At 41.3% G+C, this 60,948-nt stretch overlaps 1 protein-coding gene across 1 annotated transcript; it reads right to left on the reverse strand.

Annotated features, from left to right (window-relative positions):
• Positions 1–11,230: 11,230 nt before the first annotated feature.
• On the reverse strand, positions 11,231–56,504 carry foxo6b (forkhead box O6 b). Its single transcript, XM_030412988.1, has 2 exons — positions 55,069–56,504; positions 11,231–15,433 (listed from the first exon to the last, which is right to left on the reverse strand). The coding sequence occupies exons 1-2, from the start codon at positions 55,564–55,566 to the stop codon at positions 13,709–13,711; spliced, it is 2,223 nt and encodes a 740-aa protein (XP_030268848.1). The 5' UTR covers positions 55,567–56,504; the 3' UTR covers positions 11,231–13,708.
• Between the last annotated feature and the right edge of the window lie 4,444 nt (positions 56,505–60,948).

Raw genomic sequence — 60,948 nt, forward strand, 5'->3', positions numbered from 1 at the left:
TATCCCAGTCAATAATAAGCTGCTCATGAAATTCACTTTTCCTTTTGCTAGAGAAATAAAAAAAAAAATTACACTACAATATCAGATGCCTTAATCTTGGGTTTGTATCAACAAAGTGTCTTGTTGCATGGGCCACTTGGAGTAACAAAGCCACCAAGAATTATGCCATGACTAAATTTCCACTCAGCCCTAAGAGGGCTTTAACGTCTTTTAGCTCCCATGGTCAGTAAAGCACAAATTCACTGCTCCCATCAGCCTAGTTTCTAGCAGCTGTTTTCAGCATAAAGCGCTAATAAACCCACTGTACCCTACCTGTCCAGCACCACACAACAGACGGATATACTTACGTATTGGAGCATTTAGCTGCTAAAGTTTATTTTTCTCAGGAGCTGGTGGAGAGCAAAACAGAGCTTAAAGGAGAGTAAATATTGGACATGAAAGAATGGCAAATGCCTGCTATTATTTATATTTATTTTATATTATCCAAAGTACTTTACAATTTGGCTCTTGTATTCATCTGTTCACAAACACATACAACCCATTGCCAGCCATCCTCACTATCAGGAGCAATTTAATTTGGTGTTGGTTTTGTTCAAAATGTTTACCGACGCACTATTATCCAAAATATGATATTAATTCACAAGTTCAGTAATGTGATGTGGCCATACAAAGTACAATTCTGGCCTCATCGTATTCTCTCAAATTTGACCACTGAACTGTGCCAAAGTGAAACTGTTGGTTAGCTTTAGCTAGCTTGAAATTTAGGTATCGTATGCTTCTGTATTGCACAGATGCCCCATGTCTATGTTGTTGGCATGACAGCAAAATGAGATTGGTGCCAATGTAGGGGCCAGTGTTGGAGACAGTGATTCAATATTAGATAGATAGATAGATAGATAGATAGATAGATAGATAGATAGATAGATAGATAGATACTTTATGTATCCCGAGGGAAATTCAAGAATATTATATATATACATATGTATGTATATATACGTATATATATATATATATATATATATATATATATATATATATATATATATATATATATATATATATATATATGTATTAGGGCCGGGACTTTAACGCGTTAATTACGATTAATTAATTACACAAAAAATAACGCGTTAAAAAAATTAACACATTTTAATCGCACTAATTTTTGCACCGCGGAACGTTTCTCACTGGATGAGTTTCAGGGGTACCGATTATACTGGAGCACCAACTAACGTTCATGCATAGCGTTCATCGTTGGGCAGTAACATCGCTGCAAGTAGCGGCGTTACTAGTTTAACTACATTTCTCAGTAGCGTGGTGGTAGCTTCGCTACTTTCTGAATGAAATAGCTTTTCAGTAGCTTAGCTCTTTTATTGACCAAGTAGCACGGTAGCGTCCACACAAGCTACATTTTTATGAACACCTCTGAAGTTCTGCGCAGCGGAGCTTTCTGTTGCGGTCTGAAATGAAAGGATAAGTCGGTGATGCCACCGCCACACATGGCCGTGTATGTGGAGCCGACAGAAGCACTTCCGTATGACGGTGACACCACGGACTAATCCTTGCATACAACGTCTCTGCTGCATGGGAATACAGACAGGTTAGCTTGAGTGAGTTACGTTACTTGATGGAAAGATGGCAGAGGGTAAGGAGGACGGAGACGAGTTGATCCCGAGGGATGCAAAAGACAAACTTGAATAATAAACAAATACAGTAACAGAGAAACATTACTCTGAATTGTTACTTTTGTAATTTTTAACCAGCACAGGGTACAGCAAAAATGCAATTTCTACAAAACCAAAGTATGGTGATTAGTCAAAATGATTAGCTTAAAATGTATGTAGATATAGCTACTACTACAGAGTGGGCTTGATAAAAATACCACTTTTGAAACTGCCAGTTATATGAGACACTGGTTGATGGATAGAGTACTTTATTAATCTCAAAGGGAAATTAAAGTGTTACAGCCACTTGACATAAATCAAAATCCAAAAACAATGAGGTTGGTAAAAGAAACAAATACAATTAAAGGCTGAATTATATACAATAACTAAATAGACTAACTCAAATATCAAATATAAATTATAAAGCTGAAACTAGAAGACTAGAGAACCTTAACGAAAACTACAACTATAATATACTATTTGCTGTTTAATTATGTTAATATGCTACAGTGTAGGACACTGTCCATTAGTGTAAGTCAGGTGTATATTGCTGTGGTAGCAAGGTGAATGACTGTCCATGGATGTTAGAATTAAGTGTGCATTGATAGTTGAATAATAAAATATACAAAATAGTGAAAGCACGAATTATTGTTTAATAAACAATTGAACGTAACATTTTTGCCTGCTTATCTGTCTGATTGATAATTTTATTGATCACTGAGATAGCTTTGACTTGGAATGAAGTTGTTCCAATATAAAAAAAAAATAGCTTTGATGTAGTTAAGCTACTTTTGCCATTTTGCTGTAGCTTAGCTTGCTACATTTCTCTGGGGAGTAGCTTTGGTGTAGCTTAATTTAATGTAGAGTAACTTGTAGCTTAGCTCACTACTTTTTTCGAGTAGCTTGCCCAACACTGCGTTCATAACTCCAGACAACAACAGTGAACGAAGAAGCAGATGAGACCGCTCTGGTTGGCCCCGTGGGTGGGAAATTTTGTTTTAAAAAGCGGACGGATGGCAGCGTAGAAAAGAGCACGGTTGTGTGCAAATTATGCAAGAAGGAGTTTGCTTATCACCGCAGCATATCAAGCCTCAGATATCACCTAAATGCTAAGCAACTATTTATTATGTTGTTGTTGCAACTGGCACTTTATGTTGAACTGTTTATTGTTTTGGCCAAGGTTATCTACAGAGAGTTGGACTGAAATTGATTTGTTTAGATCAACTGTTGGTAAAGTCTCTTATGGCCTCTGAAGATAGATGTTTTCTAATAGTCAGGGTTTCCAATGTTCTGAATGTACTTGAAAGTATTGTGTTTTACTTAAAAAACAAAGTGTTATAGTTTACAGAAGGTCTACTGACCTATAGGCTACCTGAATCTCTGAAATGTATTCCTAAATAAGCTATTACTACACTTTATGGCAACAATTGCACTGGTCTGTTGGTCTTGAAAAAAAAAAACCCAAACAATGTTTTGTTGCTTAAGCTTCTGTATTCAGTCATTATTCAATGGTATACTAAAATCCATGTGAAAAAAATTGCTTCTCACTGTTCTCAGGTCAAATATTTATATGCGATTAAAATGCGATTAATTTCGATTAATTAATTACAAAGCCTCTGATTGATTCGATTAATTTTCTTAATCAAGTCCCGGCCCTAATATATATATATATATATATATATATATATATATATATATATATATATATATATATATATATATACATATGTTTGTATATGTATATAAGCTTCAAATATGATACAAACGGGTTTATGATACAAACAGGAAAGTCCCTATAATAATCCACCTAACCATCTCCTGATTCAGACTTTCATGTTCTTTATACCACTGCACTTCAGTGGCACTTCAACAAGTGACTCTAGAGGGGTACCTACAGTGCCAAACTTTGAAGTGCAAGGCCATTGACCAGGAAGCTGTATTTGAAATGTTTTGAGTAAGAACAGGCTTCCAGGGCATAAGCACATTAAATGTAATGTTTTATTAAAATGCATGCACTGCAGGCAAACACAAAACACAAAAACATTTTGTTTAAATCTGTAGTAAAATAGTTCTTGTTTATACTCCAAACTTTAGCAAATGCTGTAAGATAATGATACAAATAAAAATATTTAGGGTTAGATTCCATTTGATATTATATAATGCCAATTACATTGTGGCATTTAAATAGAATCCAGAAAAAGAATTCCCATTACAGTAGCAGTAGCAGTTGGTGACCAATCAACGTTCCCCCCCCCCAATCAAGGCAGTCTAGAACCCGGCCTGCTATGATGGCAGTTGCGAGAGGTGATGATGTCACTCTTATTTACCCAGTTTGATCTTCACTCCTCTCTGCTATCATTCCTCTTTTGCAGCATTTCCATCATCTGATCTGGTGTTTCATTGATCTGTTTTCTCTTCTTCTTGTTTTGGCATCTCAACATGGAGTCAACAAGAAAATGTCCCAGAGCAGCAGAGAATAGCTAAAGATAGGATTGCAGAGATCAGTGTGTGTTACAGGCCAAAATAATTTATAGACATGCAATCAACCAACAAAGTTTTACACCAGTGACTTCCAGGTGTCACTGATGAACATCATAAAAACTTGCACAAATTGCTAATTAATACCTACAATTCCTCATATTGTTCAGATTTATTACTGGTGCTGGGCTTGCAAGACTATTTTTTGGTTTTTATCTCACAGGTATCCCATACGTATTGCTTTGTATGCCCTTTATTTTGTATGTCATCTATTTTCAATGAATGTAATTTATTTATTTGTGTTTTAATATTGTTATTATAATATCCTACTCTTTATCTATCCTGGGAAGTTGGTACCCTTTCAGCATAGCTTGGAAATATTTTTGCTGTACAGTAAAGCTAGGCCTGATGTATTGGCAGTTGATGGCAAACAGCTATACCTAGGACTAAAAGTTATGGTAAAGCATATACTATTTCCATATTTAACTGAATTTTGGCTGACCCTTCAGATAATGATCTGAAATCTAAATGATTTCATACACACCATTTTCTTAAACATCACAACATTGAAATGATCATCATGTTTTTATTGACAGTCTGAGCAGAGACAGGAAAATTAAAGTTCAACATTAAAGGTGGTGTTATATATTTTTTGTTAGACACACAGTTTAATTGTTCAATGAAAGGTTTAGGTGAATAGTTTGTGCATGCATTTACCCCGGCAAATCTACAGCACCAGTGACTAAAAATATTGATAAGTAGTCACTATGCAGAAGGTTTGCTAATATATGACATAATTGGATTGTGATTGTCAATGGGTGACACCGTGACTCAGTGATGATATATGCAGGTTAAGCTTATTGGTGATTCTACATTGCCCGTAGGTGTGAATTTGAGTGGGAATAGTTTTGTGTCTCTGTATGTCAGCCATGTTAGGAATAATGATTATTGGTGAATTACAGTGAAAATACCTTTAAAATATTCTTGATCGCACTGGGGAGAATTTGTATAGTGATGCGTATTCACATCAATAACAATAACAATATTTTGTTAGTGGTAACTATAGATGTCAGACGTAGTGAGGCAAAAATATACAACCTTGAAATGTAGTGGAGATAAATTATGATAACAGCAATAAATGAGAATATGCAAGCACTAAAACTCTACATACATACGCTACTCAAGTAAATGTTCTTGAGTAAAAGTTATTTCCCAGTAACAATAATAATTTACACTCATGTTTGCATTCTTAGATAATCAGTATGATCATTTTTATGCCTGTCTTTTTTATTTATTTATTTTTTGTTTAATTTTGGACAGAGTTGCAAAAACTGTTTCGAGTAAGTCTGTTGATATAGCCTTATCTTCATGAAGGCCAATACAAGCTCTAGTCTCCTTTGCAAACCCACAATCAAAGACCCAGTGCTTTACTTTTCATATCAACAGTAGACCACGACTAGTAAGAAAGGATCTTGGCCATTATTACCTGTAACACAACAAAGACTACATGCCAATGAGCAGCTGCATAAAGCAGGCAGACTAGAGAGTAATTCCAATTCCTGGATATGTCACCCTAAAAGCATCCAGCAGCTTGCTTCATCGTGTCCAGGGAAATATAAGAAAATGAAGGGGACACAGCCCTTGCATAGAATTGTATAGAAATCTCCATTGATAACATCGTCAATAATGAAATTATAATTAGCCTTAGTCTGTACTTGAGGAGACTTAAAGTAACAGCTCCTGATCACATCCAACCAGATCTCAAGGCATGACTACGCCAGTGAAATAATGATGCCAAGTAGGAGTCTCTTCACAAATTCCCTTAACTTTTCTTTGTGTGCACATTAAATTTAATTCATTTTTAATAGCTCTTTGAGCCATTGCAATTAGTCTCTACTCATTTAAATGACTGTATTTAACTGTATTATTTGTAATTTTGAGTGTGGGAAGGAATGATGATGAGGAACAGTGCAATAGCAATTATGATAAAAGACAGTTAAAGTGTCTTTACCGACATGTTTCTTATGCTACTTCCCATTGTCTTTGTTTTTGCTTACATTAGACCAATAACATTAATAAAATATGAAATGTATTCCGACTGACTGAAAACAGAAAAGTCTGTGTTTTTTTTTTTTTTTCTAGTCTTCACCCTCCCCCACAAATCTGACAATCAACTTCCTGATCAATTAACATTCAGTATCAAATCTTACACAGTATGTACCAAGCCTGAGCTGCGTATTATTGAGGGGATAATTGTTGCCTTGCAGTGGTTTGATGTTGCTTGCTGACTGACTGACTGACTGACTGACTGACACTGATACATACACATACATGAACAGCAATTACTAACAAGCACATAAAGACACATAAAGAGTGAGTGACACTGATAATTAACACAAATGCAACACATGCTCTCCTCTTTCTTCTGCCTTTCAGAGGGGCCTGTGTACACCCCAGTCAGAATAATCCATCTCCATCATGTCGACACAGCGCTCTGGCTCTGAGATTGTCACACTCACTAATTACTCTTTAAGATAATCAGCCTGTGTGGCTGGAGATGCAGCTCCCCTCCATGGCTCTGTCTTCTCGGGGAATGAGAGGTTTAATCTGTGGCGAGATCAGAGCTACTGGGAGCAGGAGGAGGAGGGATGGGAGGCGGATGGAGGAAGGCGGGTGGAAATGAGAAGGAATTTGGGCATCTTAACAAACTCTTAATTACGTTCTCTATCCTCTGCTGGTGGCAGGCGTAAATGGCAGTCCCCAGGGAGCCTCTGATCCACTTTCTGATCTGCAGAATTCACAGCCGAGCTGCTGATCAAAAAGATGGAGCGGCCTAGATGCTTCAAACACATGGGACCTTTTTCCAGCGTGGGACTCGTAGCTTGTCATTGAGCGGAAGTTTGAATTGTCGAAATTCATGCTCAAAAATGAAAAAAAAAAAGCTCAGCTCGCTTTAAAGACAAGAAAAAAAGAATTTGAAGCGAAACAGGGAGTGTTCAATGACTGCATGAATAGATAATGAGCATTCATGCAACGTGCTGAAGGCGTTTGTCCCATATAGGAAACGGAATTCATTGAAGATGACCTCCACCCACATTCTTGCTGTTTTAATATACCAGGCACAGCTTTGATGTTGGCCATCAGCTGAATCCCTGGGGAGCCTCTGCTGTAATAAACCACAGCAGTGAGCGCGCGGCTACACGCTCACCAGCAGGAAGTCCCATCAGCCTGTCCCAGTGGCTCACTGCATGGGGTCAGGAGGCCACAGAGACCGGATCGCGACACGCAAATGTACAGTATGTCGACTGACCACCAGTGTCACACTCTGCGTCCTCTGCGGATGAGAAAATTAACCAGAAATGTTACTTTATGGGCTGCACTGTTTCTTTATGAAAATAGCTATTTTTTTATTTGCTGACAGGTATTCATTAAGGTCGCAGAGCAGCACACATTAAAGAAAGCCATGGAGCACAGTTTGACCACCATTATACAGTAAATAAATGCACAAGGCACAAAAACATAAAATGGTTTAAGGTTTGAAGGAAGCCTACCTTATTTTTGATAAGATGGTGTTCCTCACCTCCATGAAATATCTCAAAACTGTACTGTAAAACAAGCCTAAAACCTGACTGTGCTGTTCGCTCCTTGAACTTAAAGCAACAGGCAACCAAATGGAATATACAGTTACCTCAAGGAAACTTGTGGGTGTTGCTGGATTTGAACATTGTCAGAAAAAGTACACAACTCACCAAAATATGTAACAAAGGGCAAGTTGTTTTTTTCACATTTTTTAATTTATTGCAAAATGGTACATATTACATCTTTATTTTGGGGCATTAAGTTGCCATGGAGGTGTTTAATGCAAAGTTATTGTGGATTGTGGATATTTTGATAAAAATGTTGTAAAAAATTGCTTGCAATATTTTCATATTGTCCCACCATTATTCCCCCATCACATTGCATGAATTAAAAATGTTGAAGACTGTTTTAAAAATGTCTTTTCATCCGGGCCCATATGTCCCCTCCACCACCTTTCAGTAAAATGTGTATAAACTATTCCTTCTTCTTTTTGTCTCCTTGTCAGTCACTCTTTTATTCTATTTCAGTAAAGATGCAAATAAAACATTATCATTAAATATATTATTTTATTGATTCATTGAATGAGATTTTAGTGCATATTGACACAGATCTTTACATGGAGATTCTATTTCTTTTGTCAGACTACTACAATTAGTAAAGAGCTCATAAATAGTTTTATCAAATTAATATGATTTCATTAATATAACTACATCATGTGATTGCAAGAATAGTCCGCAAAGGAAATGATTAGTAGTCAGAATAGTTTCGTTGGTGAAGAATTTCACCGTGTCTCATTAATGTTTATTGAAAGACACTACACATTATACAGCACCACATAGTTTATGCAGATATCATACACCAGTGAAGAGTTCGCAGCCTACAACCTTTGTCAGATCACAAAATTCCATATCTTGTGAAATATGGAGCATCTCTGAACTAGCTGCAGAAGATCATGGGAGATTAGCGAGGAAAACTGCATTAAGATGCTTGGGTCGTAAATATATATGAGGAGGGAGAGAGTGAGAGTGAGAGTGAGAAGGAGTGTAGGTTTTTAAGTTCCTGTCACCAGGCTGTCACTGTGTCTGTCAGAACAGATCCATCAAGGCTCTGACACGTCAAGCTTCACATTTGCATGGAGTGCAGCAGGAGCCCGTCCTTATTATGCATTCTGTCTCACACTAACCTTCCTCTCTCTACCAGATGAACTAACTAGCATCCGAGAGGCATATTTTATAGAACCGCATGAGATGGGGATGATGGAGAGCTGTTATTGGCGTCTGACAGTGTGTGTGTGTGTGTGTGTGTGTGTGTGTGTGTGTGTGTGTGTGTGTGTGCGTGTGTGCGGGTGTGTGTGTGTGTGTGTGTGTGTGTGTGTGTGTGTGTGTGTGTGTGTGCATGTTTGAGCCTGTGTGTGTGCCGCCATCTTCCCAGGTGTACAAGGATCAGCCATCTTGTCAGGTGAGCTGCTGCTAACTAACTATGTATTACTTTGACTTTCTCTCTGCGGGCTCATGGTCACACACACACAGCAACAGAGGTGAGGAGGCACACAGTCTCGTGTGTGTGTCTATCTGTCTGTCTGCCTGTCTGTGTGTGTGTGTGTGTGTGTGTGTGTGTGTGTGTGTGTGTGTTGCACAGTATGGCAGTGCAGATGCAGTCAGTCCCTCAGTGAGGAAGCCTCCACTGGGACAGACACAGCTGTGGCATGGCATCGGGTTGCTAACGAGCCTTATCACACAGGCGCTAGACTAGACACACACACACAAATGCACACACACATGTAGGGAGTCACGCACATACACACACTCAGATAATCCCAAAACTGAGGTATAGGATGATATACTTGTGTGTTCAACTCCCCATCATACACATGTAAATACATACAGATGCATACACCCCCACACATACAGCTAATGATGTATCTTGTGACATATACCACCATACTGATGTTACTATATGATATATTTTCTCCTATGTCTACTGTGAATGTGAAAACTGTGTAACTCCACTTGAGATGATTTTTATGTTTTTATCTTGTCTCCAAAATACAGTGAAACAGATACAGTTTTGTGACATGACAAGTTATTTCTGACAGTTTAAGGTTGGCTTAATTTCCCAGTAAAGAGGTTCGATAACCTGACTATTCTGATGGTTTGTTTAAAACCTATTTGATCATAATAATGTTTACTATCATCATTACTAATATAATTATGACAAAAGCTATACATATAAGTAATTATGATACATGTATAATTTGTAATGAACTAATTTTAAACATTTTAATGTCAATTATTCATATACAGTATGGTTGCACTTAAAAAGGGACGATGCCAATTTTCAACCAGGTTTGTATCACTACAATATTGGTAGTGTATGAAAATGGTAAACAATGGTAAACCTTTTTTGATGTCCCCACTTTTTTGCGGCAAAAAACACCAAATTATGTAAAATCTGGCATATTGTAGGACTGTTGTATCAACTACAGATTGCTGTTCCGCATATGTCATGCAAGCTACCAGTGATACAAAGAGTATCGTCAGATCTTGAGATCTCTCTCTTCAATCAAAGGATCTAAAAGACACACTCACCAAACTCCAATCAAACTATCTAAACTAGGCAGCTGATAAACTACAAACCACGAATCTGTTGCTTCACTGCCTATTTCTTGCCTAAAATGCTTTCAGAAACATACAGTACAAACTATGAATCTGTTACTTCACTGCCTATTTCTTGCCTAAAATGCTTTCAGAAACATACAGTACAAACTATGAATCTGTTACTTCACTGCCTATTTCTTGCCTAAAATGCTTTCAATGCAATAGAGAGAGGCTGCAGACTGAAAGTCACCATATTGTTTCTGTATTATGAAAACGGAGACTGAAAAACTCATTGTCAAAACAAAAACAAGGCAGTCCTGATCAAATATGAGCCACAATCATGTTCATTCTTTATTTCTCTTTTTTCAGATACATATTTTAGGGGACTGTTTAATTAGTTTTTTACTGTTTAAAAAGGTGTTTTTTCTACCTATTGGGTATGGGAATACCACAACTTTCCTCTGTTTTCTCTGGTCATGTAGTAGCAAAATATTTGTGTGTTTCTACAGTATAGATAGCCCAGTTTTGTACAAGGGCCATCTTATCTTAATTTTAGCCATGTAATATTTCTGTAATAGACCTAATGCTGTTATTTTCATTCTCCATACTGTGGTTTTACTGTTGCTCTCTACACTACTTGAAAGACCCCTACTACATGTCTATCCCTCCTGAAAGTGGGGTCCCTCTTCAGTGGCACTTCCTGAGATTTCTCCCTTTATTTTTGTGTTAAAGGTTTGTATTTATCCAAATTGTGGGCCTAAAGACAGAATATTGAATGCCCAACTTTGTATTTGTGATATCTGGTTACATAAGTCAAACTGACTCGACCTGCTGTGAATCTGAAAAAAAAAAAAAAATGTGATGCACATTTGATTGTGTATGCAAATTACAGAAACACACAAAAAAAACATCTATGTTCTCATTTGTTTTTATTTTACAGTCACCAGATGAGCAGATACATCATTTTAGAAAAGAAATTGATATTTGCAAAAAAATTATAATACAATTTTCTCAATATAGATTATGTACAGAATGAAATGTGGTCAAACTGAAATAGCATTCTGCCTCTTTGTCATCATGAAGACAAAGCAGTGAGGGGTCTGATCAGACTTCCATGGACCGAACTCCCTAACCAATAAATATAAACTGTATATATTATGTATGTTGCACTCATCCAGGCAATACAGGGCAAGTTAGTTCTCAACAATATTCCCTTAATCAGTTCTTATACATCACTGTGCTACACACACACACTCGCACACCCATGAGAAGCTTGACACACAAGTGCACACAGGCCAGAGAACAAATTACAGTTGGGTTACAACAATGGGCCATCTTAACTCATGAAAAGGAAAGAAGGAAGAAAAAGAAATGTGTATGGAAATACCCGTCATTGTCCTTGATCAGGAGGGAGAAGTGGCTTTCTGGTCAAAGCTTGTTGGAGCTGGCTGAGTAGCACTTGACATTTGGCCTGTTTCAAACAGCCAATTCTACAGAAAGCTACCGAGCTGGAAAATCTCTACCATTCTCACAGATCCTGCCTACTCATTTAGCTGCCTCCCTCCCACCGATTCTTTCTCTGTATCTATCTACCTTACTTCTCTCTCTTGTTCCTATTCACTCTGTCTTGAGTGGGACAGATGCCAGGACAGCGGTTGGTGAATGCCCTCTTTCCCCATTTTCCCTCTGTGAATGAAGAAAATCAAATGCAAACGAAAGCTCATATCCAAGCTGTGTTGAAACAGAACAGACAACTGCACAATCACAGAACGAGCACAAGAAAGACTACAGCAAAGTAAAGCTATGGCCAGGATGGGGCGGGGAACGCTTCCAAAGGGAATTCTTGAAGGACTTGAAGGACACTATAAGCACACTGCTTGCCAGCCGCTTTACCTTGTCGCTGGGCATCACCTCTCAAAAATCACCCTCCTTGTTCTTGGCGGGGGGAAGAATTATGACTTTGTGCCGATGAGCGAATACACACACTTGCATAAATCATCCATCTTGTTTGGCGGTTAATTACTCTTGTTTACCCTCCGAGTAACCTCGGGATGCGGTGGCGCGATAGGAGCGAGCCTGGGAAGAAGAGATAGCACCAAATAGTAATCTGCTGACGCTGTTCATCAGTGTGCAATTCGTAGGAGTAAAAGCACATAGTGGGCTTGAACCTAGGTGTTAGTGAATTAGACAAGGTTGCCTGGGGTCTGAGGACGGCAGCTCCATCAACATCCTGGCCTGACCACAGCTGCTCACTAAGCTGTTCTGGGGTCAGCCGGTGAAGGAGCCATGCTGAGGCAGCCCAGCTCGGGCCAATCAGAGAGCTCCTCAGGATGTACAGCAGGCTCTGGTCGTTGCTTATTTCATTACAGGGAAAGCTACATAAATCCACCAAATGGAGAGCAAGAGGCACAGAGGGAATATTTGCATTTCTCCTCTCCTACCATCTCTCCTCAGCCCCCCCCCCCAAAACCCCTTTCAATCCTTCCCCCATTTAGTGCAGAGTGACTTTAATCATCACTTTCGCCAAAACACATTAAGCCAGTGTGTCCGGAGTTGACGAGAGGTGGGGGGGTGAAAAACACAGAGTGGCGCATTAGATTTGCAATAGTGATGCATCACTCTGGCATTACTTTGGAGATTAAAGAAGGGATGTTGCATTTCAATGGAGTGGTGCTGATGGTTGCCTGATGGATGACTGTCCCCCTGCACTGAACCCAACAGGAAACACCACTGCCCATCAGTGAGAGAAGTCACACTGACCCTGGAGGTCCCTTCCATTCTATCCCTCGACCCCTTTAGCTTTTATTGTCTTCTTCTAAAAACCTCTTTTTTTATTCATTCCTAAACCTCAAAGCCTCTGTTTTTAACCCCCAATCTGCAAGCACCTCTATATTGAAAGATATTTATGCAGCTGTTTGATCATGTTCTTGAGTCAAAAACAACACCTCCACTATAGGAGGAGATACTACTCTCAAGTGAATTGCATACATTAAACTTAAGCCAAAACACAGCGGGACTTTGTTTGGTCTTTGTGTTACTGCATTTGTATGGAAAGGGTGGATGTAAAGTGCTTGAGAGCTTAGAACAGGCAGGACGAGATTTGGAGGGGACCATAAACACAAAACAAAAAAAAACTTGAAGGGCATGAAGAAGACTGGGCTCATTGGGGGCAGGTTCAATGTGGAGACAGAAGGCTTTATAAACAGGGTGAGGGGTAGGGGAGGGGGTAGTAGGGAGTCCGCAGGAAACAAAATGACAATACGTATTTTGTTCTACAGTCTCAGAGAAAGAGAATCACAGTCCATCAGTCCAAGGGTACAGCACACCAGCAGCCTGGCACAGTGGGTGAGCTTTCCGGTCATGTGTCTAACCAAACCCTTGGGCCTGGGTTCACCCTGGCACCCAACTTTGGTTGCTGTGTGCTGGTGGAGGGCAGGCAAATGCCCCCAAGCTCATGCCCATCCCCATGCCCAGGCCTTGGGACAGAGAGCCGTCAAAGTTGAAGTCCATATTCTCTGTGTCCATAAAGTCACTGAGCAGGATGGAGTCTACATCACAGTCCAGGCTATTGGGGACATTCTCCATCTCCAGGTTGGCAGCCATTCTAATGAGGGAGTTGTGATGTTGCCCCTGGTAACCACTATTCCCTGGCTGGTGGTTGTTGTGATAGTACCCATGCCAGGAGTCAGTCATACCCTGATGAGCTCCAGGGTAAGGTTGGTGGCGGGGGTGAGGTGCGGATGCCAGGCGGCAGGGGTCCTGCGGAACATCCATGACACCGGCAGGGTTGGGCGGTAGGGACGGCGATGTTGGGAGGTGGGGACGAGGCCCATAGTGGTTGGAGGTCTTGAGGCTGTAGGGCTGCAGGATGTCAGTGCTAACCCGTGGGGAGAGGGCCTGGGAGTGAGGCCCACTGTGCATAGGGTTATGAGAGTTGTGGGGGTTGTGGTTGTGCATGTGACTCTGGTTGGATCGAGGATTGTGATCATGGCTGGCATTTACTTTGTTACTGTGACCATGCTCGTGAGTTGGAACGTAGTCATGGGCTGGATGGGGCTTGTGGCTGTGGCTGTAGTTGAGGCTGGCTTGGTGTTTGTGACCCTGATTGTGGTTCTGATGGTGGGTTGTGTTTTGGTCATGAACTGAACCATGACCATTGTGTAGGCTGGGATTGTGAGCGTGCTCTTGGCTGTGATTGTGGTTATGATTGTGGCTGCGATTCTGATTGTGGCTGTGCGGGCTGTGAACACCATTGGTTCCCTGTGTCATTAGTGTGTGTGTTTCCCGCCCCTGGCCCAGCACTGTGTCTTTGTTGCAGTAGGGAGTTCCTCCAGTAAGCAGACTCTGCAGGGCATTGTTCTCTGAGTAGCCCCTCATTGGGCGCTGGAAGCTGACTGGCTTGTTCTCCTGGATCGTCTCCATGGGAGTGTGGTGCCGGAGCATGCCCATGGAAGGCTGTGCATACATGGGCCCACAGTAGGAGCCCTCTGCCTTGGGCCCAGGCACGTAGGGATAACCATTGCATTTGATCTGTGGTGGCTGTGGGTAGCTGCTCTCATCCAGACTGATAGCCCCAGTCAGGTCAGTCAGCTGGGGCAGCTCCACAGTGGGGCAGTGGCCCCCAGTGCCCAAAGCTGGGGAGCGGGTGCTGGTGGGGCTAGGGTACAATCTTGGGGAGGCTGAGCAGGAAAGTCCACCCTCCTCTGGTTCATCAGCCTCTGCCTCAGCCAGGATCGGGGACAGACAGCCACTCAGCGTGGAGGCAGAGGAGGAGGTGCGGGAATGAAGATCTGTCCAGGTCTCATACTCCTCACCCCCCATGACCACGCCTCCTTTCCCTGCCGGACTGCCATGTTCTGGCGAACCTTGCATTGTGGGTCCAGCCCCCTGACCTTGTCCCCGTCCAAGGCCCATGGCCCCTGCTCTCTTACGGCTAATGCGGCCTTTGGTCTTCAGGTAACGGGTACCGTTGTCTATAGAGGCTGCACGCCGTCTTGGTCCCTTCCCCATCTTTCCTCCCTCTGGGTTCAGCATCCACCAGGAACTCTTCCCAGTCCCTTCATTTTGCACCCGGATGAAGCGACTGTGCAGGGACAGATTGTGCCTGATTGAATTCTGGAATGAGAGAGAAAAATGGGAAGGAGATGGTGGCAGAGAGGGAGGGAGAGGCAGAAAAGGGAGGGAGAAGGAAAGAGATAAACATTAACTCCCATGGGAACATTTAGGGTTAAATAATCATTTCATGAGAACACAAAGTCATTTCAAATTATGGCCAAACTATCAAGGCTGCACGGCAAGCGAGAAAAAAGATGGATAAAGAAAGAGAGGGAGATGGAGAGGAGAGCAAAGAGGGCAGGGAGAGTGAAGGACCAATCGATACCTCCCCTGACCAGCCTCTCCTCTCCACACGCGCTCACTGAGTCATAATATGGACATGGGTGCAGCCTCCACATCAAACCATCACCAAGGTTACAGAAATGAATCACGCGAGGCAACCCAATCACAGACAGCCCATATCGATTGCAAGGCCTCCAAATATGAGAGCCTGAGATCCAGCCAGAGACAGGGAGGGAGGGAATGGGGCGAGAGGAGGGGGTTGGCAGGAGAAGATCTGGAAGAGCACCAGAATGAAAAAAGAAACACTCTTGCACAGGCCTGGAATAAGATAGAGGGGAAGTAAACGAGGGAAGGGAGGAGGCGAGGGACATGCTCATTTAACCTCTTTTAAAATCATGGCACAATTAACATGACAGTAGGCAATGACGGCAGATATCGTTATGATGAAGTCTTCCTGCAAATAGCTTTGAAGGGGGACGGATGTGGTGGTTGCAGGTGGGTGTGGAGTGCAGGGGGGTGTATAGGATAAGCTTCTCCAGACCCCTGTTTAAGTGTCTGAGTGACAGCTGTATAGTTAATCCAGGGCTCCGCAGCAGCATTTGAAGACGGTGCCAACCTGGAGTGAGTTGATGAGATCTAAGCCTGCCTAAAGGAGAGCTTAGCAGGGATACACATCATCTCAGCTGGCCAAGTTAGTCTAAGTACAGCATGTTCATCCAAATCTTTCCTGCTTGTGTCATTATTCACACTCTCTCCAGCTTTCCTCCCTTTGCTATTCTGCTTTCTTTTTCTTTCCCTCTTTTTCCTTTTCCCTTTCTCATCTTTGGGGAAAAACAAACCCCCTCCACCAGCACCAACCCCAACCCTCTACCCCATGCGCGCAATCACACACTTTTCTTTTTCCTCTCTGGAGATATCTATCTATTTCTGCCTTGTTTATTACCTGCACATAGCTCACAATCTCTGTCTCCTGATATCTCGAGCCATTCTCTATCTTCATTCACTCCCCGCCTCCTGTCCAATTTTCCTGCTCTCAGCCCCATTCATCTCCCTCTCTGTGTCCCAGCATCTCTTGATCACGACATAGCTCATTCTCTCCCTCTCTCCACATCCATCCTCTCATCACCTTACACAACTTCCATACTCCCCCTTCTCCCCCCTCTTCATTCATTCACACTGAAAAGTGAGCAAATATCGGAACCAAACAGCAGGAGATGCAAATATGCACCAGCTTACATTTCACCCTTCAGGGCTATCCATACACTCAGCATATGTACCTTCATACTCTTATATGGAGCCACATGGCTTCAAACTGGACAAACAATTAAAAGAGATGATGGCTTTGTTTATCAAGGCTATTATGAATAGCACAGCATCCAGAACAGCAAGTAATATGTGTCTTGCAAAATGTTTACAGGAGGAATTCCGCTTTAAGTAGGTTTCAAATCAGTCTTCTATCCCACTACTACCCTCATTCATGTTGAAAAACCTCCTCCACACACACCCATCCCCTCAGCATGACTCCAAACAGGTAATTGTGTCCCATCCTCCACTCAAATCACACTGCTGACTACACTCTCTTCACAGACATGTAAATTGGATACAGGAGATGTATTTATGTTCTTTTTTTCTGCTGTTCAGAGGGGTCCCCTCCAAAACACCAGGTCGCTTAAATTGCACAAGCTCAACACTTGCCGACGAAATGGGCTGACTGCACTTCTCAGCCGCAGCGCACAACGGTGAGCAGACTTTATCAAAGGCAAATTGAACGATGACGCCGTGTGAAAGAGGCCACCAGTGGAGGCGACCCGAATCAGGTGATCTGAGAGCGGCACCCTGACAGGTTTCTCCACAACATGACGGCTCCGGCTGGGCGTAGCCATGGCAACAGAGTAAACCAAAAGAGGGAGAAATGAAGAGAGGGGAGGTGATGGTGGAAAGGAGAGATGGGGAGAGAGGAGGGGAGGTGGCTGATGCTGTTTGATGCTGCAGGCAACTCCAAACAGCCTTTTATCTGAGTCTGTCAGATTCCTGCTTCCAATCCACCAGGGAGGCTCAATCACCAGTAGTCCCAACGTCTCACTACCTGTACCAAGCTGTGATTAGCAGACGTGTGTGTGTGCGCGCGCATGGGTGTGTTTGTGCGCGCGCGCGTGTGTGTGAGTGAGTGAGGGGATGGAGAGCTTACGTACAACTACCAGAGCAACAATTATACCCCAACAGTACACTGCTTTTCCTTCATCTGCTGATTCACTGTACAATAGCATAATGCGGCAGCCTACTGCATTGTCTTTTGTATATTAAGATTAAACTGACATCCATTTTAGGCTGAAATTGACATCTTTGTACTGAAATAGCTAGTAGTGTAAATTAGGTGCTGATACTCCATCTGCATCTAATTTTACAGTTTGGATGCCCATTTAAGATGATTTCTATCACAATCTAAACACAGGGAAGCTAGTATCCATTTAACATTCGGAAAAAGACACGTGAGCATAAGAGTTTGGGATAACAGAGTTCTTTGTACTTAACAGAAGGATGTTTTGGAACATTAATCAATTTGAGTATGAACTTCCATAGACACCTAATGTGCATTTCATCAAGAAAATAAAAATGTTGTGTTAATTATACTCAACATAATTGTGTGGGCATAAACAGGCTATGTTGCATGTTATTTCACTTTTCTTCTTTGTGTTCCTACAGTCCAACATTCAAAAAATAACCAGCAAGTTTTTTTTTTATAGTTCATGTGCACTCAGTTGCCAGTCTATTAGGGACACCTAACTAAAAAGAATGCTGTCCAATACAATTGTACATCCTCCCTTCCTAAGAGTTTGAATTTCCAGGTTCCAGTTTGTGTTGCAGTTGATTTGTATTGCTTTACATTAAACCATAACCATAGTGTTGTCAGATCAGCAGATGTTTTATTTATTTTTCATTTTTTGCAACTATGATTTGCAACAGTTTTGGAAGGCACGCGAAAACAATGTCTTACTGCAAATCAGGCTTCGGAGCAGAAAACACTTGTTTTTGAATTGTGCTTGAAGGCAAACAATGTATTTTGTTGTGTCGTTTGGAGTAGTATTTGGTAAAAAGATGCTGTGGCAACTGCAGTTAAAGATACCTGCAATGGGAACAAAACACAAAAAAACTTGAGTGTTAGAAACTCCCATGTCATTAGCCACTAATAAGTCAGTCCCATTGGTTAATGACAGACAACATGAACTAAACCAAATAGATGTAGATACATCTCAATTTAATAACTTCAATAAAAGAATGTTGTTATACTCTTCAAACACCATCAACATCATGCCAAAATTTGGAAAACACAAGAAGAAGATGACAAATTCAAGAACTGTCCTGATTATCGATTTAATGATTCCTACATGAGTCCAGTATGTCGACGTAACCCTGGTGCAAGATCGGACCATCAGATTCAGAGAAAGGGTGTAGTGTAGTAATGTTCCAAGCTGTTAATCCAGTCAAGGGTTATATAGCAGTAAATGTCACTGATGAGCACCCTGTCAGCCAAAGAGGGGAAACTGATCAGTGACGTCCACCAGCAATGTCTTTGGTTGGAATGAATCCTGCAGACTCTCAATCCTCCGTGGCACATAGCTGCCCATCTCCACCTCAGTGTATATATTAACTTGTCAGAAAGACTGATTCTGAAGTGGAGAAGCCCATTCCCTTTGCTCCCAGCCTTTGCCTTTCTACTAATGCAGGAGGAGATGGACTGTTGCAGAGAGAGCGGTGACTGAATCTGTCCCCACATCCACCCTCCTTCTCTACAGGGAACACGCTGCACTGTATCTAGCCTCACTACTGTATATTATGCATAAACAGTTACAGAGTCTGACCCTGACACACTGCTGCTTCCACTGAGTCAGGGGATAGTCAGTCCAGTTGTTAGCTAATGGCCCATGTACACACAGAGCTGTCTAAACACAGAATTTTTACAATTTTCCCTTTTTCAAAATGCCAATCCAGGCAACAATTCATGAAAGGTTTTGGGAATTACATCATCCTGCATCACTCTATACAGTATGCAGTGTGATTACAGCTGAACATTTAAATGTGACCATAAAAAACTTGGAAATACTATGACTGTACAATCACTAGCTCAGAAACTGGTATTACTCAATACACAGGACTTTTTTACTTTAGGTGTAAGTTATAGATAACACTCTAATTTTTTCACCTGTGTTTCTTTGTTCGTTGGTTGGTTTGTCAGCAGGATTACACAAAAAATCACTAATTTCTCAGCTAATTATGCATGGATTTTTAAGAAAAAAAATGGCAAATTTTGGTGGCTGATATCTTTTAGCGAATACAATTTGATGCAGAGCCTGGATCCAGTGAGCTCAAATTATGGTTCAGCAGTTATGGGTGGTTTAACATAGAGTAATACGGGCCTATTAAGCTTGATATTGGATAAGGCTCTGTTGAAGTAAAGAAGACTATTGAGCCCTGGCCCTTTTAATCTTAAACTCAACGTCTCTCTTTAGACCCTAACGACATTATCAGTTTGGGGTTTTTTCGTACTTTTGACACTGTATGTTTGTTTCCCCAGACTGAGAAGTGCGTGTGTGTCCCTTTAACGTTATCCTCTTGGCATTCCAAACTCAACATACAGGAGTTGGACAACAACCTGTTGGAGTAACAGGAACATCTGCACAGTGTAATTCAGTACAGTACAGTAGACCTTTCGGAAATACACCCTTTTGTTGCAGATTGTTAAAATGTGCCAGACTGAGAAAGGTTGACTCCCCTCTATGTTTGTAGATTAAATTATGCTGTGAGTTGCTGTTATCTTGTCCACCCTCTGTACCTGCATTTTATTGAGACCCTGTCTCCACAAAGCCTTTTAAGTGGTCAGAAACTGTGTCCTCCTCAGCTGTGTGCCCACGTTCTCCATTTCACAATAGCAATAATAGAGCAATGACAAATTTTCTTGATTATTATTATTTTCAACCCCCTTGTCCCTTTTATATTCTGGATTAGGTAGCTAACACTAATTACATCTATTACAAATTATCCAGTTTTTGTTGCATAGCAACAAGGATGATGTAACCCTTTGCACCTTTTTTCCTCTTGTTGTCTGTTACTGGCAATTCTCTCAACGGAGCTTGGTGTCTGAGCAGAGAAAAGCCTCCTATATTAATTCTACACAACAACTAATATCAAATATATCTGTGTGCTGGACTTTGTCATATCACAAAGGGAAGATTTGATTGAAGACAGTTCCCCTTCTCTTTGCCGACTGTTAAAGATGTAGAAATCAAGTCATATCTAATGTTTTTAGCAGCTTTGTACACATGCGGCACATGTAAACAAACAGAACCATGTATATATTTCACAACTTGACGCATGGCCACCATGGCCAATGTGCACGCACACACAGGCGAACACACAAAGACACCCACAGCCCCCCACCCCAAACTGGCAATCATACTTAATCCCTCTCCAGCCTGAGTAATCCCCGACAATCCAAGGCTAATCCTGGTTAATTCTGGGCACTCCTCAGCTGGGTTTCATCCTGAAACCACAGAGACAGGGTGGGGATTGGTCGGATCATGGCGATTGAGGCTGGGCGCGGCGTTGATGGACATAATTGGTTGGGCAGTTATTGGGAGCCAAGAAAAACAAGCACAGGTTTTCACGGGTCTTCAAAATATGTCCGGATTGACCCCCACTAACCACGTCACGCCACAGCCTTACTGTTGTCACCGCTTCTGATAGAAAACATGTTTACGACGAGAGTCCTATGTATTAGCATGTAAACACTAATACAAGACACTGTCACAACAACTGGTGCTCAGGGATGGAATTACCCTTTCTATAACATTTAAAGGACTGAAAAATAAATAGCTAAAACAAAAACACAAGCAGACTATACAGTATAAGCCATTCCTCTGGTGTAAGGGGTTTCTGAGAAGTCATTAGACTCTATTCAATCAGCTCTACCTAGTGAAGCTCCTAGCTCAATTCTTCTTAGTGGCTATTGATCCTGATTCCAAAATGAAGCACTTAAGACGCCTTGATCAAGCTGCTCCTTAATCTAGCGTTAAGGAGATTGAGACCTTTTCACCCCATGTCTCAGACAGACTTATTACTATGGCACAGGGGTACAGTGGCAGCACGAGCAGACTTCTCTCAGTTTGGGTTGTATAGTCTGTTTAAGCCCCTTTGGTGCAGAGCAGGCGTAGGAACACTTTTACTCTCTGCCATTTTGAAAAAGCTGTCAATATACACAAAGCCAAGAGTGTTAATGAAGCAATATGTCACTGACAGCGGATGGATGGGGATGCTTTGTTAAAAACAAGAAGGCCTCTGGTGTTTGTGGGCTCGACTGCGTGCCTGTTCGATTGAGTTTGCACATGGAAACTGCAGGATATGTGTGTCTGAAGCATTGGTATACTCATGAGAGCGTGAAAGCAGAAGCAAAAAGGAAACTGATTTACCTTCCGCTGCAGCTCTGTCAGCAGCGAGATGGGGAACAGGTTGCAGTGGAGTTCTGCTCCTGGACATTTTTATAGGCTGCTTTTACCTCTCTATCCTCACAGGAGAGCAGTCTCTTGGAGTGGATTCTTTAAAGGATACAGTAGAACATCATGTAGTGGATTCTATAGTGCTTTCTGCTTCACATTTTAAGGAGCCCACCTCTAATTTATGACGCATTCCATGGCACATTCAAGAGGAGGGTTGTCTTTTAAATTCCATGCAGTGCTCCATTAGATGTGGTCCGGCACAATCCAGCCGAGTGTTGTGAGGATTGCTGTGCGCCGCCTTGTTTCGAAGTAGTGGGACTAGGCAAAGCCGCTTTCTCCCCTTGCTCAACCATTATTTATTAATCCATTTCACACAGCCAGGAGTCATTATGCACGGTCCTGTCAATGGGTATCTCTCTATGCCGCGCATTTATTTGATAATAAGCAGGAGTGGGGGAGAAGATAAAAGCGCTGACTGCGTTCATTGTGGAGCGCTTTCTGCAGGCGGGGAGACTTAAATGAGAGCAGCCTGGCTCTGTGTGGGAATGGGTCTCGTCTGCTAAGCCTGTCTGGAGGCAATCGATGGAAATTAGTCAACGCTAAAGATTCACTTCCTGTGACTGATGTCACGGGCAGCGCTTGTCTCTTTGAAGGGAAATAAAGAAGTGGGAGGCTGAGGGATTAATGGGGTTGGAGAAGGTGTGAGCATGCAGAGTTTGAGTGGGGGCTAAGCTGGGAGAAAAGATGCTGTTCTTTAGGTAGGATTGTGGTGTAGCTAGGAACACTCCAAAAACACAATAACTTAGTTGTGTTTAAGGCCAGCAGCAACACAGACAAATCAGTTACAAGAAAGATATGCAGTCACACTTCACAGCTCGGCCACAGTGCTGCTGCAATGGCTGAAACATTGTGGCCCGCAAATAATGAAAATATTACTTAACAATCACAATAGAAACTGCAATACTTTCTTTAAACATGTTTTATTTACTGTAGCGCTATACAATGGCTGTTTAGACATGTATCACACTGTAGTTCATTAACAGCAGCATAAAGACTCACTTCATAATGACTGTTAAGAACATTTTGTAGCTTGAAGATTAAGAAAAGAATGGAATTGATTCAACAAACAACCATCTGAAGCTCTATATTTGTAAGGTTCTCTGTAATTGGCAGTTTCTTTGAGTCATAAGAGTGTTAGTGAACGCGTCCAATAAGAGGAACCTTCCTTTCTCCATGTGGAGGATGAATAATAGTGTCTACAGTAGCAGCAGCAGTTTCAGTTGTACACTCGCAGCAGCTGTGACAATACGATCAGAGTTAGTGTCTCCAGCAGTTGTACTGAAGACGCCTCCTGAAAGGTGCACCAGTTAGCTTTGCCTCAAAGTACAGCCGAGGGACTAGAGCCAGCCCTCAGGCGACAGAAGGCCTTTCACTCCCCCTTGCTCCCTGTGGAGCTCCACAAGCTCTGGGGGAAAGAGAGAGAAACGAGGCAGACAGGGAGGGAGAAGACGGGTGGAGAGAGGCAGGATGCGAGGCGTCGTCTGGGGCTAACCTGAGAAAGGTAGACGGAAAGAGAGCCTGAGGGGCCAGAGGCGGACAGCAAGCCCAATCCCCAGCAGAGAGGCCTCTAATTGGAGCTGCCGGCCTGCCGAGGCACCCTCTCCTCTCCCTCGGTGGATGGACATAAGGAGCCGAGTGAAGGCGGAGAGCCCGGGGGGGGAGGAGAGGGCAGATAAAAATAGAGCCGGCAGATTAACGAGCATCTGAAAGCGGGGCAGGGGATCGGAAAATCCTCCCTGCGTGCCAGAGATGCCCGGTCCTCAGGCCACAGCCAGCTCTGTAAAGAGTGATGGACCGGGAGTGGCCGTGAGTGGTGCTTCCTTCCTGTTGGCCTTTCTTACATCACGAGCACCGGGGGGAAGGCACACTACTATGTCCTGCTCGAGGACTTTGCTTAAATTTTAATGAAGTGCTGTAGTACTCAACTTCCTGGGGTCAAATGCAGCAAAATGTGCTCGTTTGTTTCCTTTGGTTAATAAAAATGACTGATCTCATCTCACATTTTCATTTGTGTCCTGTTTGCTCAGAATTCTCAACTGTGTAGCTAGCATTTGCACGGTTAACTCTTTTACTTTGTAGTGGTTTATGGGAGTGGTTTTTATAAGTAAAAACAATAAAAGAGATATTTTCCCTTTAGATTTTTTAATTGTGTGAAGGCTCTCTGCTTTGTATTTTCAGTGTGTCTTTGGTATAATATACAAAATATACAAGCCAGCAGCCAAATGAACCAGAGGATTAAGCAACAGTTCCTCCATTGTCCCAACACAATGTAAAAAAATGTTGTATCACATGAAGTTATCAACTAAATGAAGAGTTCCCAGAACAATATTTTTTTTAACTATCAAACTATTTCACAAGGCACAAAGCTAGCAAATGAGCAAGACTAGATTGTTGTGCGGCTAATTATGAATTTACTAGCTAGAAAGCTAAAAACAAAGGAACTCAAATTCAAATGCAAATTCCACGTATCCTCTATCTGACTGCTGACGTATTGGCTACTCTTTACTAAGCTGGGACCATTTAATATTATAAGTATAATTTTTTCTTTGTGATAGTGCAGCTTTGATGCAGCCAGTTGCTGATGGGATGCTTAAAGCTTAAAGAGTTGGAGAAATGTAGCTTGTCACCTCCACCTTTGACTCACACTCATAAAAGGAGTCTACCTCCACGGCTGTGATTTCTATCCTTCCCCTGGGAGCTTTCACACACCAGGTGGAGCATCGTGACACCTATGAGAGCCAGAGGAGAAGCTGAGAAACAGGCCTGATCACACCTGCCATCAGGTCTCAGGAGAGCACCACCCACCTCAGCACTCAGCTGTCACATCCATCCACACACTGAGGCTGTGCGACACCTCCAACAAATGCACTGATCCACAGTCAAAGGCTGATACACTGGCAGAAACACGGGCTGTTTCTTTTTAATAATGTCACATTAATAAAAAGAAAAAAGGCAAGATTGACTTGATAAATTGGAAGGATGGGAACAAGCTTACAAACACCAGACACCACCACACAACTCGTTATAAGAATAAAAACTATCTCTCATGTTCAAATAATGATTTCAACCTTTGGCTTTCATCCATAACTTAGAGAGTTTCCGAACAGAACGCTGTAGCCTTGAATGAATAACAGACTCCTGAAATAGAGGTGATCAACTTTTCTCAAAGTGTCTGTTTCTTAATTATTGGTTGGCTTGATTTAATCCAAAGTGGTGCTGAAAAGTCACAATCATGACCATGAGTATTCAACACTGTATTGAATATTCATTAGTTTGAAAAAAGGGCTGCATTGTTGAATATTCAAAGCTTGAGTACCTTTGCTCCCACACTGCAGTTTGATTAAAGTATCAAACTACCAACTTGAATTCACTGCTTCAGCAGGGAACATCACAAGCCTGTTAGTCAGGGTAGATTGCCATTTTGGTTCACTTCATTCATTCAGTCTGACGTGTTATTGTTTGGGAGGAATGGTTTTATATGCTGTTTTGTCATAACCAATAGTAACATATCCATCCTGATGCTATCATAATTTCAGTTGATATAGAAACTGGAATAGTGTAGCCAGGAGCAGTTTGTCATGATGATTTAAGACACATGCCATATAATGACTTTTGCCCATACTGGTTGTGATACACTGATGCAAAAGGAAATTAGGGACAATAGCTTTTGTTTCTAAACGTATTTTAAAGTTCAGGAGAAGCTAATATAAAGCTGGAGCCAGCCTGTGCTTTTCTTCATAGTAAGTATTATGGCAGCAAAGGAGGAAGTCAGGTGACATAGAATAAAGAGTTAGACAGTCCACTTAATGAGGATGCTGACCAGGTACATGCGTTGAAAATAAAAGCAGCTTATTATAAACCATATTTGTGTTTGTTGTGAGACAGCAACCTCTAGTAAAAGTCAGAGCGAAGAAGTATAAAGATTAAAAAGTCTGTATATGGGGGAGGTCAGCGATGAGCGGTTGGGTTAAGCAAGCACAGGACTTTAATTCAGGAGACAGATATCAACGTTTAGTTATTTTAACCGTCTACAATAGTGAAGTTACATCAGGTACAGGACATAGGGTAAGCTACCTCGGTAACGTATGTATGTTTGTAAGGGAAGTTACAGAAGTATTGTAATGATTGTAACCTAAACTCAGATTTTTTCCAAAATTAACCAAGTCGTTTTCTTGTCTAAGCCTAGTCAAACCTCAATGAAGGTCCGGTACATGTGTTACTGATATTCTAGGAAAGTGTTAAACATGGTTTTGGGAGACGCTGACAAACGACCTTGTCGTTTAGGAATAAGGATGTTTTGAGCTTTTCATGTCTAGTGTGAAAACCAAAGTCAGTGAGTTTTTACCTACTAAATTGTTAACTTACATTACGCACATACATGTTACTTAAATAATGTACATAATGTAAATAGGTATGTCATTTAAGTTGGATAGGTAATGTACTAAACCACACTAAACTATTAAACTGTTTTTAAACCACAATGTTTTCCTAGACCTGACCAAGTAGTGTTCTTGCCTAAACCTAAGCAAACTGAGACAGTGAATTTTGTCCCCCATCTTCTGTAGAACAGTCACTCTACAAATGTATTGTTTCACAGAGCAGAAGGAATGTTTACAATTACCAATACTCTTTATAATATAATGTACATCCGACATGTGTTGTTGCAAGATACTTAAAATGTGAACTTAACAAGAGTTGCTCCTGCATTCAACTTACAACAACCAAAGAAGCTGAATCAGTCTGATATATGCTATTATCTTCTAATTACCAAGTAAACCGGAAATCTTGATTCAGAGATATGGAACCAGGCCCGAACATAACATCACATCAGCGCACTACAAACTGTTAAAGTTCACCAAATCACCAGAATCTCAGAATGGCTTCTGATTGCAACATTTATCAAAACGAAATATACCAACATATCTGCTGGGATCAATTTTCATTGCAGCTTGGGTGGTGTGTCTGTGTTCATAATGGATCATCATTAGCTTCATCTTTAATTGCTTCACTGTAACTGGATACCTGCTCTGGGGCCCACACTCAAATACCAAAGCCAGACAGGAATAGTAATGATATCCTATTTATGAGAAGAATACATGCACATTGCCTACAATAAATATCTTTCGAATCAATTACACCGTCCTTATTCAGCCAGCTTTAGATGCACTCAAATTCAAATTCATGGGAATGCGACTTGAGATTTATATTTTTTCCTGGTAAACCGTTGTGCCAGTTCACACTGTCACACTTTTTGAGACCTCACATTTCTTTTAAGAGGAACACATCGCTCGACAGATGTGGTCTTTCGAAATAAGCCAATTTTAAAACAGGAAAAAGTTAGATGTTTTCTTCTGTTTGATGTCTGATGACTGTCATTCTTCAAGGCTATATATTTACATTTTGCAATCTCAATATATTGAAATGATATTGACAAGGGGAAAATGAATATACTGTACATATCCACATATAAATATAGCAGAAGTTCTAGACCTGTATCATTAATTGATATCAAACCCAAAGTCAAACCCCACTCTGACGTAGATCACCATTGCAAAGACAAAGCCACACTAACACACACACATATCTTGTGCTTCGCTAGTGTGGCATGCTGGGCCGGCTCATTACTACAATGCCAAGCTACTAGTTGCTAAGGAGACCTTAGGGAGAGGGAGGGTTCCTGTTGCCATGGCAGCAAGCCTGCATCCTGCCAACTGTCTTCCCCCATGAGACATGACCATCACAGACAGAGAGAGAATAAGAGACGGGGAGGAAAAGTGAGGGCAGAACCAAGTGTGGAGAGAAAGGCTGGAGGGGGTTATGGTTAAGATGTTGAGAGAGGAGGACTTGTAAAGATGCCTGCGAGGCAATGGGCTCACTGGAGAGCCACAGAGGCTGTACGAAAATTGATGGGGTGAGAGCAGGAGAAGAGGGAGACCTTGAAAAAAAGCCCCCCTTCTTTAGAAATCTAACGTGCATGCAGCAGTTTTCCCAGGGCTAACATGGTCGCTGCCTCGCCGACCACAACTAGATCCAGGCGTTGACAAAGATGCCAAAATGACGCTAAGCACCCTGAACCAAAACCCTCTCTTGACTCGCTCAATCCCTGCCCCGTACTGCCACACATGTCCCTGACTGAACCACCCGCCTCTCAGCTTTTACTACATGAGCAGAAGATCTGACAGAGCTTTTGGACGAGCGTTCACAGAGCCCATCCGTCATGGAAAGAAATCTGCTTTGGTGAGAGTGAGCGGTAATGAACGACGGATGGGAGGGAGAGAAGAGAGAGAGAGCGAGAGAGAGCATCTGGGAGGGATGAGCAGGGCGAGATTAAACTGATTGGGGAGCGCAGAAGAAGGGCGAGGAGGAGGTCATATGAGGCAAAAGAAGAGAGAAGTAGTCCTCAGTCTCAAATTCAAATTAGCCTTATGGGTTTCCAAGGACACTGAATTGTTTCCATCCTCCATTTCTTTCTTTGTGTCACTGTCTCACCCCGCTCCCTCTTTCCCATGTCTCTTCTCCTTTTCTCTCTCCCTGTCTTCATTGGCTCTTATTAAATCACTCCTCTCATTGCCTCGGACTGCTTCGTCACATTGAAGAGTACATGTGTGTCAAGGGAGCTATAATTGCAGAGCTGCATCATATAACACTTAAAGCCCTTGCCCCTCACCACGCTTGACCGCCTCGATAGTTCTGCTACCTGAAGTGAACTCTGCAAAGACTAGATTTGGGATCCGGTTCAGATCAGGTTATTGAACAGGTTTTGTTGCTAGCCAGATTCAGAGCAGGTTCTGGTTTATTATAAGATGTAATTTTTTAAAGAAATGTTCTCTCTCGTGAGCTAAATTACATGTGTCAATGTACATTCAACCCCGCTGTCGTAAGGAGTGTTCATATAGAGTGGCACAGGAATGAGTTCTAAAACCCAGAGACAGTTTGCATTTTTCCACAAGTTCTTTTGTCTCAAAGTCAGTGGGTTTTTGAGTGGGTTTTCTGTTAAATACCTAAAAACTGTCTGTGGTTAACACAAACTTGAGAGGTTTTCACATTTTTTTCTTTCTACATAAAATATGTCAATAAATACCTCATGCTTGATTTATAAAGTCTTGGATTGACTTGTCTTTCAAACGTTGGTTTCTGATAAGTAGCTAAATACAGAAGTTGTGATGACATTAAATGTCTTCATGCGAAACATCTGCTCAGTAGTCATTCTTTACTGTAGATTGATCAAAATACAGTGTGTATCATATGTGATGCACTTTGTTTATAGCTTAATGTTAGCTTTTACTTCGGACAATTGCATTTACACTTAAATCATAAAAGTGGTGTTCATTTGTGAGTATTATTGTCATTTATTTGTATCATAAACTTTGTTTTGTTTTTTTATTTTCTGCAGTAAGCCAAAGTTCCTATTGGCATTCAGTCAAGGGAACCAGGATGATGCTCACTTCTTGGTAAGCCTACAATGATACGTCATCATTTTGCTCTCTATTAACCAATTCTGTGAAAGGATCATGGATTTTGTTTAGGAGGAAACATTTTCTCAGGTCCAATACTAATGTAGACCGCTGAGTTCAAATTAAGGAAAATTATACTATGATATTTTAGACAAAAGTTTCTATGGAGTCTATGGAAACAGTTTGGACCTTTCAACAAGACACTGACCCTGTGCCCAAAGTCATAGCAATATAAAATATAAAAAAATGCCTTTTTTTTCCCCCCAGACCTCAACCCTATCCAACACCTTTGGGATGAACTGTAATGCCGACATAAGCCAGACAGCCTTATCACACAGCATCAGTGGGAGAGCTCACTAATGCTCTTGTGTCAGAATCAGAGCAAATCCTTGCAGCCAGGTTCAACATCTAGTAGGAGATTAACGGTCCTGGTTTTGGAATGACATGTTCAACTAGCACACTTGAGTGATACTTTTGGTTGATCACATACTTTTGGGAGTGTCTGTTATAACTGAAAATCTGAACCTGAGCATATCTTTTTGTCTTTGAAAAAAAGGAAACACAAAAACATACCCTTTTGTTTGGCGGCCTAGTTGCCAGTATAGAAGGTTCACAGCTAGCGTGTTTGTATTTGTATGTTTCGTAGGCTATGTACCATACTGACATTATGCAAAACATGTCTTCACGTTCATATTATGTGTTTATGACCTTACATTCTACTGGGTGGTAGAGGGGACACATCCCCTCTCCACAGAGTTGCATGAGGGAAGGCTTCCAAGCCAGTGAGCACAGTTCCAGACTATGTATGAACCTTTATAAGTGTAAACCCACTTGATACTAATGAGGGACTATGATGTTTCATCATTCGTTATTGTGACACCACTGGATATTTAATAGGAGGCCTCCATCATGTTTGTGGCAACAAAAGTGGATGTTTTTTAATGAGACCTTGCGACATCTTCTACAGTATTTGTGGCAACTAAATTAGGCATTTTAAGCCAAAACAAGATCTTTTCCTAAGCCTAACCAAGAGGTTTTTGTACCTTAACCTAACCAGAGCAGAAGCACACCATAACTCCATGGATTGCAGAAACATACATTGGCAACATTTATTCTAACAATTGGGTTTGGGTTAGGTCTCATATTTGGCAGCCTGAGTAGGGTTCAACTGGGTTCATCCGGGTTCAGGCCTGAGTTTGAAGCCTGTACTATGAACCCTAACACACACACACACATTCACACACATACACACATGCAGAACAGAGCATATTCCCACATACTTTGCTTCCAACCAATTCCGTGCAATGTGCAAACATGCTGTAACTGTCCCAACCAATTCAAAGTGCTCCTCTCTGTCTCTCTGGTTTTGATCACGCGTCCTCTCTTTCTCTCTCAGTCTGTTTCTCATTGCAGGGGAATGTGGCGTCTGTCTCATTGTCACAGACGCTGGGAAACAAGAAGCCTCATCACCCTCATCCTCATCTGATGCTCTCCTCTTCCCTCCCTTCACTCTGTCTCACACACACACACAAATGCATGCATGCACACACACACACACACACACACACACACAAACTCTGCACAGACATGGCTTTATTGACTTATTCATGCATGGGTTTGTTTCGGGGGCAGAGCTCCTGTCTGCCAGTCTGACAGACACTCCATGAACCCTCGAGACTCCCCTCCCAATCTTCCAATCCAAACACATACACACACACACACACACACACACACACACACTCAGATTATCCCATCCCACCCCCACCTCCCGCCCCTGAGCCCCTCTAACCCAAGCATGGCACAGGGAGCACTCGTAGAGCAATCGGGGGTTCACTCAGGTTTCTCCTCCATCGTTTCCCTCCTCCTCTGTCGTTTTCCCCTCCCCTCTTCACTTTCTACTTCTCTTTTCTCTCTCTGCCGGGGAGAAGGGGAAGGTATGCCCACATTTCCCAGAACAAAGACAGCCCAATTAAGTCAGTTTGAGTTAAGGTCTGTGTGGCAGAGAAGGATCGGAAGCGAAGAAGCTGAAGAGAGAAAGCGGCGGCAGAGGAGCGAACGGCGAGGAGAGGGGTAGAGAGAGACAGTCTAACGAACAGGGAAAAGAGGGGGTAAAAAAGAAGTAAAAGACGAGAAAAAAAGAGGAGCGCGAGTCACTTTGTAGCGGAAGCGGGTCGACTTCGTTTTTAGCTCCTCAATGGGAGACTATGAAATATTAATAACTGCTCCAGCCATATACTTCAGAGGCCTATGGTAAAACTTAAAGTCTAATGAGACGCTGCTCATGAATTGCTAATGGGGATGCTGGAATGTGTGTTTTTTTTGTGTGTGTTTGAGTGTCTGCACATGTGTGTATTTGTGTGTGTGTGTGAGAGAGAGAGTGTGTGTGTGCATGCTTGCGTGAGTGTGAGTGAAGGGGGGGTCAAGCTGGTAGCTGAGGGGTGGAGTATAGCAGAGCGTTCAGTCTTTCAAAGAGTAGACGAGAAACTTCATTAGAGGCTTGAAGTCCTTACTGCTGCACATCTAAGCGCCGTCGCGTTTTCTTGAACTGAGAAGTTACTCGACTGTTCTCAATGGTCTGACCGCAGCTAACAAAAGTTTAGATTGTCCTGTTAATTGAAACAAAATGGAAATAGATTTTGTTTTACTTTTTGTGCGTGCTTGTGTGTGTGTTCTTTTATGCTCAGTTAGACTTGATTGAAGAGTGGAAAGTGCTGCAAGAAGTCAATGTTTCCTTGAGAATTTTATAGAGGCCCTCACCACCTGATTTCATCATGCTGCTTACACATTCTTAATTAGGGGTATGATAATATATTTTAAAATATTTTTTATATCATTTTTGATACCATTCAGATAGATTTTTATAAAAGAAAAATATAACAAGGCCTGTTTACTTCGTGTTAAGCACAACAACATCAAAGTTAATTAGCTTCTGGAGGAGGTGCATGTGTCAGCTAGCTGTCGGAGAGGAGAGCAAAAGAACGCAGCTAGTTATATTCAGATATATTCAGACAGGAGATATGTATCAATATTTCTATATCTTTGACAATACAAAAGCAAAATGCTAACGTTTTTCCTTGGTTGATGCAATATTTAACTTGCATTTAAAACCACAGACAGTAACCTCGTGTTAGAGCTAGAGGAAACAAAAATGTGTTGTTTAACACTTAAAAATTGCCCGTACATTACCTGTAATAAACAATATTCATCATAAAAAGTCGACTGTTATAAAGAGTTCATAAGTTCTGGCTAATGGCTTTATTAGTTGTTAATAATTAATTTAGCAATGCATATAAGCCATCTTAACATTTAATTGGTTACGTTGTGGAAAATTTATGGTTTGACTTGTTTAGTCTTTTTATTTGTAGAACATCTAACCTGCACTCCATGTGTCTATACAACAGCAGGTTTGATAAATTATTTCAATAAAAGAAGAAGAAGAAAATCAATCAATGAAATAACAATGACTTAATTGTAATTCCAAGCGACTAACTAACTTTTGCTGATGTCATTATAATGAGAGAAATAATTAATCATTGTTTTTGCAGAGTTCATTATTTATTGTTCTTTATTACTGACATATTATCATTTATAACTGCCAACATAATGGCCTATTAGTAAGCTAAGAACTCATAATGAGAGATTTTCACAGGCTGTCAGCCTAAACTTGTAACTCATCTGTGCATGATTTATGAATAAAATTATTAGTTACAACTAATAAGGCAGGGGATAATATTCTACTTTATTACACGGCTCTTCTTAACGCTGTAGAATGCTCCATTCACTTGAATGGGCCTTCCCAACATTTGGTGGTCAGTTCTATTCGTGTAATTGACTGTTGTTAAGCATATTTGACCGCTGTCAAGGAAAGTGGCATTTTTGTCTCGGATTCACATATTTTGTAGCACTCCGCACTCTTAAATCTTTGCCCCACAAGTAGTCCGGTCACTTATCACCCCAGCATTTTCGGTCGCTAAGCGACGTCAGCTGATCTGTAGCCTACTTCATATCAGAAAAAACATACTCCTAGGCCACTAGTATGGATGAGTTTCACATTAACTTTAATATTTTTGAAAAATACAGTGATTTCAACTCTTGGCAAAAGGCTGAGTTGTCGTCACCGGTCAAGAAAAGAAAAAGAGAGGAAAGCAGCGAAGAGGGAGAACAGAAACGGCACAAAGTTTTGGATGACAGAGATGTTGATAAAATAGAAGAGGATCGACACGAACTGAACACCAAACAGAGCACGGTATGGGCCATGTCAGTTTTAAAAGACTGGTTAGAGGACTTAAATTTCAGCTGACAATTGATCAGCTGTGTTCTAAAGAATGTTCTGTTCAACGCCTTTGTTGTCGGTTTGGCGAACTATATTTCTCTGTTGAAAAACACTATGAATGGTAACAAATAAATTGTAGAAAGACACACTGTGTGAAGTTTTTCTTCGTGTTGGCAAGTAGAAGTGTAATAAGTGGGATAATGTATAGAACAGCGGTCATTATCAAGAAACTAAGTCCCGACAGGACGAACCAGACGCGGAGGGGTCTGTTTCGTCCTGAAGGGACTTAGTAACTTAGTTACATAAACATTATGTACTGACAGAAATAAAAAATCTCCCTTATATATGCTCCAGTACAGAATGCTTTGTATCCCTCTATAACTGTCTTGTATTGGTCTGTAGGCCAGATATTCCATACAGCATTTGAGTACCTGGCTGACTCTCCAGGTCTAATCTGTGCCAGAGCCGGCAGGCCTCACATAGCCTTCCGTAACCCCAGCTGAGTGTAATGGCAGGGCTAAGCCATCAGCTGGGGGATTCTGGGCCGTGTGCAGGCTGGGACTGAGGGGTGCCCAGGGGTGTCGCCCTGCATCACAGCATTGCTTACTGACCTCATTTCTTACCTCCCTGAAACTCCCCTGGCAGGGCACTGATGTTGAGATGCAGAGGCAGGAATGAGCCAAGCATGCTTACAGAAATTGGTATGTTATTAGAAATCAAATATGAACAAGTGGGCGTCTTCCTGTGATATATATAATGGATTGACTGAAGAGTCGATCAATACCTGAACTGAATGTCTATGTGTATAAATGACCCTGGATTGATTAAAATAAGCTATTTTGATAAGATTTCCATATGCATGACTGTTTATTATTAGTAAGGGCCAATTAGTGATTAGGAGCAAAAGCAGCAAGATAATACTGATTTAGTGCCTGAGCACACTCTAATGAAAGAATAGAGAGAGATTCACTTATTATTTTATTGAGAAAGTAGGCTAGATCCAGAAGCTGCAATTTGGAGGTGTTGCTAAATATTTGAAGTGGCGACGATTTATTTCTGAGCACCACTGGAGTGTTTTCTACCTCATCTCAGATTGGCTAAAGTGTGCATAATACCATTTAATATTAGGAGAAAATCTCACCTACCAGCAGGTTTGAAAATGTTTGGATTAGTGTTGGCAATCAAAACCAATATTAATCAAGCCTTAATCGCTGCATCCAGGTGTGAAGCGAATCCATGGCAAAATCTGAAAAGATGCAACAATAAAATGAAGCACTTGTGTTTCTATGAGATAAGTTTAGGTGGGTAAATAGATTTTTGAATGCATAATTTGTGTCAGATAGGATAAAAGAAATTCACGTGTCACCGTGGTACAAGAGATGGGCTTTTCTATACACAGACTCTAGCCCCCACAGTAACAGAGACGGAAAACTATACATTTAAACCTAAGAGGTAAGAAAAACAAATAAGAGAAATCGTTAATTAAGCATAAAAGAGATTAATGAAAGTAAAGTGATTACATTGATCTGCCATGTAAATTACAATACCATATATACCTGTGAAAGAATTGTGAAAGTATTTGTGCACAATCCAGTGACATACAAACTATGTCTATGTATTGGGATTATCTATGATTATTAAATTACGAGTGAAGTTTACTGTTTCAGTGCATGGATGTCTTTGTAGACAATAAAGTTTCACTTTAAACTGTAACATTTTCTGCCTGTATCTTTGTCACATTTGAGGCCTCGTTGCCAAAAACATGTGTATATCAGACAAGTTCTAAGATTGTCTTAGTTAAGAAGAACTGCTTGTTTTGCTCGACCGACGGTCCAAAAGCCAAATGTATTCAATTTACAGCGTATCATGTTTGAGAGGTCGGAACTTGTTTATGTTTGCCATGTTTGCCAAATTACTTAAACTTGATTATCAAAACTATCTATCAATTCATCTTGCTTCAGCACTAATATTGCCATATATTTAATGTGCAAACTAAATGTAATAAAGTACGAGTACCTTTTGGAAAGTTGCCTCGAAAATACATTTTACAAACAATGCGTCATATCCTCAGCGCTGACTGCTGAGATTGAGGCATTTACCACTCTTATCATGTCAAACTTGCCTCATCATTCATATGACTAATACATTCCCACCTCTATTTATGACATTATTTCTTTATCAACAAAAAAGTTTTCTGCCTCAGGGAAGCGAAAAAACTATTTTGTGACACTGCTGTATTTTCACTGATATGTGCCATTTTCTATTCAACCTATCTCATTCAGTACGTTGTCATTTGCATAAAAAATGCATGGATGGTAAGACAGCTGCTTCCTATGGATGCTGCATAGGACGAGTGCTATCTGTAGATACACTGTGTGGTCTATGTTTGTCCTCTGCTCTACATATATGTCTGTTGACATGTGAGTGAACAAATGGGCGTGATTTGTTAAAGCAGATCTATCCGTCTCACCGTGAGTGCTTACGCAAGTTGGCGTGCATGGTGCATGTGTGTCACACATGCATAGTAAATAAGTAGCGTTAGAATGTGGAGGAGTTCATCACTCGTTACTGTGTGTGTGTGTGTGTGTGTGTGTGTGTGTGTGTGTGTGTGTGCATGCGTGCGTGCGTGAAGGGGAGGAGGGGTGTGCAGCCTTTCCGCATGAGTGGTGCTGTCAGTGGGCATCAGTCAGCCAGGCAGCGACAGGCGGAGCAGATCATTAGCAGAGACGGAGAGGGAAAGGGAAAGAGAGGGAAGGGAGAATGGGGAAGGCGAGGGAGAGACGGAGCGGAGGGAAGGCCTCAGCGCTGCGTCTTTAATATCCGTCTTACGAGAATTACACAGACAGGCCTGTGTACTGCTCAGTCACGCAACCACAATGCTACAACCGCCCTGGTCCCCTCTGTCCTGCCATCAGCTTCATTACTGTAGGTCTACTGCAATCACATCTGTCAATATCTCTAGAGGCAATCTGCAAATAGACAATATTTATTGATCATATTGCTTAAATAAGCCTCTGATGTAGCATTTACACTATCAAGTGACATTTAAACTGGACTCCACTAAAACAGCTTATACTATAATACTATAATATTACTGCTGATAACAGTCAGGCTATAATAGTATCTGGCCAGAATAATGTACTAGATTCAGATCAGATTTATGTCTTACTATCAACTGTGGTGTTGATCAAGCTCAATCGATTAAACTTCACCACATTAATCAGCGATGACAGACTTGCTCCAGTTATTGTGATATTGCTCAAGGTAGCTGCAATATATAAAAAAAAAAAAGTCAAGTCCTGCTTTAAAATGTTCAGCGAGTTAGTATTGCAATTCCACAAAGTTGAAGAACTTGAGAGAATTCTCTAAATCAAAGCATCGGGGACTTTTAGTCGCTAGCATGGGTTAGGCACCAAACACCTCGCATTCTACAATTCCTATAATGAAACTTGATAAGTTGCATTGTGGGTAATGTAGGTACCAGGTTTTAAAGAGGAAGAAGAATGCATGAAATAAAACAAGTGATATCTCTGTAGTATAAATGTTGTTCATGTAGTCCAATAGTGTAGTAGTGCAAAGCTAGACCAGCAGACTGCTTTTTGAAATCCTGGTGCCTACATTACCCACAATGCAACTGAGTGACATCATTATTATTAATCATGTTATTAAATAAATCATATTTTATGATGTCAGTGTATGTTTATGTATGTAAAATCTTGATAAGTGAACTAGTAAATACATCTGAAATGTAGTGGAGTAGAAGTATAAAGTAGCATTACATGCTTCGGTAAGTACAAGTTCTTCAGAATTGTAACATTCCACCACTGCTTATAAGGGTACTATCTTTAAATCTTTTGTATTATTTTGTTAGCCGTTGTATGGCTTTATTGATAGGACAACTTCAGAGGAGACAGGAAACAGGGTGGGGGTTACCCGAGGTAAAGGGACTCAAACCCGGGGCTCAAACCCGGGGCTGATGCAGCGAGGACAAGGCCTCTGTACATGGGATGCCCGCTCTACCAACTGAGCTAATGGGTCCCCTACTTTGGTACATTTTGGCAGAAAATGTATTCAGTGCTGCCTCATCACTGATCTTCATCCTATCAGAGGTCACTGTAAGCACAGAATACATGATAAAAGCCCATTATGATCCCAGTATATTGGTTTAACCTTATTCTTAACCACAGCCAATTAGATCCCGTGGGCCTCATTTCAAAAAACAACCTGTCACAATGTATTGGAAAACACCAGGAGAAAAAAAAGCTGGTGTTTAGTCTGGATATGTTTTAGCAAGCTCATTATTCAAACAGAGTTACGAGGTGAAAAGAAGGAAAGTATACTTGTGTGATCCAATAAAATGTCACATGAGAGACAATTATCATGTGTTCTCACTAAATTAGCAGGAAAGCAAACCATACTAACAAGTGAAATAACCTCCAGCATGTGTTTAGCAACACCTAGTGACAGATGACAACCTGCTGCAAACTTTGACAGCTCTGTATGTAACAGTTTTTTGTTTTTTTTATACCACGTTCAGTAACGAGCTCTCTCTGTCCATCCTTGTCACTTTATGTACAGTATATAGACCTTGCTTAAATCCGCCACTCTCGTCCACAACTCAGCTGCTTTGCATTTTGCCCTTTCATCGTTCAACGGCTGGGCCCATAACTCATCTTTTAGTGCTGCATCTTGTGGTGACCACCTTCCACTCAACAACACCAGTAAACAGGCAGATTAATGCTACTATTAAATCCACACATCGACTTTGGTGGCACTCATCAAAGACAGTATATATGACTAGCAGTATCAAGGATTTGATGAAGTCAGACTTTCAGAGGGCCAATAAATCAGTTATGGAGGTGCAATCTAACTCTTCACAAGGTAGAGGCTGACACAGGGGGAAACAGATACCAGACAAATAAGACTTTACAGAAAATGAATAGGACAGGCATGTGTACAGCTGTGCAAACACTGAACCTCAGTAACAGTAGCTCAGTTGATCAGTCTGTTGTGTATTACTTATAAACATACATGATTATCTTCATTGTTGCCAGTTATTAGCAGGCCACATTAAAGGGATAGTTCGGTTTTTTTGAAGTGGGGTCATATAAAGTACATATCTATAGTCGATCTGTTCCCTACCGTAATCACCGATCAGCGCAGCCTCAGTTTGGAGAAGTAGAGAGCTGCTCCAGCCCAGAGGCTCAGCTTTGTACTGCAGTGAACGGGGTCCAGCAAAAAAGCGAAATTAGCCACCTAAAACAAGGCTCACCTAAAAAAATTTACAAGTCAAGTGAACGTTGTATAGGTAAAATTCACAGCGCTTTACATAGCCGTCAGGCCACGCTTTCTTTTGGCACTACATTTTCTCAACCGCAGAACCCCCATTTCCCTACGCATGAGCGCTAATACGGAAGGATACGGAGAGTTAAGTTTCGTTTTTGTCGAAAGTAAACCTCTCGTCCAGCAGCTAGGCCTCGCGCTGTATTCCGCAGCTCGCGGATAAACTGTTGCCCAGTTACGCTAGTGCGTAGGGATACGGGGGTTCTGCGGTTGAGAAAATGTAGTGCCAAAAGAAAGCGCGGTCTGACTGCAATGTAAAGCGGTGTGAATTTTACCTGTACAACGTACACTTGAACTGATGTAAAAAAATTTAGGTGAGCCTTGTTTTTGGTGGTTAATTTCGCTTTTTTGCTGGACCCCGTTCACTGCAGTACAAAGCTGAGCGTCTGGGCTGGAGCGGCTCTCTACTTCTCCAAACTGAGGCTGCGCTGATCGGTGATTACGGTAGGAAACAGTTCGACTATAGATATGTACTTTATATGACCCCACTTCAAAAAACCGAACTATCCCTTTAACCTGTTTGTGGGCCTTGGGGAAAAAATGTATACCTAGAACTATTATATAATAATAATAATAATAATAATAATACATTTTATTTAAAAGCGCCTTTTCAGGTCACTTTACAAAAACAAACAGCAGTCAAGCAGCAAAATGAAGTATACAAATGAAGTATACATAAAACAAATTAAAACATTACAAATCATCAGGGAAAGCAATTTTAAAAAGGTGAGTCTTCAGTTGTGATTTAAAAGTAGTAATAGATGGGCACTGGTGCAAACTGAGGGGGAGAGCATTCCACAATGTGGGGCCAGCCACACTGAAGGCCCTGTCACCCATAGAGCGTAGTCTAGAGGGGGGAATGGAGAGGAGACGGGAATCAGAGGAACGTAGTGAACGGGGTGGCGAATAGGGATGGAGAAGACGGGATAGATAGGGAGGTGCCAGGCCATGAAAACATTTAAAAACCAGAAGAAGTGTTTTAAAAGAGATTCTGTATTGGACTGGGAGCCAATGCAGGCGCTGAAGGGTGGAGGTGATGTGCTCCCAGGACGTGTGTGAGTTAGGACTCTGGCAGCTGAGTTTTGGACATATTTAAGTTTTTTTAGTCTTTGGTCGGGCAATCCAAGGAGAAGGCTATTGCAGTAATCCAGTCTGGATGTAACAAAGGCATGAATGAGTGTTTCTGTGACAGGGTGAGATAGAGAGGGGCGGAGTCTGGAGATGTTCTTAAGATGGAAGAAGGCTGTTTTTGTGATGTTTTTGATATGTGATTCAAAGCAGGGTGTGGAGTCTAAGGTGATACCTAAGTTTCTAACTTCAGCAGCAGTGGATGTGATGAAACCAGGTATATAAATTTATATTCAGTAAATACCCACCAAGCGACCAAAATATACTTTGTCCAAATCAAGTTGTAAGTCCTGTGTTATCAAAGGGCCTCTACATAATAATAATCAAATCATCTTTGGCAACTGACATGCAACCTTTAAAGCTGGTGGGATTCTTTATAGTTGCTAAAGGTCCAATATACAACATTCGACCTCCGCCATCACACTCCCTCTCTGTGTCTAGTTACAATGCTTCCCTGTTTTGGATAGCTCATCTGGCCATGCGCAAATGTCCCTTCAGAACCGCTGGACTGCCCCGTTTGTAAATGGGCACAAGTAGGGTTGCCAAGTCTGCGTTTTTTTCCACAAAATTAGGCTACTTTTTAAGTGTTGAAGGTTCGGTAGACCTAATTTTCATGCAAATGCTTCTGACTCTGCTGTTAACGGGATGCTTCGCAAACACCTGCTGCTGCTGAGAACAGTGGAGGTAAAGAGAGCCGGGCGTATTGGGGGGCAGAGAGAGAGAGGAGGAGTGGCCGGCACGCAAGTTTGATTTGGTCTGTGGCGCTGGACTATGACCACTAGTGGTGCTCATTTTGGTATTTGGGACCTTTAGCAACCCTATAAAGCCTGACCCATCAAAACATTGTCAGAAAATTCTATTTTTTTTTTTTTTTTTTTTTTTTCTATATCATTTTGTTTATGAGATATTTTTTGCATCACATTTGATACATTGGGCGTTTTTGGCAACTTTTTGCTCAAAACAGTGTTGATTTAAGATACAAATCTAATTGTCCAAATAACATTTTGAAAATATAGAACATAAAATAAAACTTTTCACAGTCTTTTTTTTTCACTTTGTGGTCGGCACAAGAACAGTTTCGGTCCTTGTTCAGGCAAAAATGCACCTTATACCTTCACAGTTGGCATGTGAGAGGTGATTGCTGGTGCAGTGCTTGCAAAATAGTGTGTGGTTGTATTGTGGTAGGATTGATGTTGATTCCATTACAAAAATGTGACATGACCATTCAGGGATAAATACCTGCAGTATCAAATTTGATACACACATTTTTAACACAGTTTAACTGTAATATTAAGAATGAATCGTTGAGTAATTATGCATTGATTCAATACATAACATATTTACTTGAAAAAATTAGTAACAATATAAATGTTATTCCTACTGTAACTTCTTGTAAACTAGCAAAGATTTTCCTGCCAAAAGTGTAAGAATGATTTAATGACAGCGGCCATTTTGAAAAAGCCAAAAAAAGTCCTTCGTCTGCCTGCAGTGGGATGATTATCCACTAGTGAGCAGAATACATGTATCAGGTGATATACAACAGGTTTTTAAGGAAAGTATTGATTATGTTGACAAGATAGAGGTCTCAGAAACTTTCGTATCAAATATGATACAAATGGTCAAATAGGGTTAAGACACTAAAAGGTCATGCTAGTTGACCTTGGCTTCCTTACTTTTATTGACATTGCTCTCTTCCTCACAGGTGACGGCGACATCTTAGCCACTAACATTAGCTGTAACATTATTGTCCTATCGCTTGACTCTTCAGCCTGGCTGGAAGTAGCTTTCTGAGCTGACTGAAAAGGTTGGTCATTATATTACTATTTGGTTCTTAAGCTGTTGCCAGCTCCCTTTTTTATTCTCCTTTCCTTTTCTGGATCCCAGATTTATGTGTTCTGGCACTCTGGAACTTTAGAAAGTAGTTTGTTTGGGTCACTCAGTTTCTCAGGTCGATAAAATGTTTTTTGTGTTGTTGTTTTAATAAGTGATGGGGAGTATTTTAGTTCAAATAAAATATAGTTATCATTTGGGTGAGCTGAATGATAGGCCCCTTTGTCGGTGGGCCCTTAACATCTCTCCCCTAATGGCCAGCCATAGCTGCACTACCTTCAGATGTTGTTTGAGCACAGTTTTTATTCAGGCAACAGACAATAGGCAACAGGCTACCTTCCCTTGAGCACTATGTGGCACTTAAGAACAGCTAAAAGAGAAAAGGCTTTGTACTCTGGGTAACCGGAACATGCTCAATATATTGAATTGCAAACTGCTCATTCAACTGTCACATTTCATGTGTACACTGCACGGGAGTAGCTGTAAAAGAAGTCCATGGGCTAACCAATATCATTATAAACCATTCTATTGGTTTCTATGCAATTTGCCTAGTAGCCTATTTGATGACTTGCTGTAGTGCTGGGTGAAGAGACTGATTTTAAGACCTTCAGTCCTGGTGCTTACAGAGCAAAAACTAGCTTTAACTAGATAGCTACAAGTCACATGTTCACAATTGCATTTGTTGTGTTTCTCAATTAGTTGCTGGCTACTAGCCAGGCAAGACAGCCAACTCCTCTCAGGCGACAGTGATTTGAAGGCTATGAAATAACCTTTTTTCTGTTTAGGTAATCTAATTGGACACAGATCAACCTTGTCAGAAAATTCACTTAACAGAATTGGCCTGGCAGTGGTCTCTTCACTTATCTCCTCCTGTTGTTAGCTTTGTATTTACCCATTATTTGTGTACTGCCAATTCTCCTAATGCCAGAGGTGGTTGTTGTAACTCAGATGAAGCTAACCCTGAACTTGCTCATCTGTGAGTGAATTCACCTTCAAAGAGAGTCTTTTTAAAGACATGGCAGTCATGAGAGATGGGGGCCTGCTCTGTAGGAGAATAATAAATCAAGCCCTTCTAGTGGTGACCAAACACGCTATAGACCTTATGCTAAGCTAGGTCACCGCTGGCCATGGCTGAAAGATTATCCTCATAAAACTTTGCAGCACATCTATTTTCTCTCTCCACAGCGCGACTACAGTACTCAAAAGTACATCTAAATCAAATAAGTTCCACCAGACACAGACTATTGTGGATTTAAGTGCAATTTCTGCAGAGGACCAAGCTTAATCTACGGCTACAGATTTGAATTTCTCTACGTGAGCTCGGAGAGATGGAAGTCACGGCAGAGAGACTGAGGATGACAGGACAGAGTTTAGATTACAGAGGAATGAGGAGAGGGGGAGAAAGAGAGGGGGGAGAAAGAGAGGGACGGAGACATAGAGACAGAAAGACTCTGGAGTTCATTCGAGGCAAGCTGTCGTCAGGCTCGGCGTCAGCCATCACATGGGCAGAATGCTAAACGCCGAGCTCTGAATCCTGACCTATTTTCATCAAACTGACACAGAAATCCACTGAGAGGATGTCTTACGCTGCTAACCTCTGTCTGCCTCCACGACTGCCCTCAGCAAACCATCACACAGATACGCACACACACACACACACACACAATTGTACAATCCAGACATAATATAATACATATCTGCTTAGCCATGATTTAAAACTGATTAATAGTCTCGAAAATGACTTGACTGTAAATTATTGTCAATCAGCTCCATCTTGAAAGGCTTTTATTGTAATTTGTCCAAATATGCTGTTGGACTGATGAATATTCATTAAGTAAAAATACTCTTCCCTGACCCTACTTTGCGCTGACAATAGACAGGAGGCATGTTCCTTTTTCTGCTCTCAAGTTGACATCGTTAGCAGACACCGTCCCCGGTGTAGCAACTGCGCTAACAGAGGTTTTTTTTTTTTTTTTTTTTTTTTTAACAAAGACAATGAGCAAATGAATCTGGTTAAAACACACCAAATGATCCTGCTCTTAAGGCTCTAATGGCTTTCATTTCAACTGGCTTTTATCAAGTATGATCAAAGTGCAATTATAGACATCTTTAATGAAAATGGATTCAATTGCCAGCAAATGAATGTGACTTGATTGATGCTGAACATCACCTGAACATGACTGAACTACGCTGAGAACAATACGCATTAAGGGTGATTGATAGTATTGTAAATTGATGGAGTGGAGCTTTTTACTAATATGCCCTGTAACACTGCAACCATTAATTTTTAACATTTGCAGCATCTTTTCCTTTAGAGATCTAATTTTAATTCCACCACTGTCTAATACTTTTCCATCCATTTCATACCTCACATGTTGCTTTGTAGAGACTTTTTTTGGCCTTCAGCCTCATGCAAGAGTGCTTTTGTATTCTTTACCTAAACCACGGAACTTTTCACAATAAGGTTTACTTATACAAATGTTCAAAGTCAGATTCACCAAAGTCTCTTAACTGCACCAACTTGTCTTTTTGTTGTTGTTGTTGTTGTTGAATGCCACATGTGCATTAGCGATATTTGACCATTAACATAACTGATGCACCCAAATGTACAACTACTTGTTCTGCATCATTTGTGGGCAAGTTAAAACTTGTGTTTAAACTTTTTAACTAGCTTTAAAATCCTGAAAAAACTGTGACCTACTTAGTCCACCTCTTGATGGAAATGGCTCATTTCACTTTACTTATGACAGCTGGATAAGAAGGTGGATAGATCTGCCATGTGTGTACAATAAGCAGGCCTATGTCTGCAGCTGGTAACTTAACATTGAATGAATACTGGAAACAGTCCAAAGGTAACAAAATTTGATTTAACGTTTTGTACCAAGCTTAGCTAATCAGCTGCCAGTGCAGTCTTTGGAGTGGTAGACCTATCAATTTCCTCCCCTGACTCTCAGAAGAAAAGTGAATAAGAATATATCAGTAACTATTAATAAATGTGCTGGGCCTGATAACTAATTTTTTACTTTAATAGCAGTGATATGCTGTAGTTTTAATGGCCACCATCCAAAAGACATTAATTAAATCAAGTTACTTCAAAAAAATGTCACCCAACGGTGAAAAGAAGACATAGACCTATTTTACTGCAGGTGTCAATACTACAACTGAGTTGTATCATCAGAAATGAAGAAGGAATGGTTTGAAATCCAGTTCAACACCAAAAGAAAAGTTTTGCTGAAGCAAAGTGGTCCATGACTACTATAAAGTTTGATAAAAATGTAAAGGCAGCTAAGGGAACAACACAGTCATGGAGGGAAACAATTGATTGTACATGATGTGTGATGTATTTTTTATTTGATATTCCTCAACATAAACTTGCATAAAAGACCCTGAGGTGGTTGTCTGAGTGTAAGAATTCTCCACTGAATGAATCGAACAAGTCATGTACAAATCCTCATATCAGTTTTATGTGCAGAATGGCTCTTTGGATGGCTGTAGGGCCACCAGTTTGATCAAGCCGGAAGTACCTTAACAGTTATTTCATACTATGTAATTACCTTGCTACCATACATTTTGTACTGACAGTCATGATCCCATAGGAGTCTCCTGAACTGAGCCTACTGACATTAATGGCCTTGAGTGAAATGTCTCAAAAAGTAGTGGATTGGTTGGCATTATGTCCTCATCAGGATGAATTTGAGATTATGACCATTTGGAAACCTATGAAATTTTGCCTCAGCAGTGCTTTGTGATTAGGGATAATTAGCTAATGTTAGCATGCTAACATGATGGGGTAGGAGGGGGAACATTATAGCTACTTAATAGTAGCATGTTAGCAGTGTCATCATCGTGACCATGTTAATGGTTAAAAGAAGAGTTGTGTGAAGCGCGGTGGTGCAGTTAACACGTCCAAATTCATTTTATTCTTATTCTTGTTTTACTTCTTCTTTGTAGAGAAGGCAGACTTGTATGACAGACCTGGACTGCTTCAGAGCTTTTTGTAATCAGGTTTCTATTTAGAAAATTCTGAATATGAGAAAATTTCAGAAAGCAACAATTTGTCTTAAAGCACTTTTATGTTCCACTTCCAAAGGAATCTTTTAGTTTGAATGGGTCTTGGATAATGAATGCATATTATACATTTTCTACAATAAAAGCCCTAGCCCTGCAATGTTCATGCCTTCCTCAACTCACTGGGTTCCAGGGCCATTGACATTCTTCACCTCATTTATACTAAGTCAGAAATAAAAGTCACAAATTCCCACCCACTTAATCCAGTCAGTGAGATGCAATCCTTACTGTATGGTTTTTTAAGAAATCTCTAAATCTAAAAAAAAAATCTCTTTCCCTCAAAAAGAAAAAAGCCCTTTTGCAGCTCTCCAGTGAAAAGGATGCCGAGGCAGTAGTGATTAGCATCAAGACTCTCAGTCCAACATGAGCGAATGAAGAAGTAGCCCTGTCCTGAGGACACATTGTAACAACCTACTCCCTGCAACAAAACCACGTTCAGCTGCAAAGAAAAGAAGGAAATACAGACAAAACTAGTGTTAACATTGGCATCTTGATACAACTTTTGGTGATGGAAGATCTAACGTTTGATGCTGAATTGCCAATGTTATATCTAGACTGGTAAACAGCTGTTAATGCTTATGCTAGCTTATAAAATTGAGATGCTGATTTTTCTTAGCATGCTTGCTAACTTAGCTGTTTGTTGGAGAAAAAAAGAAATACCTATGGGACTGTATTTGTGTATTTGACTTTGTATTTCCTTGTGGACACCACAACTTTCTGGTGATATGATATGAATTCAACGGGTGCCAATTTCTTTAGTAGTGTACATTTAAAATACAAGCACCAGGAAGGTTATTTAGTAGCAGGAAATCATTCGTTATTTACATCAATTACATTCAATCATCTCTCGGTCTGAACAACAAATCTTCAGGAAGGATCTTTAGACATTCATGAGTTAGGATAAGGGTTTGTTCTTACTTAATTTTCCACCTGCCTAGGAAACTGTCCCATTCCTACTAAACATAGGTATCTTAAATTTGTCCTGTGTTAATTTTGATTGTCTGGTACAATCATCTCTGGGATATCTGAGTAATAACTTCTCTGTGACATACCTGGCCACTGTATAAATCAAACATAAGTGTGATGAAACTAAGAAGCAGTTGTCTTGTTTTTACATGCCCTCCTCACTTCAGCACAACAAAAAATTTGGGGTTGAAAAGCCGTGATCCAGGTCATCTAGCGCTGTGGCGAGAGGTTCACTCTCCAGCAGCATTAATCACGGAGCCGCTGTCCTCCGACTGATTACCTCCCATCCATCTTAGTTTGCCAAGCCCTCCAACAGGAGAAAGCCCTCATGAAGATCTGATTAAAAATGTAAGTGACTCATAATAGGAGCACATGCCTGGCCTTGGAGACGATACTCTGTGATCGTCATAAGCTCAGAGTGGGATTTATCTACTCATCTCCAAATGTCCATTCACCTGCTCCACACATAGATTTGCTGTCAGCGAGGGGACCTGCTGCGAAGAAGTGATGTCTGGAAGAGAACGAATGGGTATCTGTGTGTGTGTGTGTGTGTGTGTGTGTGTGTGTGTGTGTGTGTGTGTGTGTGTGTGTGCGTGTGTACGTGTGTGTGTGTGTGTGTGTGTGTGGTAGTCATTTGCAGCTGCAGACAGAAGGGGGAGTGAATTTGAGAGTGTCTGAGAGGCACATCCTGCCTGCAATTAAGGTGGAATCAGAGAGAGATCTGCGCTGCCTTGATAATGAGCCTCATCTGAATTATTAACTAGAGCTGTACCCCCCGGACCTGGACTCCCATCAGGCCTTGCTATACAACAACAAGAGCAGATGCACACATGAACACACACACACACAAAAATACACACACTGGAATCTTCAGAACCATACAAACCTCTATCAAACCCATTTGAGTGTGTGTAGGAACTCAAAAAGTAATCCCATTTGCAGTAAAAATCAGGGCAACATTACTTGAAGTGTTGTTCATAAGGCATTATAAGGCATCAAAAGTCCATTATAAATAAACACACTCTGAGTGCATGGTGATTTATTAAAATCAGTTCATTGTATAATGAGTACAATATGCAGAAAGTTAGGGGGTTGAATACTTTATGAAGCAACTGTGTCATTAATCACATTAAAATTTAGTGCAATTTCAGATGCATGATTACAGTATAACATTTTTCTTTGATTCCAGTGGGATTATAATCAGTTTGGTGCTGCAGTGAATTGATAGACTGGGATTGTTATAATGACTGTATTTCAAAGTCAATCCTTACAATTTTCTTGCTCTTTAGACGGACTGCACAAGAGTGGCTCCTCAAGAAGTGAGCTAGAGGGGTACCTACAGCGTCAAGCATAGAAAAGTTGTGCCACTGACGAGACTGCTGTATTAGATGGCTTAGGAGTGAGAACGGGCTGGCCCGAAAGGTAAGGAAATCACATCAAACCAGTGAAAACGTTAGTAAAGCCTGCTTTTAAAAATGTTCAGAACAAATTTTAATATAAATATATATCTGTTAGGGAGCTAAAAACCAAAAATACTGGCAATGTGAATGACATTTTTAATTCTAAACTCTTTATATTCCTGCTTCACTGACTGAGAGCAACAATACATAACAAATAACAACATATGATTTCCCACTTTGAGTTAATATTCAACGTTTAACATTACTCGAGGACTTACAGGACTTACAACTCTAATAGGTTTTTGTATCTTATAGAAATGACTTAAAACCGAAAGACTAGTGCACAAAATACAACACAAAAGCGTGGTTTTTAAAATGGTCAGTCATGGTGTAAAGTGAGTGTATGTAATTTGAAAAAAAAACTTCAAAACCAACAGAAAACGATTTGTACAAAATGAGCAAAGATGACAAAAAATCCCCTGTTATGGTTGTTTAAGGCCTTGTCAGTGGTGTAACAATATTAGGTGCTAACCTGTTCCTGGGTCACAGTCTGGAGGACAGTGAGGACGGAGGGCAGTATGTTTTTTGACTAGTGCTCTGCTCATCGTCCGAGCCAGACACCAGAACATTTTGAAGCCCTGAGGTCTGCTAGACAACACGGAGGAAAAATGTGTGCTGGGCCGACATTTTACGACACACCACCAGGCATGATTCCCAAGATCCGCCTGCCTGACTGACTGTTCTGTGTCTGGACTCGGTTTTCTCTCTGGAATTTCCGTCTGTAGAGTGTTTCTCAACATTTTATTTCAGCTGATTTATTCCAACTGATTGAAGTGTGAGGGCTGAGGGCGAGAATATTATGTTCTATTCCAACCACTATGACTCATTTAAGCAGTGAACACCCCGCCTCCACTGTCGGTGCATCCCTTGTTTACATCTCAGCCCTTCTCCAGATTGAAGTGATATCTGCCCGCATTCTATTCTAATGCCTTTTGTAGCTCGGCATCAACTGACAAGGCAACTGATCCTCTCGGATCAAAATCTGTCTATCTCCGCATGGCCTCCTTTCCATTCAAGCCCTCAACGACTCTGCCCAACTGTTTTCTCTCCATTCACAGTACTGATCAGATGAGTTTTACCAAAGTCTCAGATTCAACAACCAACCCCCTTCGCCTTCCAAATTCCTCTTCCCATTCCCCGCCCCCGGTTAACCCAGCGCCAAGCCCGCCAACTCGAGAGCTGCCTCTCCTTCTGCTGGGCCTTTGTGATAATAACAATAACTGTGTAGCAGTGCAGAGGGCTTTCTGTTGAGCCCGCGCCAGGCCGGCTGGCAGAGGGAACCCTCTAAGCCTGTTCTACCATCTCCAACCAATTCCCCTCTGTCTCGGCTGGCACTGGAGCATCACAGGCATTAAGGCTGCTATCAATGTGCTCAGCAGCAGGGGCCACCGCCACCACTCTTGCGCTCGCTCTATCTTTTCTCTTCCCGCCTCTCTCCCTCTCCCACTCAATTCTGAATCCAATTCAAAAAAGGTTTTATTGGCAGGACAAATAATACCTTGTTCTTCAAAATGTCTCCTTGCCTCCTCTTTTTTCTCTCTGTCTCTCTCCGTGCTGTACACCTTATTCTCTGTCTCTCTCTCTCTCTTGCAAGTAGAATCTCAGCAAGGTGATGGCCATCAGCGTGGGCGGCAACTCTTTACGTGAAGTGCATTGTGATGCATTACAAGCAGATTAGAAGCATATTAGAGGTAAAGATCCACTTTTGCTCTAAGTAATGAGGGAGAGAACAGAAGGTAAACCATCCTAAAGTCAGTCAGTCTATTTTAAGGGCTGACATATCTTTAGAAACTTCAAACCTATATTGGTTATGTTACTGAAGGTTAACTTCTGAGCTTTAAGGCCTTATGTCTCGCATTTTCCCAGACACATTAAACATTCACAACTAAATAAGAAGGAACGTTGGACTTTTGGAAAGAAAAATCTTTAGATATTATTGGACACATCATCCTTTTCCAACCAATCTCTGGCCACATTGAGAAGAACACAGACAAAAAACGCACTCGCCAATTTAACAGAAATTCATATGAAAGTACCACAACTGTTATAACACTTTAACTCTGGCAGATTATTTTGGGCGCATGAGGGGCCCTACAGTATATCAACATTTATCACCAATTATTTCTCATCGACCAATCGTTAACAGGTGTCTGTTTTCTATATGTTCTTTCTACGATAGCTGAGAGACTTGCTAAATGAAATGCAAGGCGAAGGTTGTTGTACCACAACCCATACATATAAGTGTTGACAGTGCATGAAAGCTTTTCATATCTGAAAGTAATGCTCCTATATTATTGCAGCCATCTCTAAAATGTAAAAGTGACCAAATTCCTTTTAGCTGAAGAGTAACTAAAAACTAAATCTCCTTTTTGAGTTAGTTATCATACAGTCACTTTATAACACATTGAATTTGTGAATGGGGTCTGATCAAGTAAGAAGAGGGTGTGAAGTTGGACATAGAAATTAATGCTTTTCTAAATTATAATTGATTTTTGTGCGTATTGCAGCTTGTGTGCTCATTACATCACTGATTATAACAGTCATACACCCACAACTTGCCTTTAACATGCTGCTCTGTAAAGCCTTCAGGTAGAGTGAGCTCCTACCTGCCTGCACTGCGTTACATCTGTGTACAGTACAGCCTGCAGACAGGCCACAGCTCAACACATCCATTCCCACGCAGGACCACTTGTGAAATGAACACCACATCGTGTGTGTGCACCCGCACGTGTGTGTGTGTGTGCGTGTGTGTGTGTGTGTGTGTGTGCGTGTGTGTATGAGTGCAGACCCCCGCATCACAACCACCACCGCCACCACTGTGACCACCTACAGAACTGAACTCACTTCATATGACCAAACACAGCCTCCCACCTCATATGCAATAACAAACACTTGACCGCAATTACTGAACCACAGTTGGAGAAATCCATACATAGTCTTCATGGTAACCTGCCAGATGCTTAAGCAACACTGTGTGTGTGTGTGTGTGTGTGTGTGTGTGTGTGTGTGTGTGTGTGTGTGTGTGTGTGTGTGTGTGTGTGCGTGTGTGTGTGCCCAACCACAATGAAAGAAATCTATACACTACCAGTGGACACAAGAAGTGTGAGAACGTGTGAAAGAAATCCAATTCACCGCTGTAGCGTTAGCGCTTGACACTTAACAAGTGAGTGACACCTCAACAGTGTGTGTACAGTATGTGTGTGTGTGGTATTAAGAGGCAGGAGAAGCTGCCGGCCCAGATGAAGACAAAGAGCCCAGCGGCTGAATTGAGCAGCAGCTCTCAGACAGGATTACACAACAGCTCTTAAAGACTGCTTTTAATAGCAATACTCTGACTGGATCTTATTTCCCTCCCACTCACCCCATCCAACCATCCATCCATATACATCCCCACCCACCCACCACCCCTCCTCAAGTCAATCTAAGCAGAAACATATAGGAATGTGTGAGAGTGTATACATATTGTACATAAGTGTGTGTATGTGTGTGTGTATGTGTGTGTGTGTGCGTGCGTATGCTTCCAAGTGATTCTCTGTGTTTCAAATCTCATTAAAGTCGCTGCCAACTGTTACAGTCCAACATGTGTGTGAATGTGTGTCTCTCTCTCGTTGTGTGTTATTAAGATTCAAACAAGTTGTTTTTTCATCTCAACTTGGAGCCGCTCTCCACCAATCAGCTCCCTTGCCGGACTAACCAATCAAAACTTCCGCGCAAAGCTGGAACAGGAGTGGGTATCAAGCTGGGCATCCCTGGGCAGCACAAACAAGGCCCCGGGAATTAAGCCCCGCTTTAAATCCAATTTTTAAAAAAACCCTGTACCGTAAAGATTAGAGAGCGGTTGTTGTCGCAGCGCTCTAAACCGAAATCAAGCGGTGATTTTATTGAGATTAATCTGCGTCTTAATACTGCTCAATTGGACTGTGGTATGGAGCTAAATAAGATGTCTTTGCAGTGAAAAAACATTGTACGTGAGGGGCAAAAAAGAAGGAAGACAATGGCAGTTGTCAAATAGCACTGTAAGGATATGATAACATAACGGGAGAGGCAGTCAAAAGATTTTGGATCAACTCAATGTCACACTCACAAACAGACGGTGTGAAAGACCTGTTAATCCCCCTGCAACCCGTGTTTCCCCTTTATCTGTGTTCACTTTATGACAAGGCTGTGTTAGAAAGGCAAAACACAAGAAAGCAAACCATAAAAGTTCAAAAGCAGAAAAAAATAATAAGGGGCAGTTACCATACCTTCAACACTCCCAAGTTCTGTGGGAGTCTCCCTTTTCTTTAACCCTTTATCCCCCTGTGCTCCCAATTGGTAAAACCTCATGATTTCATAGTGATACAAACTCCTATATGCACTATAGCTCAAGCCCTCCGTTCTCCTCAGTGTGCCTCTCAAAAACGATGAAACAGGTCCCAAGAAGAAGAAATACACTTCTAAATTTCACTCCACATCTTGCCAGACCTCCCCTTATTGTGGTGTACACTTAAGACGTTGTCTTCTTATGTACTTTTTTCAGTTTTATTTTATTGTCAGTGATGAATTCAACACATAAAAGTAATGTTCCTTCCTATTTTTATATCCTTATATGTATTCAATCAATCTGTGGAGTAGGGTAATAGGGGGAGGGGCATTGAGGGGAGTCCATTTGAAAATCTCCCTTTTTTTTACAGCCAAATGTCAGCAGGTATGATTTTACAGTTGGAGCTCAGTAGAACAATTGTACAATTTATTCTGTATGATTTAAAGTGTTTTAAAAAAATAACCTTGATGAAGTCACATTGATGTCACTAGGGTTATCTCCGAGGCTTCATAATAAATCAGTACATTTAAATGGAAAGCCTGTGTTACAAGTGTCGGGTTTGGAAGATTTGGGCAGCGAGAGTCTAATAGGAAAACTTATTGAATACCATTATGGGAATTGTAGGACAAAGTGTTTTTGGAGCTCAACCCACACAAGGGACTGGAGGTCAGGAAATCTTGGCCTCTGCTGCTCAGTTTTCTTTTTTTAATTTGTCTGTTGTGACTTAACCAACTTCGTAGAAGTGAAATCCTAAATCACTGGAGGGGCCCTTTAAACATGTTTCCAGGCCACCTATAAGGCTGACCTTCTGTTAAATGCACCTGTTTTTCAGGCTCCTGAATAGAACAATGGAAGTGAATCAATTACTGTCAAATTAAACAAGCAGGAGTATCTGAGGCTACTCCCCTGTTCTGTCAAAGTTAACAGTGTGTATCCATTATTTAAGAAATTCCCATTAACTGCAGTACTGACCCTTGTAGCCCTTTAATGAAACTCCCACTATACAGAAAAAAAGACCATGAAGAGACACAGCAAATTAGACTTTTACTGATTAGTATTTTTTTTATTATTATTCTTTCCCTGAAAGTCTGATTCAAATATGAATTACTTGTGTTTACGCTTCTTACATATTTTGTATGATGTAGGTACACAGAGTACATTTATTAAGAATTTACTGCACTGTCATTTTAAGTAGTAGAGCTGTATTAAAAATTATAGAATAGCTGAAATGTTGATAAACTGGCATGTAGAAGCAAAACTTTGTCAAAAACAAGGGGTAGTATGAGGGGAAATATCCAGTACAAGGCATGAAAACAAAAGGCCATTAATCCTCAAACAGAACGGGTGGTAAATTTAAGTAGATTACAGCAACCAATCTATTAGATTAACCTCATATTAATTTGAATTTAAGGGATAATCTGTAGTTACATCTGTTTGCTGTGACACCCCATGTCATCATCTCTTGTTATTGTCCTTTTAAACCCCTCGCCTTGTGCCATGCTTTCGCACAGCCTGTGCGTAAATTAACATGCGCGCACTGGATAGCAGGGGGGCGGGGTGGCTCCAAATGGTTTAACCCGAGCACCCAAACGGCGGCATGGGTGACGCTCCTAATCGGACCGGGGGCACACTTTGTCCCCCGTGTGACCCGATAGCGCAGAGTAATACCGGCTCGGAAGCAGACACTTTACCGATGCGTCACAGCGCGTAATAGTTGCCTACCCAAAGGGAACCGTGGAGAGGGCGATTTCGGCTCCTTGTGGCTACTCCTATATGCACAGGCTGCAATTCCTAAATATGATGAACTCAGTGAACCCTTATTCAACCATGCTCACCGCCCCTTTCCACGCACTGTAGTGTGGAGTGACACGGGGACACGCCACTGACATAAATTGCCGGGACCAGGGCTCAATTATGTGGCTTTCAAATATGCAGAAAAGGAGTTCTGCTGCAAACTCAGACTAAGACTAAATATAGTGCCTCTTCTCCCCTCAACCTTCACAATGTGGTGTCAGAAAATTCTTTCATGTGGCCTACCTTCCATCCGGCTGAACTGTTGCTGTCGCCCTTATCCTTGAAATAAGGAACAAAGCGAACCATCCAGTCATAGATTTGGGACAGGGTGAGTCTCTTCTCCGGAGCGCTCTCGATGGCACGGGTAATGAGGTCTGCATAAGACATGTTTCCCCACGCGTTCCGCCGAGAGGACTTGGCTTTGCGCAGCTGGCCGGCCACGTCGAGCGCAGCCCCGGACATGCAGGCAGGAGCGGCCACGACCGGGGCTGGGGCGCCGGCTGGATGCTTGATCTCCGCCGGTGCGCCGCCTTTTCTCTCGGCCCGGCACGCGGGCACGTTGTACTGCTCCACTTTGACCGATGCCAGGGCTAGACCTCGGCTCGCCTCTTCTCCCACGGGGAAATCCTCCGGACACGGCAGCGGCCAGGTGCACGACCGCGACCGACTGTGAGGCTCAAATTCCGAATCGATATCAACCTGATGCGCATCCACGCCGCTGTTCTTCATCATCATCAGCATGATGATCTCCCGCTGAACAGATGTCAAAACCGGGCAAGGTCACTACAACAAAAAGCCTGTCAATTTTGACGTCTGCCAGTGAGTTCAGATGTCCAAAGTGGTCCTTTGTACAAAGAAAGGAGAATAAATTAGTATTGTTTCACACACAGAGATGATGAACCAGTATGAAAACGCCGGCAGCGGTGTGGGATATTATCATTCTCCTCAGTGCAACAATGTGGCATCAGGACAGATGAAGGTGTATCCGAGGCATCAACAACAGTATCAGTCTCTCTTCCATGTTAATTGCACAACACCGGCTGTGTGGCTGCATGCAGGACCAAGTGACGGTCAAACATCCATTATGAAAGGCAGACACACTTGGAGAATGTCTGTGTTTGTGTGTATGTGTGTGTGTGCGCGCTGGCTCCGGCTGTAGCAACAGTTGATCCTTCTGACAGATGAGGTCCAGTGCAGGTTTCAAGAAACGCTCATCAAACTCCACAAATTAATAGACTTTATAATGTTCTCCAGGCTATGATCCCAGCTTTACTAGCGTCTCTCTGCAGATTGACTGGTGACCGGCTTCAGCTGAAACTCACTGCGAGCGCAATTACTCCCTTAGAAATAGAAACAGGCTCTCATGAATGATTTATATGAAGTCGTGAATTTCCAGACGAGAAAAAAAGGGAGCCCTCATGGATTTGATTTGGAGCATCCTCTGTGTCTCCTCTGCGCGCCGCCAGACGCCTCACTTGCTGTAGTAGATATTTCTACCTTTGTCTTTAGCTTTCCGTTCACATGTCACATGGGTGCCGTCTCTCTGCCTACTGCTCTGCCTTTATACTACAAGCCCGTGTGTCTCTGAAGGCTCCAAGCCACTTAACTGTAGCTTGGAATAAAGTGGAATAAGTGCTGCTTCCATATAATTGGACGCCGCCTGGATCAAGTCACTCCCTCCAGAACAGGTTTCCAGAGGAGGAGGAGTGTGTTTGTGTGTGTGTGTGTGTGTGTGTGTGTGTGTGTGTGTGTGTGTGTGTGTGTGTGTGATGGGGGGGGGGGGCTGATATTCCCAACAATACAATTTCTGAAAGCAGTCTTTTGTAGTCACCCCATACAGACAAATGTAATAACATATTTGTCGTTTATCCTTTTTTTCTCTCATTCACCATGAGTTTTAATTCAATAACTGGTTATTAAAGATAAACGTTAACATTATGTTCTTTTTTTATATAACCTAATTAGCAAAGAATTGTTGTTCAATTCAATTAATGCAGGCCCTTAACAATAAAACTGGTCATTAAGTACAACACCTTGTACAGCAGAAGTGAATCCTCGTCCTCCCAGAAGCAGAACTTTAGCAGTACTGAAGTCATGAACCCTTTCCCTTGCACCTCCACCAACAAAAATAAGAGGCTCAGTAATTTCTTCAGTTATTTGTATTTTGCTTTCTTGTACTAAATGTAAGCTGGTGAATTTACTTCTACTCGCTGCAAAAGGGAAAATGCTTTTTTTGAAAGCCTTTTCCGCAGATTCTGGAGCTCTAATTTGTTTATCATTTTGCTGGTAAAAATTCAATACATCCAGTCAAAGATTGCAGATTTATAAATTAACAGCATTGTGTGCATCGTTATTGAAAGGAAAATAAATAAAGGTTCAATCTGTAAAACCCAAAGTTACTTTCATTGGCATTTGTTTTTGTTTTTTTAGGTCCAGTGCAAATGTTTTTACAGTCCTTGAAGTTCTTGCATTCTACAATATTTGTGCTTGGCAAATTTTGAATGCTAAGGGTTAAAGACTGGGTATATGGCAAATAAAATGTGGTTAAAGTATGTTTAAAGATGCGTGACTAAAACAATTGGTTAAGATAAGGACAGATTGAGGTTGTAGTAAGGAACACTGTATCCTCACAGCATTCGACGTGTCAGCAAGAAAACCATCTTGATTTTTTTGTTTCCTACTGGAATGTCCTAACCAGCTACGCCATTGTTTCTATTTTCGTTTCAGTTTAACGTTGAAAGTGCGACACAAATGAGCAAGAGCTGATTCATGTAGTTGAAATCAAGAGTTATCTATACATACCGTCTCCTTTTACTGCTAAAACATAAGTAAGGTGCCTGCTGGAGGGGGGTCGCCGGGGAGCTGAGAGTTTCTGGTAAGAACAAAGACAATCTCCTGCTATTGGCTACTGTATATTGTCAAGAAAAGTCTAAATATAGGAGTTTGAACACTAAACAAACTTTGGATGAAAGGCTATTTTAGAAAACTCACCCATCTTGTACGCTCGTGGTTAAGTATCCAATCAGATTGCCAGTGCACAGCTGATAGGTAGATCTTTTGTTAACATGATGTAGCAGAATGCATATTTAACAGATTGAGCCTGGACATGTTCGTCAGACATTGCCCCACATCGGACATTCACATGCAGGACATGGTGTAAAAGGCATGTTGATTGAGGGTCTGTGACACAAGTCTGGTCTTTTGTTTGAAAGTCAGATATAAAACCCCTTCTACACACATTGCTTCGAAAAGAGCAACCTACTATACATTGCTGCTGAAGTGAATGTTTGGCAACTAGAACTCAGTATGGGACACTACATCTAGATTCTAGTACCTTCAGCCAAAGGGCAGGTAATGTTCCTAAAAAGGTTTCGGAGGGTTCCTAGAAAAGTTCTGTGGGGACTATTTCAGGTCCAGGAACTATTAACCTGATGTGAAATATGGTTTGTTACAAGGAACTGTCTGAAAAGGAGCCTTGAGAAACTGTTTGGAAAAGGGCAGGCACTTAAAAAAAATTTTAGCAGGTGATTGGATAAACCACCTTTCTATCACTGTTTATCACAGGCTAACTTCAACTAATCAAACCAAGCGCCACCACCAGCAGAGCCAGTTGGTAAGCCAGTCAAGAGCACAGTGAAAACATATTTTCCGTCTTTCTCTTGCTGGTCATCACACCTCAACCATGGTCGTAGCTACTCAAATGATGCTGCTTAGTTCAACACCACAAGTGCATAGCTTCAAGCATGGCAAGATAATTTTGTATGATAGCATTATCTCGTGAATCCAGTTGCCTCACATAGTAAAGGAGGTCTGACACAGGAACCTAATGTAGACTGTTTCCTCCGGTCAAAACGCAAGTTTCTGAAATGGTTCCTGCAATGGAAAAGAGCTTAATCTCGCTACAGTCCTGCTTTCTCCCTCTTGATCATTATTTATTTTTTACTGATGAAAGCACCCTGCTCTCTCAAGATATCAACAAACTCAACCATGCATTAATGACTACTTAACAGACGTGGTGATTCTTCCCACTTTTGGGGTCAAAGAATCAAACTACCAACCCTCCCTGTCTTTGTCACACACCATTGCCCTTTGTGGGTCTGAGTCCATAAAGCGGCCTCCATCAATAGCTTTTCTGTATGTTGTAAGCTCCTCTGGAAACCCCCAACACTGACAGAGGCTGTCACTCTCTGACAGCCAGTTGTCAGTGACAACCATAACCTCAAATGCACCTAAATGGAATGCTTTCATGAGGACTAAATGGGCCTATCAACATGAAGAGAGTGAGCATTCTGTGCTGGTGTGTGTGAGAGAGAGAGAGCAAAAAGAAGAAGTGGAGAGAGATGCTGTAAATGGGAACAAACAGAGGGAAAATTTAAAACACATGGCTTTGCGGTTTCCAGAGATTTTTATGTGCCGCAGAGAAGTTGTAACAGGAATGTGGTGTGACTCCTATCATATGGAATGAAAACACTGAAGCAGTGCCAGCAGGGCGGATATAGGGTGTTCAGCTGTGGCTTACAGCAAAGTCCTCGTCATCACAGCTAGGTGATGTACCGCCACAGCGTAAACATGAGAAACATGAGTCACACGGCTGGACACGAATTGAATTACATGGTTTCACACAAGGGGAGTGGATTTGTCAAAGATACTGTGGCTGTTTGTGCAAAATATGAAGTGACAACAAGAAGAGACTGAATGTTCAACTCTTCCAAGAAACATATTTTTACATCACTGTTTCATTTCCAGAAATGATTTGTCAGATTAACTGATGCTGCCAAATGGATTTGTGTGGGATTCATGTTTGTCCATTGTCCCTCTATTTTCTCAGCATCAAATATTGATGATATGCATATTGACCTTCACTGCCACGTCCTTCAAGCTGCCTTTTTGTGTTTATGATGCCCAAATGAAGGGATGTAGTAAAAGATAAAAAAAAAAAACGTACACACCAGAAAAATCTGTTTACAGATGCTTTAGGTTGGCGTACATTGAAAGGAGCAGTCCAATAGTTTTTCGGACATATGCTTGCCATTAAACCTACAGTCAGATGAGAGGAGTTATATCAACTTCTTCTTTGGTCATCTACCATGGACATATTGTAGTTCAGAGGCATGTTAGTCTAACTGAACACAATGTATGAAAGTAACAGCCCCTTCTCAACAGAAAAACAACCATATAGATCGACTTTTCAAGCAGCTTATTTCAACCAATACTGACGTTTCTTGTTCAGCGGCGACCTCAAGCGGCTGTTGTAATTATTACAGAAGCAATGGAGGAAGTCAGGCAAAGTAGCATAAAGAGAAACAAAGTCCACACAGGTAGGAGGTCGGGGATGGAGGTAAAATGAGCACAGGACTGTTACTCAGGAGAAGGCTGTTCATGTCCAGTGTGAAAGCAAAGTAAATGGTGAGTTATTTTAACTTACTTACATATTGAGGTTATGTAACGTCACTGCAGTTATATATGTAATGCAGCTACGTTTATACTGAAGTTACATAAGTAGCGTAGTTGTTTTAACCAAAACCACAATGTTTTCAAAAACCTTCTCAAGTTGTTTCCTTGAATAAACCTAGCCATACTGAGAGGATAAGATGGTATGCCTGTCGATTGTGGTGGTATACTGTTTGTCGTTTTCATGCGGTCACTGTTTAAAACTAAGAAATAACTGCTAAGCAGTTAAAAGTAAAATAGCGTGCCTTTCAGACAACAACCCTCATCTCAATAAATAAAAACAGGATGAAACCTGTTCCAAACAGGTGATTTGGGGTCATTCCACAACTTTCCCAGTCTGTTGTTGTCCCTGTACCAACTTGTTTGAAATGGCATCAAATTCACAATAAGCAGATAAATACAAAAGTCCATTGGGTTGATGAGGTAAAACGTTAAATACATTGTCTTTGTACCATTTTCAATTAAGTTTGTGTCCAAAAGGATAAGGATCACATTCTGGTTTTTTTTTTTTTTTCATTTTTTTGGAATCTGGCTTGAGAGCTCTCAACCAGAAAAATGACAGCCATGGCTGTTTCTTCAAACCTATGTTTATGTTCACCCTGTCAAGCAACTTGTCATGGTTGCACAAATAATGACTGAATGTAACATAGCATGACGATGTCATAATGCCAT

The sequence above is a fragment of the Sparus aurata genome, chromosome 3, assembly GCF_900880675.1.
Source record: "Sparus aurata chromosome 3, fSpaAur1.1, whole genome shotgun sequence".
NCBI classification, from domain to species: Eukaryota; Metazoa; Chordata; class Actinopteri; order Spariformes; family Sparidae; genus Sparus; species Sparus aurata.

Excerpts from the sequence above, each read along its gene's own strand:
- foxo6b (XM_030412988.1), bottom strand. The coding sequence starts at position 55,566 with ATGCTGATGATGATGAAGAACAGCGGCGTGGATGCGCATCAGGTTGAT. Across the intron at positions 15,434-55,068 it reads ACAGTTCAGCCGGATGGAAG|AATTCAATCAGGCACAATCT; the intron begins GTAGGCCACATG and ends CTCTCATTCCAG.